Source organism: Culex quinquefasciatus, chromosome 3 (assembly GCF_015732765.1).
Source record: "Culex quinquefasciatus strain JHB chromosome 3, VPISU_Cqui_1.0_pri_paternal, whole genome shotgun sequence".
NCBI classification, from domain to species: domain Eukaryota; kingdom Metazoa; phylum Arthropoda; class Insecta; order Diptera; family Culicidae; genus Culex; species Culex quinquefasciatus.
Genome location: NC_051863.1, coordinates 156,428,471 through 156,500,559, shown reverse-complemented (window position 1 = coordinate 156,500,559; position 72,089 = coordinate 156,428,471). Strand labels below are relative to the sequence as shown.

Genomic DNA, 72,089 nt, shown 5'->3' with positions numbered 1-72,089 from the left:
AATATTCGATGTTTGGCCCTTTTAAAATGTTAGTTATGATTTAAAAAAAATCAAAATATTTTTTTCGGAAAGATCGGAAAATTTCACGAATTTTTCATGTATTAAAATTGAAAATCGGACCATTATTTGCTGAGATATGGTCATTAGAAAATGGTGGGTTGTTTTGGTGAGATTAAGAAAACTTCAATTTTCGTATTTCTTTTTCTTAACGCGGCTCTATCTCAGCAACCCGAGGTCCAATCTTCAATGTCTCTTAGACAATTTTATAGCAAATTTTCTGAACTTTTCAAAAAAAATATTTTTAGAAATGGTCGCTCATGGTCACTATTTTTAAAAATTGAAAACCTGCAAATATTTCGCTAAAATTAAACTTTCGGTGGCTATATCTTGAAAACGGAGCCCTTTATTAAAAAATCTGTAAAGTACTTTTCGATTGCAAATTCAATTTTGCATTGAAAAATAATGTCAAACTTGTTTTTGCATAAAACTTCAATTTTTTCCAAAAATCACTGTTTTTTTCAAAAATTCATAACTCGGCGGCAGATTTTTCGACCATGTTTCTCTATGGCTCAAAAGTTGCGGATTTTTGTCCCCTAAAACTTATCAAAAAATCTTGAAAATAAAAAAAATACGTATTTTGGGAAATTGAGTTTTAGTGAAAAAAAAGTTGATAAAAAAATCTGAAAAGTTTTCTTCCGTGTACCTATTTTTTCTCAAAATTCCTTAACAATACCTACAACTTTGCCGAAGACTAAAAATTGATCAGAAAATTCGCTCAAAAGTTACAGCTGTTTGAATATTTACATACCATTTTTGTATGGACAGCAGCCAAAATTGTATGGAGACTTGTATGGATGAACCAATCACACAAAATAGTTTATTTGGTCATAGGGAAGGCCCCCACAAAGTTTGAGCCAAATAAAAAAAATACAAATAAAATCCATTTCCGGTTTTGGTAGAGAATTGCTCACTGACATTTCCTCTATATTATGTGAAAATAAGTATGCAGCAACTTTTGTAGTGTACCAGAATATGCCTATAAGCATTAATTGCAATTTAAATGATAATGGTATCATTCTAGATTGGAAAGTATGTGAAAAACAAGCAAACAAAAAATTTAGAAAGTAACTGTAAAAACATCAAAAGGTAATTACAGGAGATGGTAGAGTAACCCAAATACTATTAGAAACAAACATAAACCAAAAATGATAAATTCAAATTAAATACTAAAATTGAACAAGAAAAATATATAACAAGAGCAGTTAAGTTTTTCGTAGCACAAAAAATGCTCAAAATGACTTCTTGAAAACTAAAAAAAAAAATCGAAAAGAAATTTGAGCAGTAGGGGGTTAATTGATCTTTAAGCACCATGCGTCCCCAGCAAACTTGCTGGGAACACATTTTTATGGAGAAGCAAGGTACTTTAACTTTGATTGGAATACCCGAATCAAAGATATTATTTTCAAAAAATCACGACTAGGAATCTTGTCAATTCATCGTTTTTGGATGTGTTACGTAAAACAAAACGTGTATGTATTTTTTCCTAGATTTTTCCTTAAAATCTCAACTAATCACTTTTCTTTTGAAACCCGACTGGATTCGAACGAGAACATTTTTTTTTTTTCAAAAATGTGGGTTTTGTATAATTTGGCGGAAAATGCATGTTTTCAAAACTAATCTAAAGGCCAAACTCTGATCTGATATTCGTGAGGAATTGCTCTCTTAGATTGTTATGAATTGGTTGTATTTTTTTTTTTGTTCAACGAACGAAATATTTATACAACTTTATTTTTTGTTTTGTTTTTGTTCGAAATCTTGCTTTTTCAAGCATTCAAGATTCGAAATCGTTTAGCGAGCCTTCTTCCTTCAAAGCAGATTCCAGCCAGCACTTGAATCAAACAACAAGAACTTCATCACAATTGGCACAATTTTCATCAAAGAAACAATCCCACTTCCTTTACTGCTGGCTGGCAGGCTGGCAAATACAACAACAAAAACAATACCCCCAACGACGAGAAAAGCCAACAAGTTAGTGCTTCGTGCTTCTTCCACATTTTTTTGTGTTGTTGCTTTTTTTTTGTGCGACCACGAGTACAGTGATAACGAAGCTCCCTCCAACGGGAAGAAATCGATAGATGGCGCGATTTGCGCATGCTCTCCCTTTCCCTCCGGGTGTGTATGATGGCAATTCTTTGCGCCAGTGCTGGAGTGGCCAACGGATATATTTTTGTTTGCCCCGAAAGAGTGGTCACGAGGACCGTTTTTTGTGTTTTTTTCAATTTTTTTCAAATTAAAATGGAATTTTAAAAATTATTTACAAATAAATTAAAAAAAAAACCCAATCGCTTCGTCCTTTTTGAAAAGTAACTCCAGCATAAAGCATACTGGACCGACCTGGTCAGCAAAGTAAAGCAGGCTCTGCCCGGAATTGGTCACGATTTTATCGCATTCCAAGGGGTAAAAGTGGGGAGGCCAGGAAAAAGTCGATTCCCGGTAAATCGGTATGCAATTTCGATCCACATCCGGGGCCACCCAGATATGTACGTATACGCGTTACTGATCCCAGCTGATGACACTGGCTCCTGCAACTGACTGGTGGACTGCATCGCAATTCACTTACTAACTGATCAAGAGTGGAAGGAAGGAATGCGGGGTAGGGCGATTAAAATTGAAATTGCATTTTATCGAGGACGCATCGCCGAGATTGCATGTTGTCGGAAAAGTGGGTGCATTTCCGGTTTGATTCGACGGTGATTGAAGCTCTCGACAGGAACGGTTTTGCATAGTAATAGGATTTTATGGCTGGCTGGAGGCTAATTTATGAAATAATCTTTGTTTCGGTTGAATTTAACAATATGCTAGAGATTTAATTTGTAATCCAATATTTTGTTGCAGAAAAAAACTTAAATATTTACGTTTTGATACAATTTTGTTTTAACAACTACCGTCAGCATAAGTGACACTGAAACATACTAATGTCACCCCTGCTGACGGTTATTTTTATGTTCTGTGAGAATTTTCAGTTGGGTTTTCGCTGAAATTAAGTTAAATTTTGCATGGGAGCAAAATTTTCAGCAGTTGTGGGAGTTTGGTGTAGAGTGTCATCATTCAGGTTTCAATGTTTAATTTAATTGACTCGATTTGAACAGTAATAATGTAACCGTAACTTTAAAAAATAACAGTATAATTAGAATAGAAATATTTAAGCAAGCGAGTAATTAAAAATGTAAGCTATAAAGTGTATAAAAATAACAATAGTCTGTAATAAAACTAATAAATATGACAGTAACGAAAGTATTCTAGTACTCTGAGGGTACACTTATTTTTAAATTGATACAGCCATCTAAACTATTTTTATTCCTTTTTTTACTTTTAACATCAAATTCCAGCTATGCGACTCCATTATTATTTATTAAATTACCAAATGAATTTTCTCAATGTTTCATCACCGCCATCTTGGATTTAAAAATTCTAACAACCAAAAATAAGACAAATAAACAATTTTTTCCCGTGATTTGATTACCCGACATTTTCCCAAGACCGGATGATAGGGTATGTATTGTGACTTGGAAACGGCTATTCTTATTCAATTTATGTTTAGATAAGTATTATATAGAATTTCCAGAGTTATATAAACTTTTATACTAAGTAGTTAGTAAACTTTATATTTAATCCAAATTATTTTTTAATCAGTCAAGGAAGCCTATTTGGAGTTGGGAGACTGGATTAATGGTGATTTGTCAACAAATAACTTTGTAAATGTTAATTTTTCGAAAGGTATACAAACTTTTTTTGCACCTTTTTTATTTTCGTAATAGTATTTGTTATATAACTTTTTATAGAAAACATCTTTTCATGAGCTTTTTGTAGCAAATTTTTGGCATGAGTTTCTGAACAAAACGTAGTACTAGGTTTCTGTCAAATTTTAAATTGTTACATGTTTCATCACAAAATGTGCATAGTGCCCAAGGGGTGTAAATACTTTTTTAACATACTGTAATATATTTGAAATGTCCACAAACTAATTATTGTCCTGTGTAGGTACAATTTTATAGAATTAGAGCAATTCTCTTTGTCCATAGATTCCTTATGATTAGGACTTTGGAGAAAAGAAAAAGAAAAATAAATGTCTCAGGTTTTTATTTCACTTTTTATCACAAAAACTCAATTTTGACTTATTTCACCCCTTGAGCAATTCTCTACGAAATCGGCCGATTTCGATCATTTTTATTTTTTTGTAGTTTTTGATTTTTCTTAAATTTTGTGGGACCTTCTCTATGAGTTGTAGGTATTGATGAGGACTACTCAGAAAAAATAAACCCGGAACATAAGTTGCTGATTGTTAACTAAAAACCGCATTTTTTAATTTTTGACTTTTTTTTATATGTATTAGGAGACATAAAAACGCAACTTTTGAACTTTAGAGAAGTATTTTTTGACTTCAGTTTTTGATCTAAAATTAAATTTGCAATCGAAAAGTACGTTACAGATTTTTTGATAATCGTTTTCAAGATCTATTAATTATCATTTTTAGATGCAAAACAAATTCGAAATCGAAAATGACTTAACGATTTATTGATGGGGTGCACCATTTTCAATGTATGGCAGTTTTGCCTAAAAATGTGCTGTTTTCGCTAAATATAAATAATTTATGAAAGAAATGCACAACATATTTTCGAAAAGCTGGGAAAATGTCCTGAAATGTGCATCCTTTTAAAGTTGAAATATTGTGAAATATGAAAGTTTTGTGAAATTTCAATAAAAATAATTTTTTGAACGCTTAGTTTTTTTAAAGGGTTAAAGAATACAAAATCAAAAATGTTTATTACATTTTTTTTTCAAATTTTAGTTTTTTGTAAGTTTTATTTTAAGAGTATATTTAAAAAAATCGAATCTTTTAACTCCAAATTAATAAACTGTGTTTTAAAGTTTTATATTTTTATTTTTGACAAACTGAGATATTGTGACAACCACTAATTTTGTATTGTATATTGAGATATCTTGGAAATCACTAATCGTTGGGTAGATTCATGAATCATTCGAAAAAAAGGACGCAGAACCGATTGACACATTCCATTTTGTCGATTAAATAAAAAATGTTTTCAGAGTGTGTTGTGCGGATTGAAACTTGTTGCTTATTTGGGTCCTTTTAAAACTATGACACACATTCTCAAAAAAAAAAATCATATAAATTAAAATTTTAAATGATTGTTCGTAATTAAAATTAAGTATTTCCTTCAATATTTGGTCACTATAGAAAGGTTTTCGTAATGTTTTCATAGACAATTTATTTTCCATAAAATTTGATCAATTTACCGATTATTACAATTTTTTCAATTAGATTCCGCGTAATAATCTGGGTGTTGAATAGTGGTTCGCAAAACGGCCTCAATTTTGAACTGACAAAGTGGAACCAATTTACTGTGCGCCAAAAGTAGAAAGTATTGTTATCGATCAATAGGAAGGAATAGGAATAGGAAGAGCTGTAGGACCCCAAAATCAGACTGGGATTTTTTTTGCAACATTTCAGAATGACACTTTTGTTCTTCGTCATGTATGTATGTATGTATGTATGTATGATCCCCATACCCGCAGGCAACTTGGTCCTGGAACACATGTGAGCGCTAGGTGAACAATTCGATCATCTTTTACTCCGTCATCTGTACACCCACGTGCATAAGTTTTTTTGCACGAATTTTAGTGCTACAAATACCAGCGCATAGAACAAAATGGTTTCCCGCTTCCTCCCAAGCGCCGGAAATTTGTAGCGGGTGTAGGGACACTTTGCATAGACGCCCTTGTTCCCATCACGTCACTGAGGGTATGGAGCGACGAGAAATTAATAAGCATGCCCCCCCAGTCGAACCTTCATTAGAGAAGCAGGCAATCCACAACTCACAGCGAACGACCAAGGGAACACCCTACCGCGTATTTAGTGGAAATTGGCGTAGTTAGTCTTGATTGGCATGAGTGAATGTTAGCGTATAAGTGAAAGTTTTTTTTTGTATTATAACAAGAACGGGCTCACCAAATTATGTATCTTCAATACCAGCTTCATCTTCAGTATCAGGAGTGGTCCGATTTGATTAACTTGAGATCCGTCGACAAACTTGAAACAGCCAGATGGTTGATGATTCGAATTTCCGCCGAGTTTGAAAACGTCACGACGGGACCCATTGGTTGTCCGAGGAAACGCACCGGATGAAGATCACCATCCGCCGATGAGTTGCTACCAGGAAACGTTGTCGTTGAAATCCGGAAAGCAGCTCAATTTTTGCAACAGGCTTGGAAAATCCAGAAAGATGTGCTCCTGAAGTCACGCTGGAAACCACCGCCAGGACGCCTTTTCCGCAACCACCACATTCTCCACTGGATATCGGCAGAAATAACGGCAATTTTTCGCACTTTTTGAAACGAAGTTGTAGGAGGAGAAATTGACAGCGAATTTTTTTTTTTCGATCCGTACAAACGCGAGGCTTACTTCGATCTCCAATGACACTTTTGTTCTTCGTCATCCGTAAAAAATAAAAACCTCTTTTAACCGACCCAAACTTGAAAACACACACAATTTTCCAGCAAAAAATACCAAAAACTAGCCAAAATGAAACACAAACAACTGATTTTAAAACAGCTTATTTATCAGTAAGAAAAAAGTCATGCTTGTGCTTGAACAGCTTCCTAATTTGTAGATGTAAACAAAGTGGGATCATTCGAAAATCACGTTACGCATTCGCTCTACTCATCACCCAGGTAATAATTATAAAAAAAATGATAAAAAGCCGTCAAATTCAAATTAAGATATCTGAAAATAGACACCGATAGACACGGTGATATTTTCAGGAAATGTAGTTGAAAGTGTGTTCTTTCAGGTGCATTGTTCGGTTTTGCGCCAAAATGCGCCATTTTGAAAACATAGCAACTTGAAAATTGGCTCAAAATCACTTAAAAACAGTTGTAACTCCTCAATAGAGGCTCAAAACATTTAGGTGTCTTTGGCAAAGATGTGTAATTTTATGACATAAACAACTCTTCAGAACATAGTAGGCCGTCAAAATGCTAAACTTTTGAGTTTTCACCAAAAAAGTGTTTTTTGGGCCATTTTTGCAAAAATGGTGTATATCTCGAGTGGATTAAGAGCTACAAATTTGGCGTCTTCGACAAACTTTCATGAAATTTTCTCCTCTACAACTTTGCCCAAGACACCAAAGCCCTACAACGTTAACCAACAAGGTTAGTTTTTCGTTGACACCCTGGAAGGTCGTCACCCTGTATGTCAATAACTTCAAAAGATTGCCCTCATCAAGTACAACAACTCTTCTGGAGGATTAATAACGGATTTTTAATTAAATTTTTAAAAATTAACTTTGTGGCCCTCTTTACAGAAAAGGTCCTATTTGACAGTTCTTTCCAAAAGGACCACAGTTGATCAATCGTAAAATGTTGTCTTGTCAATATTTGTTTTCTGCATTGAAAAAAAAAAAAAATAATCGGAAATTGTTTTTACCGTTGTACATTAAAATTGACTCTATTAGCACATTTAGCTCAGTTTCAATTCGAGATTTTGAAGTTTAAAGTTGAGAATTTTATGAACTTACATACAAAGTCCCTCGGTCATAATAATTAATTGATTTCTTCTATCATTTAAATTAAAAATATTTATGTAACGCATGCATGCAAAAGTGAACTTGAAAAATCAACTCAAACTCAAAAATAAAATTAGTGTGAGAATTTTAAAGAACAAACCAATTAAGAGTATTGTTGGAGTATTGTGTATATTGTATTATTGTGAAAAAAAAACGATAAAAAAACAAGTTAACCAAAACTAAGTCGCTGAACAAAACACTGAGGGGAACTTACTCTGCTGGTGGGGCTGCTGGATCAGCGCTCATCTTTACATTGTTTGTGTTTGTGTTAGTGAGGAGGTTAAGTTTACGAAACAATAGCGTTGTTGATAGAGTTTGTTGAGATTTTTGTTTACGAGCATTGGAAAACAGAGGTAAAAGAAGAGATAGCGTTAGATATAGTTGAGGATTTAGTGTGAAATTGAGTATATTGGTGTGAATATTAGCCATTTGTTTGGGTATAAGGGTTTATGTGAGGTTATGTTGAGAAAATGTTGTTATTGATAGCTTTGAAATGTGTTTGTGAATAATGTTTCATGTATTTATGTATTGTATTAATGTAATATGACCATAATGGCGAACGCTATAAATGTTGACATTTAGCTTTGCGACGCCATTATGGCATTCCATAATTCTCATATGATCACAGATTAAACCCACTGTTACAATCAATCACTTTCGAGAAAGTTTGCCGACAAGGGTGTTGCCATGCGCCTGTACGTATGATAATTAGTTTGACCCCTCCCCACCCTTTCGATTTGCATGTCGTCGTCGTCGTCCCAATTTGAACAGCTGCTCCGCACTCCAGACATTCAGTCGAATCAATAAAATGTCTGGTGTGGTTGAGAAAAAGGCCTAGCTGGTGGAAATTGGGCGCCACTAGAAGTCAGCAGATCGAATCGATTCCAATCTCAATGAACTTATTTCTGCCCGAAGAAATAAAAAGGGGAAGGGTGGAGTTCTGAATTACAATTCAGGTCACTTTTTGTGTGGCCTCATTCCGGAATGGCCTTCCTGGGACCAAGATTTACTCGCGAGCAATAGTGCATTTCAACGACAGTGTGGCGACTTTTGCCACCGTTGTTTCTCTTCTGTGTGACGCATGTTGGAACTATTTTTTTTGCTCCTTTATTTTGCCATAATAGATATTGCAGTGAACGACAACTGCTGCAAAAAGGTTAGGGAGGAAAATACCAGGAGGATAGTGACGACAGAACGTCGCAGAATAAGGTAATTTCAACCGTTTGTTTTTTTCAGAAAACTATTTTTAAGGTTAGAAGCTATCAACATACTTTTGAAAAAACACACAGGAAAAAAACATGGTAATATTACATCTGGTGTAATTTTACCTTTGAAAATGTGTAATTTTACCACTATTCTGGTGTAATGTCGCATTTTCAGTCTAAATTGAGGTAAAATTACATCATAAAAGACCTTCACAAATTTCACCTTCCAAATTTACACATTTTTTTACTGTGCAAATCATCTTGATTTAGTTAATTTTTCAAATCTAATTTATTTAAGCAACAACTCCCCCTCCTCAAACCAAAAACGAAACAAAGCAACCCGCTTTCGACTGACAGTAAGACCATCCTATTTGTGCTGGGTTTGTCTTGGTAGACATATTCCACGTTACACAAGCCACCACACATCATACGACGGAGTGCATCGTTATCGATTGGATTGTGTTGTCGAAACTGCAGACAGGTTATGAACATATGTATACGTGAGTAAGTACCTAAAAGTACCACCAGCATGATATTATTTACAGAGAGAGTGTTTGCGGTGCGGTTACTTGCGAGCGAAAAGGATTGTGCTGATAAATGCTCGCAAGATTGACGCGAGTTCACGATTTGGGACAGATCCGGTGGGATTTTGCTGTAATGAAGAGCTGTTTTAACCGTGATTTTTGACTGCATTTTGTAATTTCTAAATGATAAGATCAAATAAATTGTTATAAAAATAATAGAAGAATTGGCGGATTTGGTCCAAGGATGTTCAAGAATGTTGGTCTCATTTTCGACAGATCTCACCGAGTCAAGAAAAACAAGGTCTTTTGGACCAACTCTCTAAACACCCTGGGATTCTAAAGTTACAAGCTGTTGATGTTTGAGCATTTTCGTATTGTTTGCATTTTCTTAAATCATTCATAAAATTTATATTACGGATACGGAAAAGTGCTCTAAACGTCAAAATTTTCGAAACCCGAATACAGTCAAACCTCGCATAGTGCGCAGGTGTTACGCTTTGGTTGGTTTTCTTTGATTACTCCGAAACGACATAATATTTTTGCAATCTTTTTGAAGCTAATTTTAGATTGGAACAAGACGAAAAAAATGCTTAAAAAAGATTGCAAAAATATTTTGTCATTTTGGAGTATTCGAAGAAAAACAAAGCGTAACGCCTGCGCACTATGCGAGGTTTGACTGTAATCGGTTTTTGAAAATTTTGACGTTTAGATAACTTTTCAAAAAAAAACGTTTTCAGTAAATGATTTTCGTATTTTTTTAGGAGAGTTGCTCCATCCTGCATTTTTCGTGAGTCTTCTTGTAACATCTTAGGCTATTTCACACAAAAAAATACAGCGATATTTAAATCAAGAAATGCAAAAATATTTAAAACACTTACGCCCTTCTCAAATGTCATTATCGAGTGAAACTGGCTCCATATACACAAAAATGGCTTATATAGGCCTAAGATTACATGTCTACAAAGTTTCATTGAATTCGGAGGGGGGAGAAAAAAGTAGCTAAAAAAATCCTGTTTTGGGCTGGAATTGCTCGTTAGTGATTGAGTGGAAAACGTGTGTAGTTCGAAAACGCCCAATTTGTTTTGTGTAAAATTTAAACGTACCCTGAGCCATTTTTTCATGTTTAAATTTGATACATTTCTGAGAGTTGTTAGCATAAGATATGCTCGATATTTTTCATATAAAAGGAAAATATTACTGTAATGGGAAAAGTAACTTACTTTTGACATAAAAAGTGGTTAAAATTCACAGCATTAAAAGTTTTTTGCCTGTCATAAAAATGAACACCTTTTCTGCTAAAGTTTTTGAAAATCTCAGTTAACTCTCTAAACCCTGGGATTCTAAAGTTACAAGCTGTTGAAGTTTGAGCATTTTCGTATTGTTTGCATTTTTTAAATCATTCATAAAATATAAATTTGAATATGGATTTAGATCACCTTGACTTCATTTTACGCAAAATCAGTCTGATACGTTTTAGCATGTTACTACAATTACACCAGTTTGATTGGTTTTAGAATGATCATGAAATGTGTACTCTTTTTTAAAACTATTTGAACCTTAATCATGGCTTTTCACAGTTCCCTAAAGTATTCATAAAATTAGTTTTGAATGCATTGGATGCATAGAAGTACAAAAAATCGTTATAAACCATATTCTTGATTTACACAATAAAATGGGGATGTTTAAATTGAGAATAGTTTTCAACGAGGATAATTCTGACTTCAGTTGAGAATGAAACTTTAATAAAAATCCTTGGTTTTTCGCAATGTTCACTAAAGTTATTATTAAGTTAAAACTAGCAAGCTTAGTACAAGATAGCATAGAAGGATCGAAATGCGGCGCAGATGCTCTTCATTGGTTATGCTAAGCGGTTATGAGTTGTTCAAATTTTGTTTAAAGCAATTTCCATGTCAAAAAGGAAATCGATTGTACCGAACCCTCTCCGATTTCAATAAAACTTTGTAGACATTATGGATGGTTTTTGACAAATTCTATATGACAGACATGATTTTTCAGTCTCGAAAATATCGTCCAATTTACCATAAGATTGTCTTTGACCACATTTCAATTGGAAATATAGGCTTACAGATACAAGCTAATAAAACATTGCTCATTACTGAAAACAGAATATTTTTTTCAGTATAGTGTAGGATGGTAGAAACCTGGATTGTCAATTAGCTTAAATCATAAAAATGAGTTATTTTGAAATCTGGTCAAACGCAAACTTATGGGAAATTTGACGAGGTTTCCGGTAAAAATATTTTCGAGTCTGAAAAATCAAGTCTGTCATATAGAAATTGCCAAAAACCATCAACAAAGCTTTTTTTTCAACTATTTTATTTTTATGGAGACATTTATGTAAAATTGTCTGGAGAATCGATTCCCGTACAGTTAAACCTCGCATAGTGCGTAGGTGTTTACTCCGAAATGACATAATTTTTTTGCAATCTTCTTGAAGCTAATTTAAGATTGAACAAGACGAACAAATTGCTTAAAAAAGATTGCAAAAATATTTTGTCGTTTTTGGATATTCGAAAAAAAAAACAAAGCATAACGCATAATGGCTTATATAGGCCTAGGATAACATGTCTACAAAGTTTCATTGAATTAAGAGGGGGGAGAAAAAAGTACCTTAAAATTCCTGTTTTGGGCTGGAATTGCTCGTTAGTGATTAAGTGGAAAACGTGTGTGGTTCAAAAACGCCCAATTTGTTTTGTGTAAAATTTAAACGTACCCTGAGCCATTTTTTCATGTTTTAATTTGATACATTGCTGAGAGTTGTTAGCATAAGATATGCTCGATATTTTTCATCTAAAAGGAAAATATTACTGTAATGGGAAAAGTAACTTACTTTTGACATAAAAAGTGGTTAAAATTCACGGCATGAAAAATTTTTTGCCTGTCATAAAAATGAACACTTTTACTGCTAAAGGTTTTGAAAATCTCATAACTAACCGTTTTAAACTTTTAATAAGACAGCATTATTTCTTTCTTGTTGTCGTTTTCGTGTAGATCCTCCACTAACTTATAGCGATCAATGAGCCCCCTTGGAGACGGTATTGTTTTAAAATTTTAAAAATAAATATAAAATCATGAATTTTTTTCACTGTAGTGTTAAATGTTGTTTATTCTGGCCATAAATGGTTTCTTCTCAAATTAAAAGTAAAAAAACTTTACCGTTAAACCGATTTCGTACCATAAATGCATGGTAGTATCAAAAACTTTTCAACTTTTATATTTAAAATTTCTAGGAATATTCACTAACTCGAACTTTTAATCCAACGAACGATCTGTTTGAATCGAATAGTTTTTTTTCTTGGTGTGTATTTTACAAAACATTTCCGTAGTAACAGTTCAATAGGGCGAATCTGCGTTTGTAAACAAGCAGTCTATCCCTTTTCCTCAAGTGACAGTTCACGTAAAGTAAGAGGGGGATAGACTGCTTGTTTACAAACGCAGATTCGCCCTATTGAACTGTTACTACGGATTTGAACATATTCAACAAAATTCGTAAATAAAACTTACATACGTGGGTGTACAAATAATTGAACATAAGATGAAGAACTGTTTGATCAAGCAAACACCATCTTTTAATACGAAGTTTCAAGGATTACTTTTTTCAAAAATCGCTACTCTCAAAATATTTTTTTAAATCGCAGCATACTTTTCATTTGAGAGAAAAAAAAATTATAACAAGAAATACTGTAGTTTCCTCGTTGGATGTGTTTGAATCACTGTGAGTACTGTTTAGAAAGTTCTCAAGAGAAATAAAGCTGGGAAAAATACAAATAGATTAACAAAAATGAAAGTTGATAGCGAAGAATTATTAAAAATTAGTTAAATATTCTTTACAAGAAGCAAAACCTTTTAAAAATATTTTAAGAGACATTTTTATGCCAGTTGAGATAAAAATTCCCTTAGAAAAAGTATAAATATAATAATATATAATAATAATAATATTCGATGGTTTGACAACAACTGTTGTCAAACTTTTTAGTTTGACACCCCTTTGACACGGAGTTCACACACACTATCAAACCTTTGTTTTGATAGTGTGCGTGAGAGCCGTGTAAAAAGTGACAGTTCGTCACTTTTTAGTTTGACTTTGACCAACCAACGGGGTACAAACTAAAAAAGTTTCAAACGAAAAAGTGACCAACCACCGGGGGCTGAGTGTACTAATTGAATTTTTTCAGATGGATTGTTATATTTTCAAAATACAATGTATAATAACGTGAAATTGATTGAACTTTACTAGCCAGCAACAACAACTATGTATTGTGTTCTTGGTGTTTATTTATATTTATTTAATTTTCCTACTTGTAATCAAGTTGATCATTCATACAAAATATTAGAAATTATCATCACCGGTAGTTGTTTTTTACTATTTTAACCTTACTTTTCATTACATTGTAGATTATCTAAATGGTGTATGTAATAAACTCTCGTTTGCCTTTATCATATCAACCTTCTACACCTGAAGAGTAACAGTATAATATTGTCAATCGGCATGCTGATAGCGCGGTAGCAGCTTCGCAACCGTAAACAAAGTGTGATTCCACACCACACACACACACACTCACACACCATCGTCGGTTTCATTCAAAGTAAAAGGAGTGAGAAAGAGAGTTAAAAATAGCCATATCGCACCGTGCCCAACATCGGACGCTTTTGCGCCTTCTTCCTCTTTCGCTCTTTCTTCGTTTCACTCATTGTGCCCACGTTAGAGAGCGGAAAAGCTGTTCTCGCGAGAAAATTTTAGGAAATGCGAGCTTTCAAGAGAGTGGAAGGACTTTCTCACGAAAATTTTCCCCTCTCTCGTTTCTCTTGGGGAAAGGATTTCGTTTTTCCCCCTCGTTTGGGTTAGGGGAAACTGGATTAGTGTTTTGTTCGCTTTGTAAAGGGAACTGGAATGTGGTTTCCATCAAAAGGGGAAAAAGTGGGCGATTTCCAGCGGTGACAGCTGTCACTTTGACATTCGGAATTGACATCGCTTTCGAAAGATGATTGTTTCGAACTTCAGCTATGCAATGATATGATTTCCAATTTTATTGGTAAAAATAAAGAATTTTAATTTTGATTTTTTTTACAAGAGGAAAACTAGACTGTAACGACAAAGAGGAGAAGATTCAGAGAAAACCAATCAAATTTGTGTTATCTTAAGGGTGCAGGGGAAAATTGGAGGGAGTAATACTTTGTAAAAAGATGTAAACCAACACATTTTTTTCATGATCTAAAAAAAACAAAGATTTAGTTTTGGTTTCTGCCTTTATGCTTTTCCTAGTTTTTGAACAAGATTTTCTTTTTTTATTTAAAAAAAAAAGTTTGACAACTGCCAAGAAAGAGGCAAGAAAACCCCTCAAGAAAGAGGACCTCCCTTTTGTTCTGCTGTTTGTTAAGTTTTTTCTTGACCCAATTTCTTGTGAGCTTCGTAATAGCCTTTTTTTAATTATTTTAAATCCAGTAGTCAGTTTTATTTTCGAATTTGTTAAATTTAAGCAAGACAGTTTAATTGTGCCAAAACCCAAGTGTAACAAAAACAGTTTATCCTGCTCGTTCATTATGCAACCTTCAACTAGTGCGTCCATCCCGGGAATGCCTGGGACAAAATTCTCGGGATTTTTTTTTCCAAAACCGAGAATTCTTGAATCCCGGGATTTTTTTTAGAATTTATCCCGGGAATTCCCGAAATTAAAAAAAATTGGACTGGAAATTCAGATATGGTTGAGGAAATAGATGAATAGTTGAATACCTAATAATCGATAGTAATTTTAAAGCATTTTAGTTTGTATTCGGCATATTTCCGCATTATTTTGGTTTATAAGGGAAAACTGTTAAAATTTTTGTCTTCCGATCTGCAAAATGCCTATCGCTTTCAATATTTCCTATCTGATTTTTTATATTTTTTAAAAGATTGAGGTATCCACGCATATTTACGATTAAAAATTTGGAAAAAAATCATTGTTAAATATGTTTTTTTTGCAAAAGTTTTTTTATTTTGAAAGTTGACCTTTTCAGCACTAGTATAAGTTATTTTTTTTTTAATTTTAACGGTGAATTTATTTAATACATAAATGTTTGCAAAAATTCTACTCAAAAGGCGATTATTCGGGATTGCAAAAATGTTGTAAAACTTGTTTTTTCAGGGCTTGTCGTATTTCTAGATTACTTTTTCAAAACAATCAATGCGCCAAGAGTTTCCTATGTCAATAGGACATTATGAAAAAGTAATCAAGATCTATCCGATAAATTTTTATTATATGAAACATGAAATTCAAAACTTATCTAAAATTTTGCATTGAGCAGTTCTCTCAGATTTCGGTCATTCGATTTTTTTTTGTATTTTTTAATCCGACTGAAACTTTTTTGGTGCCTTCGGTATGCCCAAAGAAGCCATTTTGCATCATTAGTTTGTCCATATAATTTTCCATACAAATTTGGCAGTTGGCCATACAAAAATGATGTATGAAAATTCAAAAATCTGTATCCTTTGAAGGAATTTTTTGATCGATTTGGTGTCTTCGGCAAAGTTGTTGGTATGGATATGAACTGCACTGGAAAAAATGATACACGGTAAAAAATTTTGGGTGATTTTTTATAAAATAAAATGCCAACTATTCAGAAATTTCCAGGTTGTGCAAAAAATCTTTGAGCGAGTTATAAATTTTTGAATCAATACTGATATTTCCAAAAAATCGAAAAATTGGTAGCAAAAATTTTTCAACTTCATTTTTCGATGTAAAATCAAATTTGCAACCAAAAAGTACTTTAGTGAAATTGTGATAAAGTGCACCGTTTTCAAGTTAAATCCAATTTTAGGTGACTTTTTTGAAAATAGTCGAAGTTTTTAATTTTTTTAAATTTGTGCACATGTTTGCCCAATCTTAAAAAAAAATATTTTTGAAGAGCTGAGAAAATTCTCAATGTTTTGCACTCTTGAACTTTGTTGATACGACCCTTAGTTGCTGAGATATTGCCATGCAAAGGTTTTAAAAGCAGGAAAATTGATGTTTTCTAAGTCCCACAACAACACACCATTTTCTAATGTCGATATCTCAGCAACTAATGGTCCAATTTTCAATGTCAAAATATGAAACATTCGTGAAATTTTCCGATCTTTTCGAAAAAAATATTTTCATTTTTTTAAACCAAGACTAACATTTCAAAAGGGCCAAACATTCAATATTACGCCCTTTTAAAATGTTAGTCTTGGTTTAAATTTTTTGAAAATATCCATACATACAACTTTGCCGAAGACACCAAATCGATCAAAAAATTCCTTCAAAAGATACAGATTTTTGAATTTTTAATACATCATTTTTGTATGGCCAGCTGCCAAATTTGTATAAAAAATTATAGGGGAAGGTGGGGCAAGACGACCATATGGGGCAAGAGGAACAATCACTCGTACGGCCGTAATTTTTACAATTTTGATTATTTCCAGTATGAGGAATTGTTGCTAGCAATGCAATTAGCTGGTTCTACTACCACATAACCGCCAAAACGACGTAAACGCCACGGGGCATAAGATTTAATGAAGTTTTTTTCAAAACCTTTGTTTTCTTATAATATTTGGAAAGTACAAAATAAGGCTTAGGGTTCGTTTCAAGGCTAATTTTATCAAAGTGTTATTTTTCCTAGATCAGTAGTGTCCCTACCAATGACATGCACTTATTACAAAGTATGATTTAACTTTTGGTTATTTTTGTTGAGGGCTTTTAAAAAATCTTGTTCAGGTGGGGCAAGTGTACCATATGGATTTTTAGTATGGAAAAAATTACGAATTGCTGCAACAATATATTTTATTGGGAAATAAATACATGAAAGTACTTAAAAACTGATAAACAATTGTTAAAAAAATGTCCATACAAAATATAGTGATATTATGAAAATTTACTATTTATCATCGATGTAATTTTTTTTTTCGTAAAAACGATAAAATTTAAAGTAAAATATTATTATTTAATCTAAAAATGGAAGAAACCTTTCAAATACATTCTAATCTGATGTATCTAAGTGATAACAGTTCGATTGTTAGCAAATTAACATGTTTTTTCATGCATTGTTCCTCTTGCCCCAACGGGTTGTTCGTCTTGCCCCACTAGTTGAGTAGAACGTACGGAAAATCAAAAATTTTAAAATCTTTTTTTTACATTAAAAAACAGGATTTTTTAAAAACTTGTTCTAACAAAGTCTTAGTCAAGACCTAGAATAAGATGATTATAATAAAATCCGACAGATTTTTTAACTTTTTAAGGGGTTATAACGAGCATTTCCTTAGCTTGTTACACTTGCCCCACTTTCCCCTATGGACAAACTAATGATGCAAAATGGCTTCTTTGGGCATACCGAAGGCAGTTTAGATTGAAGTGTAGATTATCATCAATTAATAAGATTGTAAATCTATGATTTTTAACTTGATAACAATCATAATGAAAACTTAAATTTTATGACTGTTTAAAAAAATTCCCAGGATCCCGGGATTAGAAAAATATTTTTCCCGTTTTCCGGGAAATTCAAAACCCGGGAAATTTGGACGCCCTTCCTTCAACTAACGTAAGCAATAAAGACTGTTTGTTAACACTTAGGCTTTGGTCCATTTACATTGTTTTGCTAAAATTTGAAGTAACAATTTTTTGAACGGCACGATTCCGATACAAGTAAACACATGACTCACAACAAAGTGCGAAAAACGAGTTTGACAGTTCGAGCGAGAGAGAGTAATGGCAGTGAGCATGAGTGATTGAGATAATCTGTCATGAACAATAAACAATCATTTTCTCAAGCAGCCAGATAAATTTGTATTATACACATTTTTCGATCCCAAAAATCTGTAAATACAGATTTTTTAAAAATGATTTAATTAAAAAATTTCAAAAATTTAGTAATAGAATTATGCTTTAATATGATTAAAAAGCTTAAATCTACTGTTAAAATTAAAAAAAATGTTCTGTGGCTTCGAATTTGACATGATACAAATAAAGTACAGATTTATTTTTAAGAAAATACAGATCACCCATAAAATAATCTGGCATCGTTGTTCTCAAGTAAAGTGTTCACAAATTCATTAATTTGATTCACACAAGCATGAAAAACATGCATGAGGGCATGAACAATTCTCATGAAATCATGAAAAGCGTGACTCACGAATTCTTGAATAAATATTTACGACATTATTGTTCATATAAATTCCTAAACTATAGAGAAAAAAATCGCCATAAAAAAATCCATAAATTCATGAATATAAAATCAACATTTGATGAACAAAGATTCATGAATTCATGAATAGTATGGCGAAAGCGTGAAATAAGTAATTCTCAAAAATAATTTCTGGAAAACTATTAATACTGTAATTTGAAATAAACTAACTGTCATTCGAACTTCACCGTGACAGCTCGCAGTACCAAAATGCACCGCAAGGCGGCGCCCTCGTTCCAGCGAGCGAGATCCCAACACCCCTCTCCTTCGATGATTCAATGTACATCGCGATAGATATGAATGAATGAATGAGTGTGTGCAAGTATGTGTGCGTGTGTGTGTATGAGTGCGCGAACGATAAAGTGGAACACTGTGGCGACAACGTCGGCGAGGACGATGTGTTTAATGAGTGTGATTTATTTTCCATGAAAATGTCGACTTGGACCTTAAGTGGTCCTAATGCTGGAGGGGGGACTAACATGACTTGCTCATGTTTGAATAATGGGTTTTCTAGTCTAAGTGGGAATTTTAAGGGCGAAATAGGTTGAAAATCTTAAGAAAAATTGACTTGACTTACATTTTGTGTGTGTTGGTGTGGTTTTGGTGGTGGTGGTGGTAGGTTTGGTGTTATAACGGACCGCTGGAATCCGAAATCCTTCTCTTTTCACGGTCGGTGGATGGGTGGTTCAGGGAAAAATCTCACTGCCACTGGCCACACGTTTCTCCTCCGGGGCACTTCTCCTGCTGCGGCTCGTGTTGGCCGTGTCCCGGTCACCGGTGCTCGACGACGACGGGGATGGGTTCCGCTGGAAGGATGATGACGAGGGTGGACCGCACTAATCCTTGCGAGTATCGACGGCTGAAAATCCAATATTACTCACTTTAGCAAAAAACTGGCAACTTTTTCATCACTTTATTTCAGACAGGACTATTAAGATATGATTTATGCTATTAGCAAGACAATTTTCGTTTCTCAATCTTCTTGAACACACTTTGCTGAGTTGGTATCCTTTTTTCTCCCTTTGCACAGAGTATTTGTGTAATTTGTGTAACTTGTATGTGTGCTGCACGAATTGCTCTAATGGGCTTTTCCTTTTCCTTTGCAGCGGCCGTATCTTCGATTTTCTCCTCACGTCACATGCACACTCACTCTACACATCTATCATAGGGGAGAGCAGCTCGAGGAAAACTTTTTCCCCTATTCTGCTCAACTTTTCACACCTAAAGCTCGCCGCCCTCTCTCCCCGCCTGCCGCTCTCGTTTTCGTCGTAGAAGACAAGAAAAAAGTCGAAAATTACCTCGATGAGATAACTTTTCCAACAATTTTCACAAATTTTCATCCAATTTTCCACCGCTACCACAGCGCTCAGCCCTGAACCCCCTCCTGAAAAGAGGACGTTCCTTTCTTCGATTTTTCACGCGATTTTTCCTGGCCGAAGGAGAGAAAAAAAAATCGACCCCCACCCCCTCCAGAATCGGTCAACCCACGGTGAAAATGTGTGACGGTGGTGCTTACTTCTCAATTGGTTCCCTCGTTTTCACACCGAAGAAAAAGCTGGAAAAACCAGGCTCCACCAACGTCGTCGAAATCACAGATTTTTTTTCCAAAAACGCACGCAAAACCGTCCTCCCCACGAAACTTTCCTTTCTCACTGCTACTTTTCTTCCTTCAGCTACTGAACTTTTTTCCCTAAACCCTTCTTCTTCTTCTTCTTGCTGGAAACTACCCGCGGATCGAATCCCTGGTACGTGTCCGTCTGGTTGGTTGGTCTTCGATCGTTTGAGCAGGTTCAATATTGGTGGCACACATTTTCCGTGAAAAGCGCAGCACCGAGAGAGCGAGAGAGGGGAAATAAGCTTTCGCTCTGAGGATTTTCCTCCGGTTGAAATGTGCGCGAATCAGCGCTTTTTCTCGGAACTTTGGGAGAGTAGTTGAGAGAAGAAGGTTTAGGGGCAGTGGTCTTCAAATGTTAGAAATTATTTAACAGTCACAGTCGGTGGTAGGTGGTAGGGCACTGATCACATTAGACTAAGGAATTAATATTTTCTTGAAGATTTTTTTTTCTGTTCGAAGAGCCTCCAATATTTTTTTTAATAAAAGATTAGCTGTGTGTAGGAATTGGATTTTTTTTTAATCTCAGCAAACCTCTATCAAATGAAACTCTCTACGAAATCGGCCGATTTCGACCATTTTTATTTTTTGTATTTTTTTATTTGACTCAAACTTTGTGGGGGCCTTCCCTATGACTAAGGCTACCAACTCTTGCTGAGCAAAAATCCGTACACTTAGCCGATATGACACCATGGTATAACAAAAACAGTCAATGAATTATTTAGATAAATTAAATTTAATAAATTTGAGAAATAAAAATCTGTGTCGTTTTTACAGCTAACAAATTTCACAAAATTCTATCAGAGTGCTTTTGACTTGCACGTTTAAAAGTATTCATTAAATAAACCGTGATTTGAATCAAATCATTATGTTCTTAAATTTTTTTTGTTAAACATTTAAAAGTTTACGAAATGTCAAGTTTGATTTTACGAATAATATCGTTCTAAGTGTTTTCACGAACGCTTTTCCGGAGTTTTATTTTTATTGCAAAGGTCCTATGGCTTCATCCATAAAGTACGGCACGCTAAAATAGGCCAAAATTTACCCCCCCCCCCACCCTTTGTCACGCTTTTCCTATACTTACAGCATGCAATGTCACACTTGCTCAGACCCCCTCCCCCTAGAGCGTGACATACTTTATGCATGACGCCTATAACATGTGAAACACAACAGTTTATAGGACCTTTAAACAACTCTAGATTTGTTAATTCAAATGTTCAAATGTTTTCAAAAGTTTTAGAAAGTCTTTGAAAATGAATAAATATATTTAGTAAGGAATTTCTAAAAGAACAATTCTAGAGTTTTTTCAAAGGTCCTATCAACTTATGAAAGACAATAGTTCAAAAACTCTAGAATTATTGATAATCAAGTTTGAATTGAGGAAACCCCGGAAAACTCTCCCTTTTTAAATCAAACTCACAGAAAAAAAAACAAATTTCTAGTTAACAAAAGCTTCGACCAAATCAAAAAAGCAGTTAAATGATTTAAAAGTTGTTAAAATTCCGTACAAATCCGTATTATGCGTAAAATTTCCTACAAAAATTCCGGCCTGTTAAAAATCCGCGAAGAGGTTCGAAAATCCGTATGGTGAGGAAAAAATCCGTACAGTTGGTAGCCTTACCTATGACCAAATAAGCTATTTTGTGTGATTGGTTCATCCATACAAGTCTCCATACAATTTTGGCAGCTGTCCATACAAAAATGGTATGTAAATATTCAAACAGCTGTAACTTTTGAGTGAATTTTCTGATCAATTTGGTGTCTTCGGCAAAGTTGTAGGTATTGTTGAGGACTATTGAGAAAAAAATAGGTACACGGAAAAAATTGAGGATTTTTTTATCAACTTTTTTTTCACTAAAACTCAATTTCCCAAAATACGTATTTTTTGATTTTCGAGATTTTTTGATATGTTTTAGGGGACAAAAATCCGCAACTTTGGAGCCATAGAGAAACAAGGTCAAAAAATCTGCCGCCGAGTTATGATTTTTTGAAAAAATAGTTATTTTTGGAAAAAATCGAAGTTTCATGCAAAAACAAGTTTGTCATTATTTTTTAATGCAAAATTGAATTTGCAATCGAAAAGTACTGTACAGATTTTTCGATAAAAGGGCTCCGTTTTCAAGATATAGCCACCGAAAGTTTGATTTTAGCGAAATATTTGCAGTTTTTCAATTTTTAAAAATAGTGACCAAGAGTGACCATTTCTAAAAATATTTTTTTTGAAAAGTTCAGAAAATTTGCTATAAAATTGTCTAAGAGACATTGAAGATTGGACCTCGGGTTGCTGAGATAGAGCCGCTTTAAGAAAAAGAAAAACGAAAATTGAAGTTTTCTTAATTTTTCTTAAATGGGCGTAATATTCAATATTTGGCCCTTTTAAAATGTTAGTCTTGATTTAAAAATTTTCAAAATATTTTTTTCGAAGAGATCGGAAAATTTCACGATTGTTTCATGTATTAACATTGAAAATCGGACCATTAATTGCTGAGATATCGTCATTAGAAAATGGTGGGCTGTTTGGGTGAGATTAAGAAAACTTCAATTTTCGTGTTTCTTTTATCTCAGCAACCAGAGGTCCAATCTTCAATGTCTCTTAGACAATTTTATAGCAAATTTTCTGAACTTTTCAAAAAAAATATGTTTAGAAATGGTCACTCACGGTCACTATTTTTAAAAATTGAAAAACTGCAAATATTTCGCTAACATCAAACTTTCGGTGGCTATATCTTGAAAACGGAGCCCTTTATCAAAAAATCTGTAACGTACTTTTCGATTGCAAATTCAATTTGCATAAAAAAATAATGTCAAACTTGTTTTTGCATGAAACTTCAATTTTTTCCAAAAATCACTATTTTTTCAAAAATTCATAACTCGGCGGCAGATTTTTTGACCATGTTTCTCTATGGCTCAAAAGTTGCGGATTTTTGTCCCCTAAAACATATCAAAAATCTCGAAAATCAAAAAAATACGTTTTTTGGGAAATTGAGTTTTTGTGAAAAAAAAGTTGATAAAAAAATCCTCAATTTTTTTTCCGTGTACCTATTTTTTTCTCAATAGTCCTCATTAATACCTACAACTTTGCCGAAGACACCAAATTGATCAGAAAATTCACTCAAAAGTTACAGCTGCTTGAATATTTACATACCATTTTTGTATGGACAGCTGCCAAAATTGTATGGAGACTTGTATGGATGAACCAATCACACAAAATAGCTTATTTGGTCATAGGAAAGGCCCCCACAAAGTTTGAGCCAAATAAAAAAATACAAATAAAATCCATTTCCGGTTTTGGTAGAGAATTGCTCAAATATTAAATTATAAGTAGGGTGAAATTTCACGATTTCGCGGACAGTGTAAAATCCGTGAAATTTGGCTTTTTTCGCGAAATCCCGTGCAATTTTATGTTTGTGTGAAACTGTAGCGATTTTTCTCAAAATGATTTATCAAACTCAAATAGGTTTAAACATAATCTTATGAACTACTGTAGAATTAAGAGAGTGAATACCCCTGTTTAATTACTTACATAGGGTTAGTGATTTTTGACGACTTCTTGAACGGCGTGAAATTTATCAATTTTCTCAAATCATGATTTTTTATCAAAATAACAACAAAATAAATATTTCATCCATACTATTTATGTAAATTTTATTAGTTTTCAATTGGAAAGCTTTGTATCATTCGCTGTAATAACAATTTTAGGGCTATTTTATTTGAAAGGTATAGTTTCGTAAGAAATTGAAAGAATCATGATTTTTTTTATTCAAAATAAAATGAATGGCTTGAAGTCAACTTTAAAAACATTACAGATTTTTTCTGGGTCCTGTTTAATTTTGAAGATATTTGATTATTTGGGTGGAAGATTCCTGTGAAAGTTTAAAAAATATTACTTTTTTGTTTTCATTTTGAATAAAAATTTTGAATTCGTTACAAATTATATTTTTTGCCTTTTGATTTAAAATTAAAATTTAAAAAATGGAGATTGAAACCTTTAAAAAAATGTTAATGTGATAAATGTCGGAAAAAATTAGCTGAAATGAAATGAAATTAAATAAGATGAAGCAAATCAGTGAAAATTTTTCAACTTTATAAGTCGAAAATTAAAAAAAAGCATTCCAATGAATGAGAATATTCATTTCCTACATTTTATTTCAAAATATACATAGAACCCATCCATAAACTAGGTGGAATCTTTTTTGAAAATTAAGCAAATTTTTTGTTGTGTCACGGTCAAATTTAGGAAAGATTTTTTTTTGTTAATTGAAGAATAATATAGAATGAAGCATGAAAAGTAGTTTCTGTGATTTAAACATAAGATTTTCAGAGTTATTTTAACATTTTTCACGTTCCGCGAAATTTGCGGTGAAATTTGGTGTTTTGAAATTGAGGTCCCCGTGAAATTTTTTAATTTCTGAGCGAGAAAAATTACTAATCCTAATTATAAGGCTGTGCCAACATGATTTTGCAGATTGAATTCAAGAAAATTGTTTTTACTATTCCTATATGGAGTTTCCATACTCCTAAGTCATTACAAAAACTGATGAATGTTTATGACAAAAGGTCAGAAATAAATGAATAAACAACAACAGTTTAACACCATTTGTTTGGTTTTATGTTTCTCGAAATCGTATAAACTCTGTAAGTTTGTGGATTCGAAATATTCCTCAATATATTTCAACAATATTGAATTTCATCATTTCAATGCAAAAAGGTATGATAAATGCCTTATACACATTCACATTCATTTGGTTTGCAATCATTAATTTTAAAAAATTAAGTTTTAAAGAAAATATGATATTATTATTGCATGATATAGGGGAAACTCTCGTATGTTTGGCAGGTTAAGCACTCGCTCCTAACTCCATCCAATTTGCTGATTTTCACTATTTAAACAACTAATTTTGCAAAACTTTTGGTAGAAACTTGCTTGCTCACTTTTTATTCAGCTATTTATCACTCGAGTTCAGTTGAAAACGCTTTTAATTAGCTTTAATTGAATATCAAAGTTCTGACCTGCCAACATTAGAGGCACGCTGGAATTAGATGCTGTTCCCCTAAATGTACTTTGAATTGGTTTTAGCTAATTGTACTTGAAATTACATTGAAGTTTTGATGTTTTTTGAAAAAAAATTTGTTCTTCCCTTTGATTTTTCGGACCGTTTTTTAATGACGGGGTGGACAAAAACCTCGAATAATATTTGCAACAGCCTAAACGGCTTTAGAATTTCAATGGAAATTTAAGTAACATCAGCTGAAATCAATTTGAAATGCATTCTCTTACGTTTAGAATCAAATGGTTGTGATTTTTTTTATGTACAGTATCGCAAAAAAAAAGTATTTCGCTCAACATTTCGTTTTCGTCAAATCATACATTTTTTGAAAACTAATGGCTGCAAAACACCTGGGCAGGTGTATAATGCATTTTTAAACACTTGTTTCATTCAAATGTTAACCTGGCCATGGTCTTCGTTTTCTACATACACGAATGGTATTCCGGGTCTATAGGACCCAGAAATGTTTTCAGCTGCCAAAATTCGAGATTGTAACCGATTTTGGATGTCTTGACCGCAAATGAAAGGCTAGGATGTCTACTTTCTGAATCCGACTGGCAGAACCGGTTTTGGACACCGTGGCCACCAGGAACCTGCTATAACCGAAAAAAGTCCTTTTTGAGGCCCCTACTTTGGGGACCTGTATCTCCGAAACGATTGCACATAGCAGGTTGCTTCCGGTTGAATTCGACAGATAATAACCTGAATTTTAAGCCCCAGAAAAAATAATTGGTCCATAGTGGCCACCGGTTCCGGTAACCCGGAACTTCCGGAAAACTTGATTTTTGCAGTTTTTGACATAAAACCGTCACACAGACCAGTATTTTGAAACGGATTATTTTGCAAATCATTGCAGAATGATACTACATACTACCCCTGACTATTTGGTATCGGTTCTGGCCAACTCTGGCCAATCCGGAACCGGTTCCAGGGTACCACTAAAACGGTTCCAATAATTGTCACGCTAGAAACCCGTCATGTTGCATATCAAACTTCATGAAATTGCATGTTATGACCATCTGAGGTCATGCCGATGTCCTCTGACCCATCCTGGTCACTCCGGAACCGGTTACCGGTGGCCACCGGGGGACACTATCGGAATATGCAATGAACCCTATCATCCGACGTATCAAACTTCATGAAATTGAAAGTTATGACCATCTGAGGTCATGCCGATGTCCTTTGACCCAACTTGGTCACTCCGGAACCGGTTACCGGTGGCCACTGAGGGACACTATCGGAATATGCAATGAACCCTATCATCCGACGTATCAAACTTCATGAAATTGAAAGTTATGACCATCTGAGGTCACGCCGATGTCCTCTGACCCATCCTGGTCACTCCGGAACCGGTTACCGGTGGCCACTGGGGGACACTATCGGAATATGCAATGAACCCTATCATCCGACGTATCAAACTTCATGAAATTGAAAGTTATGACCATCTGAGATCATGTCGATGTCCTCTGACCCATCCTGGTCACTCCGGAACCAGTTACCGGTGGCCACTGAGGGACACTATCGGAATATGCAATGAACCCTATCATCCGACATATCAAACTTCATGAAATTGAAAGTTATGACCATCTGAGGTCATGCCGATGTCCTCTGACCCATCCTGGTCACTCCAGAACCGGTTACCGGTGGCCACTTGGGGACACTATCGGAATATGCATAAACCATATCATCCGACGTATCAAACTTCATGAAATTGAAAGTTATGACCATCTGAGGTCATGCCGATGTCCTCTGACCCAACCTGGTCACTCCGGAACCGGTTACCGGTGGCCACTGAGGGACACTATCGGAATATGCAATGAACCCTATCATCCGACATATCAAACTTCATGAAATTGAAAGTTATGACCATCTGAAGTCATGCCGATGTCCTCTGACCCATCCTGGTCACTCCAGAACCGGTTACCGGTGGCCACTGGGGGACACTATCGGAATATGCAATGAACCCTATCATCCGACATATCAAACTTCATGAAATTGAAAGTTATGACCATCTGAGGTCATGCCGATGTCCTCTGACCCAACCTGGTCACTCCGGAACCGGTTACCGGTGGCCACTGAGGGACACTATCGGAATATGCAATGAACCCTATCATCCGACGTATCAAACTTCATGAAATTGAAAGTTATGACCATCTGAGGTCATGCCGATGTCCTCTGACCCATCCTGGTCACTCCGGAACCGGTTACCGGTGGCCACTGAGGGACACTATCGGAATATGCATAAACCCTATCATCCGACATATCAAACTTCATGAAATTGAAAGTTATGACCATCTGAGGTCACGCTGATGTCCCCTGACACAACCTGGTCACTCCGGAACCGGTTACCGGTGGCCACTGAGGGACACTATCGAAATATGCAATGAACCCTATCATCCGACATATCAAACTTCATGAAATTGAAAGTTATGACCATCTGAGGTCATGCCGATGTCCTCTGACCCATCCTGGTCACTCCAGAACCGGTTACCGGTGGCCACTTGGGGACACTATCGGAATATGCATAAACCCTATCATCCGACGTATCAAACTTCATGAAATTGAAAGTTATGACCATCTGAGGTCATGCCGATGTCCTCTGACCCATCCTGGTCACTCCAGAACCGGTTACCGGTGGCCACTGGGGGACACTATCGGAATATGCATAAACCATATCATCCGACGTATCAAACTTCATGAAATTGAACATTCTTACCATCTGAGGTCATGCTAACGTCCTTTGAACTTATCTGGTCACTTCAGAATCGGTTACCGTTGGCAACTTGGTGACACTCTCTGAGTATGTAGTAAACCCTATCATCCGACGTATCAAACTTCATGAAATTGAAAGTCATGACCATCTGAGGTCATGCTAACGTTCTTTGAACTTATCTGGTCACTTCGGAATCGGTTTCCGATGGCCACTTGGGGACATTTGTGGAATATGCTAGAAATCCTATCATCCGAAATATGAAACTTGAATAGAAACCCTATCGTCCGACATATCAAACTTCATGAGGCCGTCTTTCTCTCAAACCGAGTGTTGCCGAGATTTGGGTGCAGAAACTCTTTCATCTAACCTTTGATTTTGATATTTTAGAAATTATAGACATAGTGTGATAGTGTGATAGTGTCCTCCAGTGGCCACCGGTAACCGGTTCCGGAGTGACCAGGATGGGTCAGAGGACATCGGCATGACCTCAGATGGTCATAACTTTCAATTTCATGAAGTTTGATATGTCGGATGATAGGGTTAATTGCATATTCCGATAGTGTCCCTCAGTGGCCACCGGTAACTGGTTCCGGAGTGACCAGGTTGGGTCAGAGGACATCGGCATAACCACAGATGGTCATAACTTTCAATTTCATGACGTTTGATACGTCGGATGATAGGTTTCATTGCATATTCCGATAGTGTCCTCCAGTGGCCACCGGCAACAGGTTCCGGAGTGACCAGGTTGGGTCAGAGGACATCGGCATGACCTCAGATGGTCATAACTTTCAATTTCATGAAGTTTGATACGTCGGATGATAGGGTTCATTGCATATTCCGATAGTGTCCCTCAGTGGCCACCGGTAACCGGTTCCGGAGTGACCAGGTTGGGTCAAAGGACATCGGCATGACCTCAGATGGTCATAACTTTCAATTTCATGAAGTTTGATACGTCGGATGATAGGGTTCATTGCATATTCCGATAGTGTCCCCCGGTGGCCACCGGTAACCGGTTCCGGAGTGACCAGGATGGGTCAGAGGACATCGGCATGACCTCAGATGGTCATAACATGCAATTTCATGAAGTTTGATATGCAACATGACGGGTTTCTAGCGTGACAATTATTGGAACCGTTTTAGTGGTACCCTGGAACCGGTTCCGGATTGGCCAGAACCGATACCAAATAGTCAGGAGTAGTATGTAGTATCCTTCTACAATGATTTGCAAAATAATCCGTTTCAAAATACTGGTCTGTGTGACGGTTTTATGTCAAAACTGCAAAAATCAAGTTTTCCGGAAGTTCCGGGTTACCGGAACCGGTGTCCACTATGGACAAATTATTTTTTCTGGGGCTTAAAATTCAGGTTATTATCTGTCGAATGCAACCGGAAGCAACCTGCTATGTGCAATCGTTTCGGAGATACAGGTCCCCAAAGTAGGGGCCTCAAAAAGGACTTTTTTCAGTTATAGCAGGTTCCCGGTGGCCACGGTGTCCAAAACCGGTTCTGCCAGTCGGATTCAGAAAGTAGACATCCTAGCCTTTCATTTGCGGTCAAGACATCCAAAATCGGTTACAATCTCGAATTTTGGCAGCTGAAATCATTTCTGGGTCCTATAGACCCGGAATACCATTGGTGTCAGTTTTTTTTTGGTGGGCACTTCCGGTGGCCACCGGAAGTTCATTTTTGGCCAGAATGTGTGTCTTAGTAAGACACACAAAGTCACAAAATTTCAGATCTCTAGGTGTTTTTGGTCAAAAGTTACAATTACTTTTATAGTGCTACTGGGTCCTATAGACCCGAAGACCATGCCCGGGTTAAAACCGTGGCTCGTAAATTCATTTTTTATTTTTTTGGGAGGGCTTTGGTCAGAGTCGAGGGACATAAACTTCAAGAAATATTTGCAATGGCCTTAGTTTTAATAATAAAAACGTTTCTTAATCCACCGATGGTGGTTGGTGCCTTCCTCACAATTATGTACATACACTCAACCCCCGGTGGTTGGTCACTTTTTCGTTTGACACTTTTTTAGTTTGTACCCCGTTGGTTGGTCAAAGTCAAACTAAAAAGTGACGAACTGTCACTTTTTACACGGCGCTCACGCACACTATCAAAACAAACGTTCTGTAGTGTGTGTGGACTTCGTGTAAATGGGGTGTCAAACTAAAAAGTGACCCCGTTCGTTTGACAACAGTTGGTGTCAAACCAACGGGGTTTGAGTGTATTTGTTTCTGTAGTAAGAATGTCAAATCTACAAATTTTATCTAAATTTCACTTCTTACAACATATCTACAAGGAGTATGGGGTCTAGAATTCCAAAAATCATTGGACGTAATATTAGAACAACACCTACGGGGCTGTTTCATGAAAATTGTTCACTTTCAATAGTTATATTACTTTAAAGCTTTTCAAGCCTTGAAGCAGTAAAAAAATATATCTGTTCATTTTTCCCGGGAGTTTCAAATCAACAAAATCCCGGAGCCAGATCTCCGGATATATCCGAACAACTTTTTCATCAAAATATTTGAGATCCGGCCTCTAAAATGTGTACAAACGACACTTAGGTGCTCATAACTTTTGATAGGGTTCTCAGATCTTCAATCTTTTGGGTCTTTCAAATACTTTTCTAAAAATGTATGATCAGACGGGTTTTCTTACAAAAACCACCCTTTTTACAATCTTTCAAACTTTAGCCAGAACCGTTTTTTAGCATAACTTTTGAAATACTTAACAAAACTTCATAATAGTTAATATAGGTCTTGTGGGACCCTAAGACGGATCGAATGATACCAGAACGGCCCAAATCAATTCAGCCAGTCCGGAGATAATCGAGTGCATTTTTTCGGTGCACGGACTTACAGCCTTACAGGCATACACACGCACAGACATTTGCTCAGAATTTGATTCTGAGTCGATAGGTATACGTGAAGGTAGGTCTACGAGGTCAAATTAAGAAGTTCATTTTTCGAGTGATTGTATAACCTTTCCTCAGTAAGGTGAGGAAGGCAAAACCTATAGAAAAAAGCAATATTTAACCCTGATTAAAGCTATATCATTTTTAAAGACGTCTGTTCAGGTTGAAGGCTTTATTGAGAATGATCCTAAAGTTACAATGTTGGGACCTCAATAGCTTAGTCATAGCTTGCTAAGTCATAGACTACTTAAATCTTAGCTAAGCTAGTATATTACAACATTTCGGTCATCCTGACACGGCGATGTCCTCATCGACGCAATAATCTGAAGAAAGCCATTTTTTCATATTATTTGGAGAACACACACTTTCAAATGGAAGACTGGAAACTTGGAACCCTTCAATATCTGTTATAAGGAAACGATCATTTGGCAAAACTTTTTTTATAACATATGGATCCTGAAATTTTTCTGCTAATTTATGTGTTGCAATTTTCTTCAAAACAATGAAATCTCCTTCTTTGTACATTGTTATGTTTTTTCGCTTTTTGTCTACTGAAGATTTGCTGTAATTTTGAAGATTTTCTATATTTCTATTTGCCTTTTCTCGAATGGTTTCTAAATTTTCTTTGGAAAAGATTTCTTGATAATTATTTATAAACGTTTCAATATTATTTTGATTTAAACTCATGTTCGCTTGTTTTTCCAAAAGAAGCATACTTGGAAAATTTTGATACTTCTATTGAATGTGTTGTTATAAATGTATTCAATTTTAGTAAGCAAAGTATCCCATTTTGAATTAGAATCATGTATGAGTTTTGCAAGCATTGGAGTTAAAGTTCTATTTACTCGCTCTGCTTGTCCGTTTGCTTCTGGAGTGTAAGATGCAGTTTTAATATGTTCAACACAATGACACTCTAAAAAATTTTCAAACTTTCTCGAGGTAAAACAAGTTCCTCTATCAGTTATAATTCTCATTGGTTTGCTATAGTAATTCATGTATAACTGTAAACATTTAATAACTTCATCAGTATTAGTCGTTTTAGTTGCATAAAACTTAACAAATTTTGTAAAACCATCAATGATTACTAAAATATATTTATAATTACTAGACGAGCCTAATTTTATTGGTCCATAATGGTCCATGTGAATTGTATTGAAAGGTTCATTACCTTTGTCAATACTTTTAAGGAATCCTTCTTTTTTCCCATCAAGAGGGCTGTAAAAAATACAAGATAAACAATTCAATATATACTTTTTCACAATTTTCTTCATATTACTAAACCAATAATGTTTCTTAATTTCAATCATTGTTTTTTCTACACCGATATGCCCATTTTGATCATTACAAATTCTTAAAATATTATCAATCATAGCTTTTGGTATAACAAGCAAACGAATTTGTTCATGTTTTCTAAATAAAATTCCATTTTGTAACTCAAAACCTGGAAATGTATTGATTTCCAAATGTCTCTTGATATTTTTAATTTTTCATCTTGTTCTTGTGCCAAAATAATATTTTGTTCTATATCTTGAATATTTAATACACAAATCATCTGATTGATTTTATTTTGATCTTCACCTTCACTCATATTTTGCCTGCTCAAAGCATCTACATGCTGCATTCTATGTCCACTTCTATAATCAATTGTTTTATGATATTTGTCTAAAAATAATGCCCACCTTCCAATTTTCGGATTAATTTCTTTTTCTCTAATGTTTGAGCCAAAGCATTACAATCAGTTAAAATTTTAAATTCAATGCCAGATAAATAAACATGAAATCTCTTGACAGCATAAACTACAGCTAATGTTTCTAATTCAAAACTGTGCAATTTTTCTCAAATTCATCAGTTTTTGCTGAAAAAACTTATAGGATGGAAATTATTATCATTTTGCTTTTGCAATAAAATTGCCCCAAAACCATAAGAACTTGCATCACAATGAAGCTGTGTTTCTGCTTTTGGGTTGTAAATAGCTAAAATTGGTGCAGTTATCAGTTTATTTTTCAATTTTTCAAATGCTTCTTTTTCGACATCATCAAATTTAAATTGTGAATTTTTCTTTAATAAATCGTAAAGTGGTCTTGCAATCGTTGCAAATCCTTGAATAAATTTTCTAAAATAGCTTGTTAATCCTAAAAACCTTTGAACATCTTTTATATTTTTGGTTCTGGAAAATTGGAAACGGCTTCAATGTGCGATTTATTTGGCCTTCTACCTTTTGAGTTTATTGTATATCCTAAATAATCAATTTCGTTTTGGAAAAATTTACATTTGGATATATTTAATTGTAATAAATTTTTGCTTAAAATTTGGAAAACTTTTTCTAATGTTGTTAAATGATCTTCATATGTTTCCGAAAATATTAAAATATCATCAATATAAACACATAATTTTCCTGCATCTATAAGAGGTTTGAAAATTTTGTTAACATATCTTTGAAAAACTGCTGGAGCATTACATAATCCAAATGGAACACATTTATATTCATACTGCCCACTTGGAGTTACAAATGATGTATGTTTTGTACTTTCAGGTTCAATTTTAATTTGATGAAATCCAGATTTCAAATCCAAAATTGAAAATAATTTCTTATTCCTCAACAATTCCAGCAAATCTTCAATCAATGGTAAAGGATAATTATCTCTCAAAGTGTCTTTGTTTAATTTTCTGTAATCTACACACATTCTTATATCACCATCTTTTTTTGGAATTAGAACTATTGGACTCGCAAAAGGAGAATTACTTTCTTTAATTATGCCTGATTTCAAAAGTTCATCTATTTTTGTGTTGACTTTTTCTTTTTCCGAGTGTGAAAGTCTTCTCGGTTTGTAATGAAATGGTGTTCCAGTTTTTAGTGTTATCTTCATTTCGTATTTAATTTCCTGAGTTAATGGTCTTTTAAATTCTGAATAATTTAATTGATACACATTTTGAAATTTTGCCAATTGATCATCCCTTACATTACCTATATTTTCCAAAATTAATGGATCCAAAGGTTTTTTGATTTTTGAATCTTCGTTTCCAGGTTTCTCAGTTTTGAAAATGGGTGTTCTAAAAATTTTGATCTTATTTTCTTCAATAATCGTTTTTATTCCAGGCTTCATAATTATATCTCTTCCAATTATTGCATCGAATGAAGACAAATCCGTGTCAGCAACAACCAAAAATTCAGTTCTGAAACAAAAATGTTGAAAAGATACATCTGAAATAATTTTGCCTAAAATATTTAGTTTGTTTCCTCCTAATCCTTTAAAAATTTTGTTTTGTTCAAAGCTCAAAATTTCAAAATCTAAAACTTTTGAATGTCGTACTAAACTAACCGGACTTCCTGTATCAAACAAAGCTTTTAAAGTTTTTAATGAATTTTTGAATTTTATATCTACCAGTCAATCAGATCCTTCCGTCTGTCCTACCAAGTCAGCCCTATCATTCTCATCCTCCTCGACTGCTGCAATCCAGGCTGGTCCTCGGGTTGACGGTCCTCCAGACGTTGTTACCGCTGACGATCCTCCAAACGCTCCTCCAGGTTGTCCTCTAGGCACGCGATTTGACGATCCTCCAAATTGCTTCGGTCCAAAGTCCCCCCCCCCTTTTTGTTGTCCCCTTTGATTACCAGCGAAAAATCCACAATTGACTGCAACGTGTCCTGGTTGATTACAGTTGTAGCAAATCTTGGGCTTGAACACCGGCTTCAACTGCACCAAACCAAACGCTCTCACCAATCCAGCAACAGTTTGAAAACGGTTGATCCTTGCTTGATTTTGAAGTGTTTCATCTTGAATTCTTTCAATAATATACTCAACGAGCTCGATTTCTTCAAGGTTGAGCGATGCAGCAAGCAGGCATTTGTCATTTGCGTAGTCCAGAAATTTTTCATTGGGCATCCATCTTCGATTTTCCATTTTCTTCCTCACCACGAACTTGCTTTCGACCGATGTAAAAGTGATCTTCAAAATTTTCAAAACTTCTTCAAATGGCTTTAACAGCAACTCTTGCGTCATGGACCACTTTTGCGCACTGTCTTTAAGCTGCTTCAAAATCACCAACTTCATGACCTCTTCGTTAACTGCAAATATCCGTTTAGCGTACTTGATGCTGTTGATGAAGTGGTCCACATTTTCCCCAGGGTTCCCGGAGAAACACGGGAGAATGCTTGAAATTTCATCCAGCTTCACTGTACAGTTTCTCGCGTCTTGAACAGGAAAATGAGCGCCAGGGACAGGAATTCCAGCGCCAGAGACAGAAATTCCAGGGCTTCTAGCTGCACCTTGACCAGCTTGACCAGAAGAAAGTGTAACTTGACTTCCAGACATGCCTTGACCTTGCGCGCTTGCACCTTGGCCAGACGTAACCGTTTCTTTGCTTCTTGACAAAACTTGCTCGGTCCGACTTCGAGACGAACCAGTAGCTTGTCCAACAAAAACTTCTTCACAACTTCTTGACCGGCCAGAACCAACTTCAGCTTGATCTCCGCAATCTTGATTAGTCAGAGGAGGAAATTCTTCTCCGATATCCTCTGACTGTTCTTCTTGGGATGGCTTATAGCTTCGCAGGAACATGACTTCTATCCCACTTCTGAACTTTTAAAGACGTCTGTTCAGGTTGAAGGCTTTATTGAGAATGATCCTAAAGTTACAATGTTGGGACCTCAATAGCTTAGTCATAGCTTGCTAAGTCATAGACTACTTAAATCTTAGCTAAGCTAGTATATTACAACAATCATTAAAAAATTGAATGCCTGGGAATCCGTGTCAAAATATGTTTTAATCAAGTTGTCTTCTGATTTCTGTAGATTTTGATATTTAATTTAAAAATAAGTGTTGATACATCAAAGTCAGTATTTTGTTTCAGAAAATAAAAAATTAACGCAAAAGCCAGTTTAATGTTAATTACTATGCTCTACCTCGAAATTTTCAAACAGACACACTCTAAAATAGTAGTTTATGCAACAAGTGGCAAAAAGAGGATTTTTTCAGCACGAGTCGTTCACCGTTCACGAGGATCACCGAGTTGTAGAGGTGGGCAAAAAAAGAGCGAGCCGCTCAAAGAGCCGATTCACTGAAAAGAGCGAAAGAACCGTGGCTCACAAAAAAAGAACCGCGATTCTTTTTTAAACTTCGGTCTTTTGAAAGAACCGGCCCAACATGGCATGATTTTTGTTTTAAATATAATTTATTGAATTTCAAAAAAATGTAGTATTAAATTTGTTTATTAGAATTGAAAAGGCAATTTCAAATATTTAAATGCCTATAAAAAACAAAAAAAAAAGTTTTTTTAAACAACATGAAAATATTTTTCACTTTACAACTGATTATAAATTATAGTATTACTGGAATACAAATTTGAGCATTTCAAATTGCATAATATTATCAAAAATCTTCTGAATAGTTTAGAGATTTTGTAAAAAAACCTTCTGCCCAAATCAACTTTAGCGTTTATAGACTATATCGATTAAATCAGAATGTAGAAAAGAGTTCACAGAATGTTTTCTCCAAATAAAATATCAGTATTAGTTCAATTCTAGCAGAAATAAATGCAATTTTAAAATAAATAGCAATTTTTCCAATCCTAGTTAAAAGTTTGGATGCCATTCAATTACTCGAATGTTTAGGTTCGAGTAGAAATCTTGACATAGAGACCGCCAAGACCTATGGGTTTCAAGGTCATCTTTTCGTTTTCAGTTTTAATTTTTTTTATGAAATAATTTGTAAAAGTCCAGTGTGAAATAACTTTTAAAGTTACACGATTCTTAAAAAAAACTTTTTCATCAAAATTTTGAAAAAGAGCGAAAGAGCCGTTCAAAAGAGCGGCTCTTTTTTATGAGCGAACGAAAATGAGCGGCTCCTAAAAAAGAGCGGTTTTGCCCACCTCTACCGAGTTGGATAAATACGAAGAATGCTGAAAAATCAAGTTTTGCAACGAGTTCCATACAACATTTTTTGCAATTCCAAAAACACACACACTGAGTGAAATTTTATGTCAAATTTTCATGTATTTTGCTGTGACTTTTTCAGCATTTATTTTGAAAAGTGTTGCTATTCGATTCTGTTATTTTTGGTACAGAAAAGTAGGCTATTTCGCCGTTCAAGAATGACAGTAAAAATAAGTAGTTTCACGACGGAATTGCAAAATAGTAGTTTATGCAACAAGTTGCAAAAAGAGGATTTTTTCAGCACGATTCGTACATTCATCCAACGAGGTTCACCGAGTTGGATAAATACGAAGAGTGCTGAAAAAATCAAATTTTGCAACGAGTGTTGCTATTCGATTCTGTTATTTTTGGTACAGAAAAGTAGGCTATTTCGTCGTTCAAGAATGACAGGAAAAGTAAGTAGTTTCACGACGGAATTGCAAAAACATTATTTATCAGGATAGTTTGAATATTTGATTCGAAAACAAATCACTCAACCCCAGTTGACGACCCCTGCCCCTCGCACCGCTTCATCAATGAAAGCTCCAGAGACTGTGGAAACGCTCTTTTCAGCGCGAAGCTTTCATGAGAGAGTGGAGCGAGCGAAGATTTCCCCGCCTGCTTCTTCGTTGTTTTTTTTCTCCTTTTCGTGTAAGGATTTTCCCACGTGTCGTGCGCAGAAATTGTGCAACGCGCTGGAAGCTTCACCATGTGTGTGTGAGTGTTTGTGCGTTCACGGGAAACTACGAAAAAGGAACTGACAAACAGGGGCGATGATGATTCAGCCGGGGTGCATTCCTGGAAGTTGGGGTGGCGATTTTTTTTCGGTTTGGCGGTTGGCTTTCGAAGTAAAATAAATTGAGAAGTCAGAACGTCCTATCAAAATGTAACCTTTTATTGATGCTTTCGTGGTGTAAAAGTATAAAGAAACAGAGTAGAGATAAAAATATGAAGGGTTGTGCAAAAGAAATTAGAACAATTTGCATATAATGAAGCGCATTAACTACTTAACTAACCTAGTGAAACACACACAAACACAAATAATCCAAAAGTGTTATTAATGGTAAAATATGCAATTGGATAATTATAAAACTAACAATCAACTGGTAATGATTCATGGTAAACGCAAAAAGTACAGCATTTCGTGTCTTTCTTGGCCTTCATTAATGAAAATTGTATAATAATATTCAGCAAAGATGAAAAAAAGAAAATATAAACTGTAAATGGTCAAATGGTTTCCTAAAAAAAGCAGCAATAAAAGTGCGGCCCCCTCAACACCTGAGCGTCTCGTTGGCCTTCTTCTCGAGCAGCGTGACCACCTTGCCGAGGTCGCAGTCTTTGGAAATTTTGGCGTACATCGTCTTGCGGACCTCGGTCAGCGTGAGCCAGAACGGCACCAGCTGGGCCATGATCTTCAGGTGCTCCTCGAGGTCTCGCAGGGTGAGCTTTCCTCGGTAGCTGTTTTCGATTTTGGCGAGGGCGGCTTCTAGGGGGAGGACGCTTTTGCGCTCGGTCACGAAGACGTTCCGCAGGTGGCGTGCGATTTCCGGCAGGCGTCCGTACGTGATGGCTTCCTTTTCCTGGGAGGGTCGTCGCGTCATTTGGTCTAGCGCTTTGGCGGCCTGTTTGGCGCGGATTTTCTCGAGGAGGGATTTGGGGACGTTTTTGAGGGCCGATTGGACGGGGTCGTCAGTCTTGGTGGGTGGTTCGGTTGGGGTTGGAGTCGCGTCGGAGGTCACAGTTGATTCTTGGCGTTTCTTCTCCTCGAGACGGTCCAGGGCACGTTCCATGGCGGTTCCGCAGTTGAACAGGTTGCGCGCCGTCGAGAGGACGTCCTTGGCCGACGAGAAACGCTCCACGTTCGGAGGTAGGGGAAGTGGCGTTTGTGCAATATCCGGGCAGCTTTCCAGGTCGAACTCCGGATGCCAACGGGTCAACTTTTCCTTCGGAATTCTCATCGGAGGATCCAGTGCAAGCAAGAACTTCTCGTGGGCATCTTTAGCCTTGGCCAGCAGCAGTCTGTTGAACTTCTGGCAACGCTCGATCAAGATCTGCGGATTCATCGACGTGTTCTGCGCATTCCTAATCACATTCGAATCATCATCAACCGGCTTCGTCGCCTTCTCCTCCACATTCGGCTTGATGACCAACTGGTACGTCTCATGCTTCGTCGCCGACCCGTAATTCTTCGTCATCTCCTGGCTCAGCAAAAACGCATCCGGAAACAGCGTGTTAATCTGCGCCAAATGGCTCTCGTAAAAGTTCTTCCGCGCCATCCGCTGCACCGCCGGCTTCAGCTTCCGGAACGTGATCTGCTCCTTCCGGTTGTGGAACATGGCGCAGACGGTGTCAATGCACTTGAACAGCTCGCCCAGGCAGCGGTACTTGTACGGCAGCTGCAGCGCCGGACGGCCCGAATCCGCCAGCGTTTGGAACCGCTGGTAGGCCGGCACCTTGGTCGGGCTGGCCGTCACCGGGGTAGCCTTCGAGGGCGACTTGATGGGGCTCATCAACGCGGCCAGGCGCTTCGGCGTGACGGCCGATTTCTGCGGGGACATTAGCGAGCTGTGGTTGGCCTTGGTCGGAGTGCGGTGCAGCATTTTGGTGGGCGAGGCGAACGGTTTTTGTGGGCTGAAAGGGGAGGAGAAAGGAGGAGGGTTATTTGCTGAAGAGTTAAGATAAGATTCTTATCTCAATTATTGTTTTTACTCACCTCACCGGCACCTCCACCTCCAGCGTCTGGAACTCCTTCAAATTCCTGGCCGCCGTCCCCGGGCTCGGCGGAACCGGCTTCTTCCTGGTCTCCTCCAGCCGTACCTTCTCCATCCGGTCCAGCTTGTCGAACCCACTCTGCAGCTTGTTCAGCGAGGTCTTCAGCTCGGCCAGTCTCGCGCTCCGGCTAAGCTTCGCCTTGATCTGATCCATGGACATTTCGCTCACGCTGGGACCGGCCACCGGAACCGGCGCCACCTTCGTCGGTGTTTTCATCCCCCGGTCCACATTCCCGGCACTGTTAGCAGCCCCGAATTCAACTTTAGCCGACGCCACCGGCTGGGACGCCGCCTTGGTCGGTGTCGCCGATTTAGCCTTGGCCGGACTGGCCTGCAGACGCTTCTTCGGCGAAAGCATTCCCATCTTCAAGAATTTTACCAGCTTGGGCTGCTCCAGCATCTCCCGGGTCTTCTCGTCCACCGTCACCGCCCCGATGCGCTTGATGGACCGCGTCGCCCGCGTAACCCGTCGTGTCTCCGGCGTTGCGGCCATCTTTTCCGTCGTCGTCGTTCCGGCGTCTGCGATGGCATTCTTGGAAAGAAAATTTTGATAATTGGCAAAAACGACTCGGCCCGTGCCGGCCTCCTCCACGCGACCACCGTCCTGTTCCAGCACCAGTACCTTGGACCGGATGGCCGCGGCAACACCCGCATCGCTCCCAACAGCTGCCGGACGCTTTCGCGTGTTGAAATATGCGGCGACCGTCGGTTGGGACATTTTTACCCCGGGAAGCTTCTTCAAACTAGAACCTGCAAACCTTCGCCACAGACTTTCACCGATAAACTGTTACTTTGGCTTGGCGTCACCTTTCTTTGATCCTGTTGGCCGTCTTTGGGAATCGTCCTCTTGGAAGTGAGAATCTTGCCTTTTCTTCAGATGACAGCGAATTTCTTATGGGAAAATTCGCGCCAAATCCCACTGCCGATGCACCGACTCGAGGAACAACAGAAATCGATCAACGGTTTGACAGCAGAGCTCAAGGTTCTGCAGAAAGGTGCGGCTGAAAACTTGTCAGTTTAGTATTAGTTGGTCAAATAGGGTGATAATTCAAAATGTTATTTTTTATGTGAAACCTTGGAAAATTGAAAATAGGGCGTTGTATTGAATGTATGGCCCTTTTCAAATGTTAGTCTTGATTAAAAAAAAATAAAATATTTTTTTCGAAAAAATCAGCAAAATTCGTAAAATTTCATATTTTAAGGCTAAATCAAGCAAAACATTGTAAAACGTCCCATCTCATTTTTCAAAACATTGAGAAAAACGAGGATGAAATCTGCGGTTGGTTTTTCAATTCCTATTTCGAACTTAATTGGCCAACTGCGATTATTATTCAAGTAAAATGCGTGAAACTAGATGTGTTATGCATCCCCATATTCAATTTAACGCAAAAATGTAATTATTCTTGTAAAATTGATGAAAAAATAACATAGGCCACAAAAAAAGTTATCATCAATATGCGGGATCAGATTAAGCCCTTTGCGTTTTAGAGCCTTTGTAAACATTGGCGTGTTTCAGTTTCCATTTGGGTCCTATGTCAAACGGCCAAACACGACGGCAGGATTTGTTTTTGTTATTGTTTTGTTTTTTGGCCTCGTAGGCCAATCCAAAACAAATCTCGCTTTCGTGTTTGGCCTTTTGAATAAAAAAAATATTTTCGCCCGTTTTTGTTAATTTAACAGTTAATATCGCGTTTTTTATTACAATTTCTGTTGTACATCGAGTATTCCTGCATTCCAAATGGTAAGTTAAAACTTTTAGTGATTTTAAGTGCATAATAAAGTTCTTGTTTTGCAGGAAAGTTCGTGATACTTAGATGGCTAGGGAAGCCCACAAACTTGGATAATAATGGCCGGTAGGTGCTCAAGGAAAAAATGTGAGGACATTTGTGGAAGGAATAACGTCCTACGATGCCGACGGAGGCGATTGTTGCATTCCGTTATCGGAGACGTGGAGACCAAGCCGCCAAATCGCATGACTATCTCCGTCGAACCTGTACGTTGCCGACGGGTCGATGGCACCGACGGCTTGACTGGCTACAACCAGGCGAAAAGGAGTTATCAGTGCGAATGTACTTTTCAACGGGTAGATTCATCGGAACTAGTGACATCCAAGAAATGGTATTGTGTAATAAATTTATGTAAATGATTCGTGTTTTGAGTTTGTTCAAAAACCAGAAAATATATAGAATCATAATGATGCACTTCTTTAGGGAGTGTAGGAATTTTCCAGAAATACTGGGAAATATTTATTTTGAATAAATCTCTGTAAGTGGAAAGGTGAACCTCGTTGATTGGAGCCGTCGCAGATGGTGTTCGAACGTGGAGGATCAGTCGAGGTGGCCCGGTTGAGTTGGTCAAGGACGAAGAACACGTGTCGGTGTTATACTCGGTGACTTGTACCCAAGCTAGTAACGGCCGCAGCCGTAACGGCCCATTTAATGGACTACCAGAGACTTCAAGTGATGGTTTTATTTAATAAATTCATCGCTTCATCGCTTCATCGCATCGTACATCGCTCATCTGTTTCGTTTTTCTTTGTTTTCAAAACCAGACAGTTACTGGAATCATAATGACGCACGTCTTGAGGGTGTATAAATTGGACAGAAATACTGGGGAAATTTTATTTTGACTAAATCTCTGTTAGTGGAAAAGTTAATTCATTAATTCGAGACGTCGCAGATTGCATTGGAACGTGGAGGATTTGTCAGTCGTCTGGATCAGTCGAGGTGGCGGTTGGCGGTTGCCATGCACTCCGGTTGAGTTCACCAAAAGGCGAAAAACACGTGTCGGTATTCGATTCTGCAACGGCGCTGACTTGTATCCAAGCTTGTACCGGCCGTCGCTTCTTCCGGTAGCAGATTTCCCTCAAATGCTGCCTTTATCGGTTCTTCGCCAACACCCATCGCCGGAGCAGTCATGGCAACCTGAGTTTATGATCGCGTTCGAGGCCAGCATATTCTTGTTTTGAACACTGACGCATCCGCCGCTCCGGATCGATGTTCCGGCGACGTAGTGTTGGTGCTCGTGTCGTCGGCCTCGCTCGTGTAGCCACTACCGTAATCGTTCGAAGCGCTTGACACCATTCGGGTTGTTCCGGACGTCGCCGGTTGGGCTTATTCGTGGCGTAGTCGTTGGCGGAGTTAGGTTCACTTGGTGCACGTCGTTGCTGCCGAAGCGGGGCGTTTGGTTGTTTCCCGTTGTTGACATGCGGCCGCAGGTTTTCCTCCGTAAAAGAAATGAAGAGACGGGGACAGTCAGAATTGTGGTGCTGCTGGGTTTTGGAATCTAAAAGAGAGATATAATGACCAAATTTGAATTTGTATGTATTGTATTGTATTGGAATCTGTTCCTTCAAAATTGTCCACTCACTCGAAGCCGTGATGAAATAGAACGCGTCATGCTATTCCCGCCAGCGCTGGCAGGAGTTTCAAGCGGGCGTGCGAACTGTTCGGAATTCCGTTGTTCACGTTGACTAGGTTGATTCTCGGGTTGATCAGATCGTCTTTTTCGATACAGCCGGAAGAAGATATCTGTCCCGTGGCCTCGCACTGCATCGCTACTCCGTTCTGTCCCGGAAGCTTGCTGTTTCACAGTAATACAAAACAAAGGGCCATTCTTTGTTTCGCTGTTTGTTTTGAAACACATTGTTTTTGTCCCTGGGTCAAACACGAATCCAAAACAAAACAACCCAGTTTCCACATTGGCCCTTAGAACCAAAGGGTCTATGAGGATTTTGAATACAAACAAAATATCATTGACTTCGGCCTTTGGTAAAGAATATGTTTTTTCATTTAAAAATCCTATTTTTCATACTTATCTCGATATGTAGCGATAGTTTAACACCCTTAGCACCATTTGAAGGAAAAATGTGTTTTGTTTACATTTTTGACTTGGGACCTTTTACATTGTTTTGCTTGAAATAAACAGGCACTGCTGATTTTGATTATCTTACACTCAAAGTAAAAAGTATCCTTTTTTCAAGTTCACCCGTAGTCACCCTTTAAAAGGGTATCGAAAATGTACTGAATTTGACATACCCTTTCAAAAGGGTGACGCCGGGTGAATTTTAAAAAAGGATAGGAGGATTGAAAGTACCCTTTTGAGGGATACTCCTGACTTTGAGTGTACTATATTTAAAATCATTATTAAACAGACTTTACTTCATTTTTGGTGGAGAGGTAGCTTACCCAAGCAGCATTTATTGTCGCCAAGCCTTATTTGCAACTTATTCAAAACAATCCAATATTGCTCAGGCAACATGTACGCAACACTAGCGTGGCTCACGGATATATGAAAAAGAAAAAAGTGTTCAATTTCGAACGCCTCGACCGAAATTTTGTAGCATTATAACCGCAGAAGCTAGCCTGAAATTTTGAGCGCATTTTGTTAATGTTTAATTGTTCCACTCTTAATCTGAAGTTATAAAGAAATTTCAATAAATTTAATTTATTTATTTTCAACTTTTTAACTCTTTTTCGAGAAAGTTTTCCTATGCCGTATGATTTTTTTCAGAATAGAGGTTTCTTATAGGTTTTGATCCGGGAACAACTTTGTAGAACATCGCAAAGCGCTAGGAATTAATCCCGGAAAGATACAGACAAATTTTTAGAGAACGTTGAATTTTGTTTCCGTACTCCAAAAAATATCCTGTATCTTTTCGGGATCAATTCCTAGCGCTTTGCGATGTTCTACAAAGTTGTTCCCCGGATCAAAACCTATAAGAAACCTGAGAATAGGAAAATTTGATTGGGTTTTGGGAAACTTTCTCTAAGAAGAGGTTAAAAGCGAAAATTTCCCATAGTGAATTTTTAGAAGTTCCATACTAACTTCAGGTCAATGGTGGAAGTACTAAGCCTTAACCAAATGCGCTCAAAATTTGAGGTTATGTTCTGGGGCCATATTGCTACAAAATTCCGGTCGAGGCGTTCGAAATTAAACACTTTTGTCTTTTTCATATATCCGTGAGCCACGCTAACGCAACACTCCTGGTGACAAAAAAAGCGCACGACAACAACGCGATTGGCAACAATAGCCAGATAGTTGTGAACGTGTTGCGGCAATGTTTCCTATGCGATGCTAATATTAGTAGGAGAAATTGATGGTGTTGCAACAATGTAACAAATATGTTGGAAATATGTTACCATTATGGTGAAATTTTTGGTTGCTTGAAATCAAACGTGTACCCAACATGATTTCAAGCGCAACAAACTTCTAATTAATTTCTCAATAAATATGTTTCCGCTTTGGTTTCGCTACAAAACAAAAATGGATAAGTCTGGAAAAATAAACCAGTCGCATTTTTCGTCGACAAAAAACAAAATTGTTTTTCTTAAAGATATAGAAGGTGTATTTCTTTGGCCATTTCAAGTTTACCGAGTAAAATTCCATTCTACTCGTGATTTTTTCATGCGCCCTTAATATTTTTAAAATTTGTTATCTTTTTGGAGCAAATTTTGTATCAAATTTTTAAAAGCTGGCTAATATTTCTGAAAATTTTCTGGGCTTTAATACTAGCTACGCAGAATGTTAATTTTGTATCAAAAAATTATACAAATTGGGTTAAAATAGCTGAAAATTGACTGTAAAAATATTTTTTTCAATCGACCATCATGGCGCTGTGTACGCACAGGGGTGTATTCAGGAATCTTTAATAAAATAAGCTGTATGAAAATTGTTGTTTGAATAATTTTAATAATTAGTTTGCATTGGGAATCAAGACAAAATTCAAATTTGCATCCCATTTAATTCATTTTGCTCTTAACAAAAATCAGAAATTTGAAGTCTACTAAACATTTTCATGTTTGTACCCATGCAAATACCCAAACAAGTAATTATAAAGATTGTTGTGAACGAGAGTTAAGATAAGTTAAGTTAATAAAGCTTCGGTGTTTATTGATAAAATATTCTTTACATAGCAACGAGGTTTACTGCCACACCAAAACCATTTGCACTACAACTCACATGTCGTGGCGGTCTCTAAGGCATGATTTCTACTCAAAAATTTACTGTATGGGGAGAAGTTAACTGAATGTCATCAAAATAGTGCAAAATTTGTTCAACTTCTCTCTAATAAATGTTCCTTAGATATTGTTGCCAGGAACTTATATATACAGCCATTCCACGTCAAACTGGAAGTCTTCAAATCAAAAAGCTCCGATTTGGCTCACATTTGGAGTGGGGGTTCTTTGGCCCAAATAATTAGACTTGTATTTTTTGTACGGTGATTAGGGTAATTCTATCCAAAATAGGGTGGTCCAAAACATTACGTTTTCCGTCGATTTTCGCAATGACCACATTCATTTTTTTTAAACGCGACTATACCTATACATTTTTGGAAACCAAAACTTTCGTTATTGAAATACGCAACTTTTGGTACCCAAACATGTAAAGGTCACCGCTTAAATTATCAGTTATCACAGTTTTAGTGAAAAGTGTTGATTTTTACTCGTTTTCGTAATTTTCCCATTTTTGCGAATCGTGTTGATAGATATTCGCAATTTTTAGATATGTTATGTAAAATATTACAAGAAATTAGGGAAAAATATTTTCAGACATGGGATTTTTGGTCTCGAGACCTTGGAATCGGCAAATAAAATTTTCATAGGACCTTTTCAAATATTCAGCTAGCTAGGACCTCCATTTATTTATCTTTAAAAGCACAACTAAAAACCTTTTTTCCAGCCGTTCCGGAGATATGACTTTTTGAAAAATGTGGTTTTTGCGAAAATCAACGAAAAACGTAATTTTTTGGAAACCCCTATTTTGGATAGAATTACCCTAATCACCGTACAAAAAATACAGGTCTAATTATTTGGGCCAAAGAACCCCCACTCCAAATTTGAGCCAATCGGAGCACTTTTGATTTGAAGACTTCCTGTTTGGCGAAGAATGGCTGTATAATAAGGATGGTACAAATATTTTCAAAAGTTTGTGTCACCACTCCCTTCAAAATCGGCCCGAAAAATCAGGGGGCAAAAAGTTTTTTTTTTTCAAAAAAACTTAAAAATTTCAACGGAAATTTAAGTGCAATCAGCTGAAATATGTTGAAAATGATTTCTTCTGCGTTTAGAATAGTTTTTAGGATGTTTGATTTTATTCAAAAGTCATCTGAATTTTTCACGCAGAAAAATGTTTTGTAGAATCAGCCTGTATGAGGTTTGAATCAACAAAATTTTTGTTGAATATAATCAACGCCGATTTTGCGTTGAAACAAACCTTGATTTTCTCAATTCAACAAAATTCTTTTGTTGTTTTGAAAAAGCTGCTTTGACGTTTAGCGTTGAGTCAACAAAAATCATGATTTTTAAATCAACAAAACGTTTTGTTGATTCAAATATGCCTTATTTTTCTGCGTGTTGTTAATTTTCGATGCACAGTACCGCAAAAAGCTTTCATCCACCCCGGGATTCGAACTGACGACCTTTGGATTGTGAGTCCAACTGCCTACCAGCGACTCCACCGAGACAGGATCCAGGAAGACGACTCCTACACCTGGATTGAACTAACGACCTCACATCTAGGTTAGACCGGGGCCAACATTTTCGTTCCCGTCCGACGGAAGGCGTGATCAGATTAATCTCGTCTCGAAAAATGCCACCGGGACCGTTTGGGATCGAACCCAGGCCGACTGAGTGAGAGGCAACACACTTTAAATAAAATTTATAATCCATAGCCTTTTTCATAATGTATCGAAAAACATGATGCCAAACTTCGAAGTTCTATGATTTTTATTATGTTATTTTTATGTTCGACAAAATATTACTTCATTTAAGGCTAAACCCTTTCTTCCTTAAAACTTAAATTTTGTTGTTGCGTTTTGTTTTGCGAGTCCTCTTTTTATTCCCACCGATAATCATTATTAACCTATTAAATAAAATAAATAAATGTGAAAAGCTTTCTGAATCATTCACCCTTAGTACGTCCCTGCTTATCTCTTTCTGAGCAAATTGCCACATTTCACTTCTGTTGCAGCAACGTTTTAGATATGTAGCAACAAAGTTGAACATACATATCGAACATCCCAATTTGTGTAACGTCGTGGTAACATAATGGAAACATTACATTTGCAAACATTTTCTTTGTCTGGAGAACTGTCAAACGAAAAAATATTCTCGTAATTGATGAATATTTTAGCGAGTGATAACAATATTTAACGAGTCCTTGAAAAGAACTGTGTGTATTAGGTATGTTTTGTGCATCTGAGAATAAAACTTCTCGATGGCGGATGGTTCTTGGTGCGTGGTTCCCCTCCTCCTTGTAAAAAGCAAGTGGGGCGAGGAACCGGGCGCGTGTACTGTCAGCCCGACGCTGATTTCGGCTCTCCCGCACCCACGGAGGATGTTGTGTTTGGTGGTGGGCCACCTCCTGGTGCCCAGGTCGGAACCGGGAAAGAGTCTCGTCTGCAAAACTGATGGGCAAAGCTGTCCACCGGTGGGAAGCTCAGTGGCTACGGGTAGGCGGCTCGGGACACCTAAATACGCTTCCCGTTTGTGTGCAGAGTGCCGACTTTATATCCAACTGCCTTTTGGACGGAATTTTTTGTACTATTCAATTTGTTTAAGCGCATTAAACCCCATTCCGTTCAGCATTTATTTCCATTGTGATTTGTTTTTATTTGTTTCGATGCGTGCAGCAAAAGAACGAACTGCATCAAATTCCTATTTTTTCACTGAAGTTGCGTTCATGTCATGGCAAACGATATTTACAATAATCGTTATCAAGGAAACATTGCTGCAACTAATTCACAACATTCGTCGCTCAACATGAAGAAATGTTTTGTTTTGTTTCAACATTGGTACAATAATGTCACCGAAACGTTGCAAAAATAAACAAAATCAAATAGTTGCCACAGCAGATAATGGTAACTATTTCATGAAGAGCTATGTTTCGATGTTACATTTTCGCAAATTGAAACATTGTAGCTCCTTTGTTGCAACTTAATTGGACTTAGACGTTTTTAGCATGTTGCGCGATGCTGCTTGGGTATTAGAAGTACTTTCAGAATATGCAATAACCCAGAAAGTGTCGAAATGTGCCTTTTGAAATGTTGCCGTCGAATTGTATGAAAAGGACCTATAAGCTTTCATATGTTTTGAGGGTAGTTTAAAAAACTATAGAATTGTTTAAATTTTATTTATTGTACGATCAGTTCCGTACTAAACTCGATCGTTGGAAACGACCGCCGGCCCAACGACCGTCGAAATAGGCGGCGGGTCAGATGCGGAATTACATATGTCAAAACCTCTCTCCCCTCACTTCATCTCAGGAGGAACACATCTAGGATTTTTCAATTCTCAAATTTTTAAAATTCGCAATTCGCAATTTTCAGTGTAAGAACGGGCCTTGACCGATCTTATGCACCAGGTTCCCGACGAACACGCACTGCCCTTACACCTACATCTTACCCTTGCTCTGAGTCAGTACGAGCAACACGCTAGAACACGCTTTGAGTGTTCGTGCCAGGCATGCACACCTTCTTTTCCGGTTACGCATTTTAACTCGGCCGGGGGTGGTACATTACGTAGGGTTTGATGTAAGTATAAGCGCCTAACCATTTATAGTGTGCCTATCAACTTTCATTAAAGCAAAAACTGTTATATTTTTAGTTTGAATTTAAAAAACTAATTGTTATTTACTGTGTATTGTTTTCTCCTGAAATCTTTCCTAGTGTTGAGTCGTGTTTATCTGTTGCTATTTCTTCTGTCGCGGTGTTTTGTTACAATGTTTTGAACCTAAGCATGTTATTAAAAAGTTTACCAAAAGTACAATAATGTTGTGTGTGACTTTGATCATTCAATATATTGAGTAAGGACTCAAACCTTACTTGTTTGAAGAAAAGGGCGTAGATTAAAACAATAGACAATAAAGGAAAGCAAACTACATAAAGTTCGATACTGAAAGAATAAGTGTATGTTGAAGGAAAGAAGAGTAAAAGCTGAATGAAGTAGATTAAAAATATAGGCAATAATTTATGAAAAAAGCTATCTGATAAAGGATAAATAATATCATATAAGCTTAGATAGCATTAATGACAACTTCATGAGCCGATTGGGGATGTTAGGGAAAACACATAGCAGTTAAAACTGGCAAATAAAGTAGAGGAGACTTGACAGATAAGTGAAACAGGACTAAAGTAGTTGGAGATAAGAAGAAGAGATACTCCGAGTTGCGATGTTCTAGGTACATCCACAACAGTTCGTTCAACATGCTGTGGATCAAAACAATACCTTCTACAATCACAAATTACTTCCCTTTCCCACATTGCCGCTTTATGATGTAGTCCATGCTCTGCAAAGAAAGGGATGTTAGTAAAATATAAACACTATAAAATATCGATACAGTTACTTTCGTGAACCTGAGTGACATCAGGGTTTCTAATGTTGTTGCTGTTGTCTCCAGTGTGATAATATCACTCCAAAGTGGTTGTCGTGGTGCAATCGTTCTCCAACCGCAGGCCCAGACACGACATGAAAATGGAAACAAACAAAAACAAAACAAAACAAAAAGATGCATTAGTATAAGAAAATAAGAGAAACGAAAGATCATGCAATCAAAATAAAATGGTGGATAGTAAACAGAAGCAGAATTATAAAATCAGTTATACATAATAAAGAAATAGAAGATAGATAGTAGCTGAAAGTGAAAAGAAGAGAAACCCCGTATTGCGATGTATCAGGTACATCCACAACAGTTAACTCAACATGCTGTGAATCAAAACAATACCGTCTACAATCTTCCCTTCCCACATTGCGCATCCCTTTCTTTTGGCCGTCTCTACTCTGACCCTCGCTGGTCAAAGGTTTACGAGTTCGTTTCCACAGGCCACCAGCAAGGTCACGTGTTGTCATCATGATGACGAAACCAAGCCAACGTGGAGGTAAGAAAATGGGTAACTTGCAAGGAACCAGAGCAGCTGTTTTGACCAAGGTCTAGGCCAGCTAACAGCACTACGGGTGTAGTTCCGCTCCTTCCAGGATGTTCCTCACCGGGTGTCAACCGAAAAGGTATCATTTCACCCTTGGCCTGCAATTCTCAAATTTTTAAAAATTATATTAAAAATATTTTCGAATTTTTGTAGTTTTTGTTTTGTTTAAAAAATTCTAAATTTTTTATCGCGCAATTCCCACTAACTTGGACTTCACACTAAATTATTCCTATCGAACGCACTATTGCGACCTCGATTGCGACTTGTCAAACTGGCTTGGAAATTTTAAAATTTCCTACAAAATAATCAAAGCGAGTTTTGTTTGTTTTCGAGTTGTCAAGTTCAGTTTAGTGAAAAATGTGACTGGAAATGTAAATAAACAACAGTTGGTTGCCTATAGTTGTTCCAGAGAGAAGGGAACTTTTTCCTTACCAGCAGCTTATTGATCTTAAGTCAAGAAAGAGGAATAAAACTCATTTAAATTCAGATGTGTTTTCTTTATTGACCAGCGCTTTTATCAGGTTATACAGCGGGACAAGTTAGGTGTGGTTCAGGGGCATGTGGTCAGAAGTAATGTCATAAAGGCCAGAGGGGCCTATGTTCGAAAACGCAGCATGATTCAAAAGCTGCAACTGTTGCTACAACTCAGCTCCAGCAGCTAGACACATGCATGATCTAGATCGTGCCCATCATGACCTAAGGCTATAGATTCTGCAAGCCAAACTGGTCACAATGGCTCATTTGACGTGTTGGCCGTAAGCTTCTTACGGCTGAAATGGAACAACTCCAATCAAAATCTCACTCTACACTCAAAAATTCACATTCTCTTCATGATCCAAATTCTTCGAAAAATCGCATGCATCTATGAAGGGCATCTGGAGGCACGTTTCTTACATGGTAATTTCGTCCTTGATTCTCGTGGGGGACGAAGCACAAATCAAATGAGCCCGCTCACCTTTGCTTATAAGGCCGGATTTTGTTTGTTTGATAAAAGGTCAAAGACAGATTTTTTAAGGAGTTTGCTGCGATGGAAAAAAATTGCAACTTTCATTTTTATAACGCTTTAAAACAGTAACGCCTCATTAAAAGCGTTATGGTTGTACCTTTGATTGGTACCATGAATTTGGGAAAAGTTTGTTCCAAGACCGCGCTCTTTTTTCAATACTCTTTGGTTGTTCGATTTCTTGTTGTCAAAAGGGCGATAGAAAAGTGCGCGCAAAACCCAATTTTAATTTTATTTTTTTTTGTTTATTTTTGTGATTATTTTTATTTTTTGAAAGAGTTAGTTTTTTGTTTGTTTTAAATTTTTTTGAATGTTTAGATTTTTTAAGTTGTTGAATTCATTGATAGTGTATTTGTCCCTATTTTGGGCCTAGTACCTATTTTGGGTCTACCAAACTTAATTCAACGAAATTGAGCATTTCACCAAATCTGGCAGGGATCTGCCACTTGAGAATGATTCGTGTTGTCAATATCTTCATTTTGGTGGGCAAGAATAATACGCTTTTTCCTCTTAAATTAGAAATAATGTAATAAATACATCACTCTTCACATTTTTCTTAGCAAATTGCAACTTGCTCATAAGGTCCAAAATTTTCACCACTTTTGCTTACCGCTTCTTGGCACTCAGCGTCAAGGCGTTCATCGCTCAGCACACGAATAAGAGCCGTCCCACGAATCTCCAACCACCGGCAATATGTTTTTATCGATGGTTTGCACAATCCCGTTGCAAAAACAATCACTAAACTGCCACCAAATCAATATAATAACTGATTAAAGTCTCTGGAAGAGAATGGCTGTATTTTCAGTCCATTTGACACTTCTACGAGTTATGACAGTATGTGTGCGCTTTTCACCATTTACAGTCTTTCTTGCATATTACGGGCTTGTTGTTTAGCTACGCAAAAATTGTTTAATTATGTTTAAAACTCGTAAAGAATTATATAAAACATGTCCAATCTAATTATGCACGTAATGCAAGGGGAATCAATCATTCTAATGTTAATTTATGGCTTAAAACATCACAATGATTTAGCATATTTCTGGAGTTTTTTGAAAAGGTCCAAAAAACCAAAATTCCAGTTTTTGCTATTTGGGTGTTTTTGAAACCGCCTTGAGTCAGGGGCAGGGTTGTTAAAATATCAAAATATCAGCTCTCAGCAACTACAATTATCTCGCCTGAATATTCATGCCTCAAATACAACTGCTATTCTCTCTTCATTGAAACTCTCAGCGCCGAATATAGCCGAACACGTTTTCGTGTTTACCCACTCGCGATTGACATTTTCCTTTTCTCTCTCATTCTCGCTTCCACGATCATCCTACCGCAACAGCGTTTACCCACAAAAGCCGCCACAAAACCAATTTTGCAAACGCAGTTTGAAGGGGCGTCATGCGTGGTCGGCTCCTAATCGCCATCTCGCGTTCTCTCATTGCAGTTTTCGGAGAGATTGAGAGACTCAGCGGTGAGAGCGCATAGTCGAGGAAACGGGAAGAAGAGATAGAGAGAGAGAATGACATCGCTGGGAATCACGAGACACAAGAAGAGATCTCACAAGCTATAGTGACGGCCGCTATACTCTCGGATATTTTTGGTGCAGAGATAATCTATTGATAGCTTTTCTATCACTCTTTTGCAACACTGGTCAGGGGTATTAAAAAACACCCAAAATGCAAAAACTGAAAATTTGGTTTATTGGCCCTTTTCAAAAAAACTCCAGATTTGTCGACCGAATTTGTGCGGCTGTGCTGTACGAGCTGGGGCTGAACCGTACGTGAAAAAAGTTCGCCACGTGCTTCGTGATTTCAACCAATCAGAAGGAAGGCCGAAAATATGCACAAAGAAGGTCGTATGCTATATAAAGTATTTATTTTTGTCAAAATGTTGATAATGTATGAGCTTAAGCATTAAAAAATCAACTTTTTCATGTATAAAAAACTAGGCTGGCCGAGAGGCTGGCAATAGCAGCTTTTGAGAATACATCAAATTAAGAGTGCGTTCTGCTTAGTAGGCCCAAAATAGGGACAAATACCCTATTTGTTATACTGCACATATTGTGGATACTTTTGGTTGGTTTTGGATAGAACATGGCAAAAAAGCCTTAAATCGAGCCTTATATGTCGTATATGTCATTTTAAAACAGGAAGGTGCTGTGTCCTATCCCTCGCCTAGACCAGACCAAAATCCATTATAAAGCTGACAGACCAAATCTGTCAGACCAAGACTGTCAGACCAAAGAGCAAAAAGTAAACAATCTTGGTCTTCGACATAGGTGCACACAAATCAACAAAAGAAAATTTGAAAAAGATATTATTTTTCCAATTCAATGACTGGGTTTGGACTGCAAAATTGAATGGACTTCAGAAAATGCTTAAACAGTGCGGCGTCCTGTACACCGACATTTAAATAAGCAGTTAAAAGCCTTATTCTTCCACTTTAATTTTTGATCGCGTTTTCGGTTTACACCTGAAAAATCTTGAAATTATTTATACGGATTTGTGATTCCTCTCTTTCCACCATTCCCTTGTTTTAAAATCATGCATTTAGAATTTTATAAATTATTTATTTTTCGTGTGGCCGTCAAACACACACGCACACACTCAAAAAACATCCCAACCTGCCTGTTGACAGCAACCTTGCTTGACCAGCCGAACCTTTCGTACATCACCGTCGCTCTCGCGGGATCGAAGCAAACCGAAGCAGCAGCAGCAGCAGCCCAGCAAGCAGCGAGAGCGTGGTCCGACGGCTCATTTTTCACTCGGTTCTTGTTTAAGTTTTTTCGTTGTTCCGTTTCGAGGGTTTTTCCGGTGCATCCAGAACCGGTGCCATCGGCCGCAGGTGCGCGCGCGTTCGACTGCAGACGGAAGTGCGCGGAATAGTGCGTAAAATCCCGTTGGAGGAAAATTGGCTAGCCAAAAAAATCAAAAAGTAGGGAACCAATTTTCACCTTTTTAGACAGTTGGGTGTGAGTGAGAGAGAGGGGGAGAGTGAGGGAGAGACGATTTTCGCCGCTGTCAAAAAATCGCTCCTTTGCGCTGTCAGTTGTTGTTTTTGGTGGCATTTTGTGCGATTTCGCAGCGCAGCACCAGGAGGAAAATTCCGGACGTTTTTGCTTCTCGCGTGTGTGTTCGTGGTTTGCGGTCGGGTCAGGGAAATCGGTACGGCCGGAAGTGACCGCGAGTGTGTCCCGCGTTACGGATTGCCACAGGCTGGGGGGTTCGCGAACTTAGTGCGTTTTTCTTTTTTTTGTTTTCTCTTTAGTTGACACCGTTTTTTTTTTATTCGCGGTGCCGTTTTTACGGGAAAGAGGAAAAGGCTGGAAGAAGAGAGCTGGTTCCCCACACGAGGTGAAGAGGCAAAAGTGAGAATCGATAGTGAGCAGCAAAAGATGAACACAAAATCCGACACGAATCGGCATGTACTAACGATCCAGGCGAAAAAGAAGCGTCATAAGGCAGCGAAGAAGAAGGCCAAACAACAGGCAGCGGCCGCGGCGGCAGCAGCAGCAGGTGGTGGTGGCCAGCAATCTCCGGATGATGAGATGAGTTCGGTTACGGCGGCGGCGGCGACGGCGACAACGGTGGTGGCGAACGACAATCAGCAGCAGCAGTATTCGTCCGGGTTGAGCAAGAAGAACTCGAGCTCGACGGAGACGATCGAGGACCGGGACGACCGGTTGTTGGACGAGGACGGTGCGGGATACAGTGATGATGACGAGCGGGAGGGTGAGCAGGAGGCGCGGGAGGATTATTGCCGCGGGGGTTATCATCCGGTGAAGTTGGGCGATTTGTTCCTGCAGCGGTATCACGTCATCCGGAAGCTCGGGTGGGGTCACTTTTCGACGGTGTGGCTTAGTTGGGACCTGGAGGAGAAGCGGTACGTGGCGTTGAAGATTGTCAAGTCGGCGCAGCACTTTACCGATACGGCCAAGGACGAGATTCAGATTTTGAAGTCGATTCGGAACGCCGACCCGGCCGATCCAAAGCGAAACAAGACGGTGCAGCTGCTGAACGACTTCCGGATAACGGGCGTCAACGGGACGCACATCTGTATGGTGTTTGAAGTGCTGGGGCACAATTTGCTGAAGTTGATCCTGAAGAGCAACTATCGGGGAATTCCGCTGGTGAACGTCAAGTCCATCATCCGGCAGGTGTTGGAGGGTCTCGATTACCTGCACGGCAAGTGCAAGGTCATCCACACGGACATCAAGCCGGAGAATGTGCTGCTGTGCGTGGACGAGAGTTATATCCGCAAGTTGGCCTGCGAGGCAACGGAAATGCACACGATGGGATGTCGGTTGCCGTACTCGTTAATCTCCGCTGCGCCCCCGCAGTTCCAGGAGCAACCGTTGAGCCAAAACATGAGCAAAACCAAGAAGAAAAAGCTCAAGAAGAAGGCGAAAATGCAAACCGAGTTGATCCGGCAGCAGATGGAGCACATCCAGCAGCTGGAGTTTGGCCCTCAGCTGGAAAACGGCGACTGCCAAGATCCCAAAATGGACCAGGACCACACCACGGCGAACGCGGAATCCCCGCGCCTGCTGCTGAACGGTGACCGCTCCGGCAGCGGTTCCTCCGACGAGGACGAATCCGCTGCACCGCCCCAGAAGCCTTCCAGCAACTCGTCGGCCCTGACCAGCCCGGACGCGTCCACTTCCAACAACAACAGTGACGACGTCCTCGGCGGCGGCGAAAAGGCATCATCCGCAGATTCCCCCAACCCTGCCACCACAGCTTCCGCGTCCTCCACCGCCTCCAAAACCACCCTCGACATCAGCGAGTCCATGCGGAAGATCCTGTCCCACGTCAAGGAGCGCAAGGACCCCGCCTTCGAGATCTGCTCCGACGTCGAGGTCAAGATCGCCGATCTCGGCAACGCCTGCTGGGTGGACAAACACTTCACCGAGGACATCCAAACGCGCCAGTACCGCTCCCTCGAGGTCATCATCGGCTCCGGCTACAACACGTCCGCCGACATCTGGAGCACCGCCTGTATGGCCTTCGAGCTGGCCACCGGCGACTACCTGTTCGAGCCGCACTCGGGCGACAACTACTGCCGGGACGATGACCACATCGCACACATCATCGAACTGCTCGGACCGATCCCCAAGCGGATCGCCCTGTCCGGCCGGATGTCCAACCACGCGTTCAACTCCAAGGGCGAACTGCGCAACATCTCCGGCCTCAAGCCGTGGGGCCTCGTCGACGTGCTGCGGGAAAAGTACGAGTGGCCGCTGGAGGACGCGATCGAGTTCGCCGACTTCCTGACGCCGATGCTGGATTACGACCCGAAAGGGCGCGCCACCGCGTCCGAGTGTTTGAAGCACTCGTGGTTGAAGCATTAAGCAAGTGTGTGCGTGTGATGGGTGGGTGTGTGCGCGGGACTCTGGGGGGAAAAGAGGAAGAGACCAAATTGTGTGGAAACAGAGGCCAGTGACAGCGGAAGAAGCGACGAGGACTAGCCCGGAAGCAGCGCAGCGCAGATACAGTAGGAAAAATTGTAAGTTTGCTTCTCGGATGACTGAGCTTGTGTTTCGTTCTGCTACTGCTACTGTTGGGTAGGTCGAGCAGAAAACGTTTAGAGAATGGAGTGAGATTCAAAGGGGGTCTAAAGGCGTTGTTTAATTGTGATGTGTTGTGATGGGCAAACAAAGCAATGTGTTTCTTGGATGGTTGAAGGGTTAATTTTTGTGTTGGGGCTGCTGTTTCGGTTTCTAATTCCATTACAGTGACTTGCTTCTAGATCTACCTTGACCCGGTATAGGGGAGGGGCTTTGTTTACATTTGATAACTGGCATTGGCGAAGTGGGATGATTGACCTTGAACACTGTGAACTGTGTCAGAGTTAAAATATTATCGTGATGGGGTAGATAGTGCTGTTGAAAACAACCATCTGTGTTCGGGACAGTACTTTCTGTAGCATTACAGCTCGAATGGCATTGATGAGATTTTTTGGACTTGCAAGGGGGCTTTAAAAAAAAGTTTGTTCCATCGATATTCCATCTAGTTCAACGTTTAATAATAAATTACTGAAGGGACTTCTCCAACATATTTTCATGAAATTTAATCACTTTTTTTTAATATTCACTTAAAAAAATGTTTAAAAATAGTGTAAATATGCTAAAAAAATCAATTAATTCAAACGTCATTTTCCGCAGAATGGCACTTGAAATTACCACCCGGAAACAAATTCTACGTCCAATTTGATTTCTGAGCTATCGACGTTTGAAAATAAGGGGTTTTCCCAGAAATCTCGAAACAGTCGATACTGTAGGGACTTACTAAAATGGATGGGGTGGTCGCGATTTGGATGAAATTCGGGATTCTTGCTCACTATTCCATGCGCACTTCACATGAAACATGATCCCTATACCAGTCTCCTTCACAAGCTCCTAAGCAGTCGTGTGGATAGCGTTTTTGCTTGCCAATCCAAAGGACGGGGCGTCGAACCCAGAACGCCGCCCAGAACTTTATTTTTTGTATGGAGCGTAGACAACTGCCTTGGCGCAAAGCGATTGAAATTTGTGTGTAAATTACTATGGGGAAACTCAGATTTTTTAATTTTTCAAAGTAAAACATTCATATTTTATTATTTCAAGAAACTAACACCGTAGAAGTTTAATCTAGGATGTCCCGAACAACTTTTCCGAAGATAGTATGGTGCTAAAAATCTCAAGGTTGTTAAGGTCGTAGATGGTGTCTTTCACTTTTGGGGCAATGACTGTCAATGATTGTGCTGAATTAAATGGCCGATCGGGAATCATGCCTTTCAGAGCCTTAACGATAAAATTATCGAGGCTATTTCGATAATCTTATCGCCGACAATTGTCGATAACTATAACTCATTATTAAAATCTTTCTAAATTCGACTTATTTCAACCCTATCAGATTAATCAGACAATGTTTTCACTAAGAATATTGTTTTTGAAAATGTAGTAAGTTTCAAAGTATAAGTATGTACTCAAAATTGTTCCCAAATTATCGTATTTTACGAAAGCATTCAAATTTTCATAATTTGTATCTAACGAAGCGAAATTTGGTTAGCTTCTTCACTTTATTAGAGTTTTTTTTTTTGTAAAAAAATAGAAAAATCACAAAATACCGTATTTTTCGAAAATACATTATTTGCCAACTTACACTTACACACCACACCTAACTGATTCGGAGCGTTTGGTACGGTATGTCCACGCATCCTTCCTCCCCTGTTGATTCTGTGAAATGTGATCCGTTCACCGAATCTGTCTCTGCGGTTAATGCAACGCAGTAGGCCTGGCCGCTTTACATTTTTGGGGTTACTCGGATGCATAGACAAGAAAGGGCTTGAGGCGTAATCTAACCGCAAGTTCTTCCAGGACGCTTTCTTCGGACTGGCTGCGCTTGTGTTCGATTAGATTAGATTAGATTTGAAAAAAACCGTATTTTTCGAAAATACTCATTTATTGTTTTTTAATCAAAAATATACGACATTATCAAACAAAGCGATTTTTTTTCTTTTTACTTTATTATATTTTTTTGAAAATACCTTGGGCATGAGTAAGGACCTCGACGCCGTTAGCAATGTTGGCTTTAAAATAAAATTTCGTGATAATATCACTTCCCCCCAGCCAACATTTTTGCCATGCGAAGCGGGCCTCGACGCTGTGTCTAGGTTTAATTCCAAGCTAGGAGCCATCAGTGTCTTAAGAGGTGGTCCCAAGGCCGAGTAGGAGTTCATGAAGCAAATTAGTCGTCTCCCACCCCTTTTAAATTGAAAAATGAACTCTGAAACCAGCGCTTACTCACAACAGAAACAGAGGCCTCTTCTAGGCATTGTAGGATAGAATAGATTTTGAAATTTATTTTTGAAAAAATATTATTACGTAGCATTTTGATATGTCAAAATTTCCATAGAGTCTCGGTCAATCAATAACAGTTCAACAAAAAATCAAATGTTTCTTGTCTCTGAGACGAGTATATGTGTTCCTAGTAGAATTTTGCCTGCTGAATCCGAATCCGGGTTCAGAATTGCTCCAAATGGTCCCAATTTTGAGATAGACCCGTTTGAAATGTTAGTTTAGGTCAAAATTAGCTACTTTGTCGACTATTTTACAAAAGAACTATTGAATAAACAACTGAACCAATACATGTATCTTATAGTTCACGTTTTCCCTTTCTGAAACACCCCTGGTTTTAAAATTTGATTGTTTCTACGCATATTTATAGCCATTTTAAAATAATATTTTCAGTTGGTTCTCATTCAAGTTTTTCCAACTTGCATGCAAGTCATATTATGCTGGGATATCAATAATAAAAATCAAAAATGCTTTGCAGAACGTTAAATAAGTATGTCTCGGTAATCTAATTGATCATATTTCATGTAATTTTGTCTGCTGAATCCATTCCTATCTTTAGATTTTTTCAAAAAGGTCAGCTTTTTGAGTAAAAATTGAATTTTCGATGTTTTTTTCAAAATAAAATCTATTTTATGCTAAAGTATGACTTAGAGATAACTAAATGTCGATGTCTCGTCAGTCTAATTGATCATTTTTAATGTATTTTTGTCTGCTGAATCCATTCCCATCATTGGATTTTTTCAAAAAGGTCAAGTTTTTGAGTAAAAATTGAATTATCGATGATTTTTTCAAAATAAAATCTATTTTATGCTAAAGTATGACTCAGAGATGACTAAATGTCGATGTCTCGTCAGTCTAATTGATCATTTTTAATGTATTTTTGTCTACTGAATCCATTCCCATCATTGGATTTTTTCAAAAAGGTCAGCTTTTTGAGTAAAAATTGAATTTTCGATGATTTTTTCAAAATAAAATCTATTTTATGCTAAAGTATGACTTAGAGATAACTAAATGTCGATGTCTCGTCAGTCTAATTGATCATTTTTAATGTATTTTTGTCTGCTGAATCCATTCCCATCATTGGATTTTTTCAAAAAGGTCAAGTTTTTGAGTAAAAATTGAATTATCGATGATTTTTTCAAAATAAAATCTATTTTATGCTAAAGTATGACTCAGAGATTAAATAAATTTTATTTTGAAAAAAAACATGGAAAATTCAATTTTTACTCAAAAACCTCACCTTTTTGAAAAAATCTTATGATGGGAATGGATTCAGCAGACAAAAATGCATTAAAAATGATCAATTAGACTGACGAGACATCGACATTTAGTTATCTCTAAGTCATACTTTAGCATAAAATAGATCTTATTTTGAAAAAATCATCGAAAATTCAATTTTTACTCAAAAAGCTGACCTTTTTGAAAAAATCCAATGATGGGAAGGATACATTAAAAATGATCAATTAGACTGACGAGACATCGACATTTAGTTATCTCTAAGTCATACTTTAGCATAAAATAGATTTTATTTTGAAAAAATCATCGAAAATTCAATTTTTACTCAAAAAGCTGACCTTTTTGAAAAAATCCAATGATGGGAATGGATTCAGCAGACAAAAATACATTAAAAATGATCAATTAGACTGACGAGACATCGACATTTAGTCATCTCTGAGTCATACTTTAGCATAAAATAGATTTTATTTTGAAAAAATCATCGATAATTCAATTTTTACTCAAAAACTTGACCTTTTTGAAAAAATCCAATGATGGGAATGGATTCAGCAGACAAAAATACATTAAAAGTGATCAATAAGACTGACGAGACATCGACATTTAGTCATCTCTGAGTCATACTTTAGCATAAAATAGATTTTATTTTGAAAAAATCATCGAAAATTCAATTTTTACTCAAAAAGCTGACCTTTTTGAAAAAATCCAATGATGGGAATGGATTCAGCAGACAAAAATACATTAAAAATGATCAATTAGACTGACGAGACATCGACATTTAGTTATCTCTAAGTCATACTTTAGCATAAAATAGATTTTATTTTGAAAAAATCATCGAAAATTCAATTTTTACTCAAAAAGCTGACCTTTTTGAAAAAATCCAATGATGGGAATGGATTCAGTAGACAAAAATACATTAAAAATGATCAATTAGACTGACGAGACATCGACATTTAGTTATCTCTAATTCATACTTTAGCATAAAATAGATTTTATTTTGAAAAAATCATCGAAAATTCAATTTTTACTCAAAAAGCTGACCTTTTTGAAAAAATCTAATGATAGGAATGGATTCAGCAGACAAAATTACATGAAATATGATCAATTAGATTACCGAGACATACTTATTTAACGTTCTGCAAAGCATTTTTGATTTTTATTATTGATATCCCAGCATAATATGACTTGCATGCAAGTTGGAAAAACTTGAATGAGAACCAACTGAAAATATAATTTTAAAATGGCTATAAATATGCGTAGAAACAATCAAATTTTAAAAACCAGGGGTGTTTCAGAAAGGGGAAAACGTGAACTATAAGAAACATGTATTGGTTCAGTTGTTTATTCAATAGTTCTTTTGTAAAATAGTCGACGAAGTAGCTAATTTTGGCCTAAACTAACATTTCAAACGGGTGTATCTCAAAATTGGGACCATTTGGAGCAATTCTGGACCCGGATTCGGATTCAGCAGGCAAAATTCTACTAGGAACACATATACTCGTCTCAGAGACAAAATCTTGTTGAACTGTGTAATGTAATGACATCGGACAAAATTCGTTAATCTGTTGAACTAACGGTTGACGGATTATGGTTGTATCTACCATTGTTGCGAATCGAGGGTCTACTGGAGCCTTGACGATCAAATGGAGCCTAACATTTCAAAAGGGCGCATGGGTTTTGTGAACAGGAGTGTGTCTCCTTCACTCAAATGACAGTTTACATAAGGTATAATAGAGATGCACTCTTGTTTGCAAAGCTCTATGCCCTAATGAAATGAATGGCATGAAATAGTCGTCTTAATTACTAGTGTTCAACTTATGAACTGTTCATTTATGTTTATTGGTTTTTGGAAGCGGCAAGACTGGTTTAAAAACAAGATCCTTTACCTTATTTGGTGTTATAATAAAACATTCGGGGATTTGAGATTAAATTTACATTCAGGCAGTTTAGTTTAGGTTGTTGATTAAAGTTAGTTAGGTTTCCGTAGATGAATAATTGGATTTAAATTATTAGTTGATTTGGTCGAAGTGTCTGTTTCTATTTGTAATGTACGACAGGACTACTGACAGACGCGACAGGTCGGCAGTTAGTTTTCATCTTTTGCTCTCTAGTATTTTTTTATTTCCTTTAAATTTGGAATACATCATAGGTTTCTTTAAAATAGATCTCCGATTAGTTACATTTTCTTATTTAATTAACTAATAATTTAATTTATTCCGGGCCTTCTTACTTTGAATCACAATTTCAGACTTTCTTTATTCAGTGTTAAACTTAGATTACCGTAACTGCTCAAGTCATCCAAGTTCTTACTACTCACACCAACACTAATTTTCTTTCACCTCCCCCCTCCCGATCCCCTATATCTTCCGGTGGTGTTCATTTGGTATGCAATACTAGTTCGGCCACTACCCTTTTTTCCACAAGAAACCGGACTTGGACTGACTTGAGGCCGCGTCCCCCACCTTGCTCCGTAAAACGAAAACGAAAACGAATTATATTTTTTTTGAAAATACTAAAATTTTCACTAAACACCGTTTTGCCTTCCTCACCTCAATGAGGAAAAGCTATAAAATCACTCGAAAATGAACTTCTTCATTAGACCTCGTAGACCCACCTTCACGTGTACCTATCGACTCAGAATCAAATTCTGAACAAATGTCTGTGCGTGTGCCTGGATGTGAGTCCGTGCACCGAAAAATATGCACACGATTATCTCCGGATTGGCAGAACCGATTTCGACCTCTTTGATCTCATTCAATTCATCTTGAGGTCCTACACAAGACCCTAGTTAATACTATGAAATTTAGTAAAGTACTTCAAAAGTTATGCTAAAAAACGATTTCGAATAAAGTCCGGAAGATTGTTAAAAGGGTGGTTTTTGTAAGAAAACCCGTCATGCTATACATTTTTAAAACGGTATTTAAAAAATCTTTCCAACGAGCCCAAAACATTGAAGATCTGACAATCCTATCAAAAGTTATTAGCATTTAAGTGTTATTTATGCACTTTTTGGAAGCCGGATCTGATATATTTTGATAAAACGTTGTCCGGATCCACCATGCGACCTGTCTTTGTATAGGTTATCAAAAGACCTTTTCAATGAGCCTAAAACGTTGAAGATCTGACAACCCTATCAAAAGTTATAACCACTTAAGTGTTATTTATACGCTTTTTTTGGCCGGATCTCAGATATTTTGATAAAAATAAGTCTTATTTATGCTGTTTTTTGAGGCTCTGTAGTATATTAACTTTTTGAATGTAAGGAAGGCACCACCCACCTAAAGATTCTCCGCAACGTTTTTTCGAAAATACTCAAATTTTCTAAATTTGCAATATGGGTATCAAACAAAGCAAAATATTATAAAAAGCATACAATTTGAATGTATGTATGAAGTATACAAAATTTTGCTTCGTTTAATTACCATATTGAATATTTTAAAATTTTTAGTATTTTAGAAAATACGGTAATTTGTGAAAATTTTAGCATTTAAAAAAACTAAAACATTGAAAAGGAAACAAAATTTCAATTCGATTGATAATCATATTGCAGATATCAGAAAAAAATGGTATTTTCGAAAAAATATGGGATTTTTTGTAATAAAATTTCATATTTCAAATTTGTTTATTTTCGAAAAAAATCGTAAAAAAATAAAGTAAAAGTAAACGTATATTTTTGATTTTTTAAATACTTTTTGATTTTGTTTTCCATATTTTACAAAAAAAAAACATTAATAAAGTAAAAACAAAAAAAAAATGCAAAATTTTGCTTCGTTTGATACCCATATTGTCATTTCTAAAAAAATGAGTAATTTCGAAACATACGATATTTTTAAATTATTTTTTATATTTTGACAAAAAAAAACTTTAAAAAAGTGGAAAAAACATACAAAATTTCGCCTAATCATTTCACAAAATTTCGCCTATTGTCATTTCTAAAAAAATGAGTACTTTAAAAAAATACGGTTTTTTTATTTACTTTTTTATAATTTACCAAAACAACTTCAATAAAGTGAAAAAACATACAAAATTTAACCTAGTTTGATATACATATTGCCATTTATAAATATTTGAGTATTTCGAAAAATGCGGTATTTCGTGAACAATTTTGGGCATTTGAAACTTACTACATTTTTTTAAGAATATGTTCTTAGTGAAAGCATTGAAAATTTTACATGATATGGTTGAATCAATAAATTTTGGAAAGATTTTCAAAATGATTTATCGGCGATAGGATTATCGCCGATAGAATTATCGAAATAACGATAACCGTTGTCGTTATCGTCAGGCGTTTATCGATTGGCAATCTTTAAAAATCTTTTTTTAAATGTTTTTGTTTGGACATTAGGGTGTGATATGTTGGCATGGACGAACCAACGATGTAATTGGAATTTTGCTCAAAAGAATGTCGTATTTTTTTTAATACAGTCCGGTCTCGATTATCCGAAGTTTGAATTATCCGAAGTTCGATTATCCGAAGGTTTGTATGGGACTTCGGATAATCGAATCACGAACAAAAAAAAATCGTATTTTTTCATGTTCTTGTTTTTAACATAAAATTTGAGTTCTATGACCCCATTTTAGTCAAATTTGAGTTGTTGATTGCCTTTTAAAAAATAAAATGCCGTTTTTTAATACAGTAGTTGTTCGGTAACTGGGCTGAGAACGTAGCCCAGTCACCGAATGTTGCTCGTTAACTGGGCTGAACAAAAAATAACGAGGGGACCTCCGATGCATAGTATTTTCCAGATGAAATTTAAAAATAAAAGTTACTCAAATTTGTTTACAATGCTTACTTTTCATATTTCTTTAATTGTAACCTGAAATTAAACAAAAGTTGGAAAAAAGTTTTTTTTTATTTATTGATTTTTTGTATCCATTAACCCCTCGGTCATTTTGGTTTGTTTTGGCTTTTTGACGTTTGTCTGCTTTTTAACTGGGCTACGGCCCAGTTACCGAGCGCCCAGTTACCGAAAAACTACTGTATTGCATCACCGCCATTTTGGCCGCCATCTTGGATTTAAGAGCGAGTTTTTCACCAATGTGTAACAGGTCGTATCGAGGTGCTCCGATTTGGATGAAACTTTCAGCATTTGTTTGTCTATACATGAGATGAACTCATGCCAAATATGAGCCCTTTACGACAAAGGGAAGTGGGGTAAAACGGGCATTGAAATTTGAGGTCCAAAAAACATAAAAAATCTTAAAATTGCTCGCATTTCAGTAAAACTCCATCATTTCCAATTCTCTTAGATGCATTCGAAAGGTATTTTGAAGCACTTCAAAATGAGCAATAGACATCCAGGATTGGTTTGACTTTTTCTCATAGCTTTTGCAAATTACTGTGAAAAATGGATTTTTTTAAAACTTTATTATCTTTTTGCAACAGCCTCCAACACCCATACTCCCATAGGTCAAAAGTTAGGGAATTTCATGGACTATACTGCCCATGATCGCATAAATGTCCCATATTCATTTTCATCACTTTTGAGTTATTGATGCAGTTTGGTTCAAAATCGTGTGCTCTTTCAAAAGAGCCTATAACATCCAGTACTTTGTTCCATAAATCAGGAGGAAATCCTGTTTTTACGTGAAAACTTAACACGTAGCCTTATGTGTGAGACAAACTTTCCTTGCGTTTTTTCTCAGCTTGCTGTTTTTGCATATGGGACATTTATGCGAACATGGGCAGTATAAGCCTACGGTAATAACTTTTTGGCCAATCGCACTTTTTCTCATAGTTTTTCAATTTTTCTATAACAAACTTTTAACAACGGTAGTTTTTGCCCTGTATGCTTCCTTTTTGGTCTCAATTTTTTCATATTCGGAATCCTCGGAAAATTTCACGTTAGTTAGAAGTATTGAAGTTGTAAATTTGATTTAAAAAATAATTAAATAAAACATTTTTGAAAAAAGAAATAGATCTTATTTACTCTGGGGTCAATACGTCAAATGCTGTATCAAGTAGGCGAAACCCTGTTTTACCCCTAATCCAACAAATTGTTAAAAAATATTTTAATTCATTCTAAATGGCATTTTTTTCAATCAAATTTACAACTCCAATACTTCTAACTAACGTGAAATTTTCCGAGGATTCCGAATATGAAAAAAATTGAGACCAAAAAGTGCCGCTATGGGAGCATACAGGGCAAAAACTAACGTTGTTAAAAGTTTGTTATAGAAAAATTGAAAAACTATGAGAAAAACTGCGAGTGGCCAAAAAGTTATTACCGTAGGCTTATAGTCCATGAAATTCCCTAACTTTTGACCAATGGGAGTATGGGTGTTGGAGGCTGTTGCAAAAAGATATTAAGGTTTGAAAAAAAAATATCAATTTTTAACAGTAATTTGCAAAAGCTATGAGAAAAAGTCAAACCAATCCTGGATGTCTATGGCCCATTTTGAAGTGCTTCAAAAGACCTTTCAAATTCATCTACGAGAGTTGGAATTTATGAAGTTTTACGGAAATACGAGCAATTTTAAGATGTTTTATGTTTTTTGGGACCTCAAACTTCAATGCCAGTTTTTCTCATGTTTCATCTAAATCGGAACACCTTGGTACGACCTCTAGAACAAACCGAGCAATATTTACAAATACTGCCTCTTAAAAATTCTAAATAATTTTAGCGTAGTTTACTGCCTTTCTACGCATAATTGTCCCATGTTCAAAAAAGTGCAACTCTGGAGTTTTTTTTGAAAAGGTCCTATAAACCAAATTTTCATTTTTTGCTTTTTGGGTGTTTTTGAATACCCCTGACTCAAGGCGGTTCTAAAAACAACCAAAAAGCAAAAAATTAAAAATTTGGTTTATAGGACCTTTTCAAAAAAAACTCCAGAACTGAGAAAAACGCGATTGAAATTTTTCGACAGATTTCTGTGTTTCTACGCATAATTGTCCCGTGGGTTCCTATTCACCCTATGTGTCCCTAATCGCCCCAGTTAGCAGTTTATCACCCTTATTTGTGATCCTCTTGCTATACAACAGGTAAACAAGGCATAACGCTTAATAAAATTAATGATTCCGTGTAAGAAAATACTTGGTGGGACAATTATGCGTAGAAGTTCAACGATGGGACAAACAGACTTGGTGTTGTTTTTGATGAGTTTCCGAACAAAGTACCAGATTTTATGTGTTTTTCTTAAAGTACACATCAGACTAAACTTAAAAATGGCATAAAGTCAAAATCGTCAAAAACTGACATGGGACAATTATGCGTAGAACGGCAGTTTAGGGGCCATACCAAAGCTCAACAATCAAAAATTAGACATCGAAAATTTTTTTTACATGATTCGATTATCCAAAGTTTTGATTATTTGAAGTGAAATTTGCCCGAGGCCCTCGGATAATCGAGTCTGGACTGTACTTATTTTTTTACAAAACATCGTAATTTAAATAAGACTGACGTTTATTTATTTGTAACAGGGTGTTAAAAACCTCAAAATTTGTGAAAATTTCACTGGATAAGATTAGATTAGTTTTGAATTAAATTAAATTAATTAATTAATTAATTAAATTACTAAACTTTTTAACGAAACACAGATTTGATATTAAACTTTATGTCGTTTAAGGAAAAACTTTTTTTCAAAAAACTTAAATAAAAATACAATGAACTGAAAACACTTTCAAATGCATTTTTCTGCGTTGAGTATTATATTTAGCATACATATTTGAACTCGTTTCAAAATGATTTCAAGTTTTGTAAAATTCCTATGTTCAGCACGCAAAAAAATCTTGTAACAAATATGTTGATCAATACTTGGATATTTTGAAAACAAATGATTGCAAAAGCAATGCTTGAAAAGGGATCGGTCACTGAGAGAAATGGCTGATATTTGAAAGAGCTGGGGAGTTAGCTATCATCCTCGCACCGATCGTTGATAGTTCACTGATGGCGCCGGCGAGTTCACTGATCGTTTTTTGAGTGCGACCGTCTGTTGATGCACACGAAGTCGACCCGAGAGAAATCCGAGCTCAACACTAAAACAGCCGAGCGACACCGGCGACTCTGCTCTTTCTCTCTCTTCCTTTCTCTTCCTTGCTTGTGTGGGTAAACGTGGTGAAAGCAATCATTTGAACGCAGTCATGGGGAATATGATCAAAACTTCAATGGTATTCATATTATGGAGCTCAGCGCTCATCCGTTCCGAAGTGTGTTGTGAGCGAGAGCAGGGTATTACAGTCAGACTGGCGTAGCGAAAACGAAAGACGAGTTCAGTCAACTGTCAGTAAAAAAAGTTAATTGTTTGTTCCCAAGGCTTAGTTGAACCCATAGCTTGTATTTTTTAGTATTTATATTATGCCGGGGGTGTTCGCCATCTAAACAGGTGTTTTGTTTGTTATTTTTGTAACCGAGTAGAATAATCATAAAATGCTCATTAAACCTAATCAGATATTCGAGGTTGATGGAATACCCTCACGCAATGCTTTCCGTTTGTTTTCCTGCACCTTTCTAGGAATAAATGTAAACTGCAATCGATTTCAAATAAAGTGGGACAGACTCCAAAACCCTTTAATTCTCCAACCCTTATTTCACCCCATTTGCAACCTTTATTGATTGTTGTCCCTGTTTTTCTCCCCCACCCACAGCACAACTATTATTGCACACCGGATCGGATTGCGGCGGTGGCCAGCAGTTTGTTGCCGGCCAAGCAAAATTTCACACCGGCCGCCGAGAGCAGCAGCATCAGCCAACGGAACTGTAAAATAAAATTGCTTGCTTGAATCATTGAACATAGAAACCCAGAACCAGGAGAGGGAGCGGCAGAGCTGTTTCTACTATAGACAAAAAGAATTACATAAAAAAAAACAACAAACACACACACAGACTCACATTCACAACAAACACAACTTTATGAGATATGCGATAATAAAGGCAGTGAGAGAGAGATAAAGAGAGGAGAATGAGGATGGTTAAACCAGACTCGAAAAAATAAAAATAAAACAAGAAATCCTTAAATATTTTATATCGACACTACCGAGCAAAGAAAAATTCAGAACCAACTGAACGAAAAAGATGATAGAACTAAGTACGGTTGTGCAACGGTTACAGCGTTGCGTCCAACCGACCGTTTCGAGAAAACGTCCCTTTTAGCCAAAAAAAAAAAAAAGGACACCGACCCAGATCCGGTGCAGCAGTCGCCGTGTGAGAGAGAGAGGTAGGTGGTGAAGGGGAAAAACTACTGGAAATGAGATATTTTGCTCACAGACAAGCAGAGTTGACAACTTTTACGATTGTGGTCGAGTTTTGGACCGCTCAAAAGCTTTCCAGTCTGCTTGTCTGTGCTGCTACTTCATCCTGGAAGAACGTGGCAAGTGCTGGAATCAGACAGGAAATGTCAGAACCAGCTCCAGTCACGCGCAGCAATCGGAGCGGGGGCGAACGGGGTCAAGAGGGGAAAACCGGGAGCAGAACGAACGACCAATCTTCATCTTTTCTATCGTCGTCGTATTCTTTGTTTTTTTTTGTAGCGTTGAATTACACGGAAAAATATATTTCAGCATACAATTTTGAGTGTGAATGTTCGAATTGTGAATTTATCATAAAAATGATTGCATAATTCATGATTTTATGGTTAACAAAAGCTTCAAAAATAAGAATTGTGACCAACTCTGACGAAATGTCAAATTTCATGGTCAGTATCGAAAACATGAATTATGAAATTTTTCAAACTTGTATGGATCCGTCGGAACACTCTTAGAGCACCCAGTTCTAATTTTCATGTCCAGTATCAAAATCCAAGAAGTTTGATACCCATAGTGCGAAAACTCGAATTATGCAGCAAATGTCCCCCCATCGGAAGACCCCTGAGGGCATCGGCCACTCCAGGTTTTGGCCTTTGTCCAACAAATTTGGTTCCAACCACATTGGCATTGCCCAAATCTTTATGGTACTTATTCCAGTTCCACCAAAAATATAACCTTGGAACAAAGTTCTTTATCAAAAAGTCATTACAGCATGAATATTATTCATGAATTCAAGAATTTTATTTATGAGCAATTCTCTACGAAATCGGTCTTTTTTCTTCAATTTTAATTTTTGTATTTTTTTATCCGGCTGAAACTTTTTTGATAGCTTCGGTATGCCCAAAGAAGCCATTTTGCATCATTAGTTTGTCCATATAATTTTCCATACAAATTTGGCAGCTGTCCATACAAAAATGATGAATGAAAATTCAAAAATCTGTATCTTTCGATGGAATTTTTTGATCGATTTGGTGTCTTCGGCAAAGTTGTAGGTATGAATACGGACTACACTGGAAAAAAACGTTACACGATAAAATTTTTTGCAAAAAACACTATTTTTATTTTTTTTCATTTTTTGATATGTTTTAAAGGACATAAAATGCCAACTTTTCAGAAATTTCCAGGTTGGGCACTTTTTCGTTTGACACTTTTTTAGTTTGTACCCCGTTGGTTGGTCAAAGTCAAACTAAAAAGTGACGAACTGTCACTTTTTACACGGCGCTCACGCACACTATCGAAGCAAACGTTTGGTAGTGTGTGTGAACTCCGTGTAAAAGGGGTGTCAAACTAAAAAGTGACCCCGTTCGTTTGACAACAGTTGGTGTCAAACCATCGGGGTTTGAGTGTACTGTTTTTTTTTTTCAAAAAATCGAAATATTGGTGGTAAAAATTTTAAACTTCATTTTTCGATGTAAAATCAAATTTGCAATCAAAAAGTAATTTACTGAAATTTTGATAAAGTGCACCGTTTTCAAGTTATAGCCATTTTTAGGTGACTTTTTGAAAATAGTTGCAGTTTTTCATTTTTTAAAAATAGTGCACATGTTTGCCCACATTTGAAATTTTTTTTTTGAAAAGCTGAGAAAATTCTCTATATTTTGCTTTATTGAACTTTGTTGATACGACCCTAAGTTGATGAGATATTGCCATGCAAAGGTTAAAAAACAGGAAAATTGATGTTTTCTAAGTCTCACCCAAACAACCCATTATTTTCTAATGTCGATATCTCAGAAACTAATGGTCCAATTTTCAATGTTAAAATATGAAACATTCGTGAAATTTTCCGATCTTTTCGAATAAAATATTTTCAAAAAATTTAAATCAAGACTAACATTTCAAAAGAGCCAAACATTCAATATCACGCCCTTTTAAAATGTTAGTATTGGTCTTAAAAATTTTTTAAATATATTTTTCGAAAAGATCGGAAAATTTCACGAATGTTTAACTCGGTCAAAGATTTTTTGCACAACCTTGAAATTTCTGAAAAGTTGGCATTTGATGTCCTTTAAAACATACCAATAAAAAAATAGGGTTTTTTGCAAATCAAGTTTTAGTGTCAAAAAGTTAAAAAAAATCACCAATTTTTTTTTACCGTGTAATATTTTTCCCAGTGTAGCCCGTTTCCATACCTACAACTTTGCCGAAGACACCACATCGATCCAAAAATTCCTTCAGAAGATACAGATTTTTGAATTTTCATACCTCATTTTTGTATGGACAGCTGCCGAATTTGTATGGAAAATTATATGGACAAACTAATGATGCAAAATGGCTTCTTGGGGCATACCGAAGGCACCAAAAAAGTTTCAGCCGGATTAAAA

General features: G+C 37.0%; 4 protein-coding genes across 7 annotated transcripts in view; 1 reads left to right on the top strand and 3 right to left on the bottom strand.

The window, feature by feature from the left end:
* Positions 1-20,370, bottom strand: part of LOC6042304 (vesicle-associated membrane protein 2) — a 49,444-nt gene extending 29,074 nt beyond the window's left edge. The window contains 3 exon segments of the mRNA XM_038262932.1: positions 7,858-7,889; positions 19,148-19,429; positions 20,087-20,370. Of these exon segments, the coding sequence (XP_038118860.1) occupies positions 7,858-7,889 (32 nt within the window). The 5' untranslated portion in view covers positions 19,148-19,429; positions 20,087-20,370.
* Positions 20,371-37,753: 17,383 nt separating this feature from the next.
* LOC6042306 (DNA replication factor Cdt1) lies at positions 37,754-40,476 on the bottom strand. Its single transcript, XM_038264754.1, has 3 exons — positions 40,162-40,476; positions 39,482-40,071; positions 37,754-39,399 (listed from the first exon to the last, which is right to left on the bottom strand). The coding sequence occupies exons 1-3, from the start codon at positions 40,255-40,257 to the stop codon at positions 38,040-38,042; spliced, it is 2,046 nt and encodes a 681-aa protein (XP_038120682.1). The 5' UTR covers positions 40,258-40,476; the 3' UTR covers positions 37,754-38,039.
* A 1,309-nt stretch (positions 40,477-41,785) lies between these two features.
* On the bottom strand, positions 41,786-43,290 carry LOC119769846. Its single transcript, XM_038263559.1, has 2 exons — positions 42,909-43,290; positions 41,786-42,824 (listed from the first exon to the last, which is right to left on the bottom strand). Exons 1-2 carry the CDS (start codon positions 43,182-43,184, stop codon positions 42,591-42,593), a joined length of 510 nt encoding a protein of 169 aa, XP_038119487.1. The 5' UTR covers positions 43,185-43,290; the 3' UTR covers positions 41,786-42,590.
* A 10,860-nt stretch (positions 43,291-54,150) lies between these two features.
* On the top strand, positions 54,151-69,473 carry LOC6042303 (SRSF protein kinase 3). 4 transcript variants are annotated; one of them, XM_038262670.1, is made up of 3 exons: positions 54,151-54,341; positions 54,725-56,962; positions 69,112-69,473. In XM_038262670.1, exon 2 carries the CDS (start codon positions 54,852-54,854, stop codon positions 56,805-56,807), a length of 1,956 nt encoding a protein of 651 aa, XP_038118598.1. In that variant the 5' UTR covers positions 54,151-54,341; positions 54,725-54,851; the 3' UTR covers positions 56,808-56,962; positions 69,112-69,473. The 4 variants fall into 4 exon arrangements, with proteins under 4 accessions (XP_038118598.1, XP_001851438.1, XP_038118597.1 ...); XM_001851386.2 differs by having other exon boundaries at positions 54,151-54,621; XM_038262671.1 differs by having other exon boundaries at positions 54,152-54,301.
* The last annotated feature ends 2,616 nt before the right edge of the window (positions 69,474-72,089 follow it).

Coding starts and splice junctions, on each gene's coding strand:
- LOC6042306 (XM_038264754.1), bottom strand. CDS start 40,257: ATGTCCCAACCGACGGTCGCCGCATATTTCAACACGCGAAAGCGTCCG. Junction 40,072..40,161: donor CCGCGGCCATCCGGTCCAAG/GTACTGGTGCTG, acceptor TTTCTTTCCAAG/AATGCCATCGCAGACGCCGG. Junction 39,400..39,481: donor GAGGTGGAGGTGCCGGTGAG/GTGAGTAAAAAC, acceptor CTCCCCTTTCAG/CCCACAAAAACCGTTCGCCT.
- LOC119769846 (XM_038263559.1), bottom strand. CDS start 43,184: ATGTGTTTCAAAACAAACAGCGAAACAAAGAATGGCCCTTTGTTTTGT. Junction 42,825..42,908: donor CTATTTCATCACGGCTTCGA/GTGAGTGGACAA, acceptor TCTCTCTTTTAG/ATTCCAAAACCCAGCAGCAC.
- LOC6042303 (XM_038262670.1), top strand. CDS start 54,852: ATGAACACAAAATCCGACACGAATCGGCATGTACTAACGATCCAGGCG.